This window comes from Megascapheus bottae, chromosome 10 (assembly GCF_031878675.1).
Source record: "Megascapheus bottae isolate mThoBot1 chromosome 10, mThoBot2.hap1, whole genome shotgun sequence".
Taxonomy (NCBI): Eukaryota; Metazoa; Chordata; class Mammalia; order Rodentia; family Geomyidae; genus Megascapheus; species Megascapheus bottae.
This window is the reverse complement of record NC_143518.1, coordinates 8,305,280-8,376,168: the sequence shown is the minus strand read 5'-3', so window position 1 is coordinate 8,376,168 and position 70,889 is coordinate 8,305,280. Positions and strand designations below refer to the sequence as shown.

Genomic DNA, 70,889 nt, shown 5'->3' with positions numbered 1-70,889 from the left:
TATCTGTGCAGAAACTTTTTATTTTTAGGTAGTCCCATTTGTTGAGTCTCTCTCCAATCTGTTGTGTCCCTGGGATTCTGTTCAGGAAGTTTTTGCCTGTGCCTGTGAGTTCTAGTGCCTCTCCAACTCTATCGTGTAGTAGTTTCAAGGTAGCTAGAATTACAGGTATGAGCCATCTGGCTCACATTTAGAATTTTTTTTCTTTTTTTTATTGTAATTAGTAAAAGGGTTACATGATATTTGCCAGATAGAAGGTGCATTAATTCACATACATTGATACCCTTTCACATGTCTTGGTACCCATTACCCTCCCCCCCACACCCCTCACCCGTCTTGGTTTTCCCCCCTTCCCTATCAAATTTCAAATAACCAAATACAAATAAATTCAATATATCAGATAACAAAGTGAGATACTATAACAATATGAGATAACCAAGGGAGAGCAAATGAGATGAGAGACAACATAGTACATTAAGGACAACAATCATTCGTTATATGGCTTTTGTTTCAATATCCTGGAGGTCCTTTCAATTAGTTTCATAGAGTTTTTATTGAGAAGTATTTGCAGAAGCAAAACCCAACAAACCCTTCCCTAAATGGGCAAGGGAACTAAAGAGAGACTTATCAGAAGAAGAGGTTAAAATGCCAGAAAAGCATATAAGAAAATGTTCATCATCTATGGTCATAAAGAAAACGCAAATAAAAACAATCCTAAGATACCACCTTACCCCAATAAGAATGGCCAAGATTTTGAACTCAGACAATGACAGTTGCTGGCAGGGTTGTGGAGAAAAAGGAACCCTACTACACTGCTGGTGGGACTGTAAACTAGTTCAGCCACTCTGGAAAACAGCGTGGAGGTTTCTCAAAGAGCTGAAAATAGAACTTCCCTACGATCCCACCATACCACTTCTAGGCATCTATCCTGAGCATCATAACCCAAGATATGATAAGGACACCTGCTCAGCTATGTTTATCTCTGCACTATTCACAATAGGCAGGCGATAGAAACAATCCAGATGCCCTACTGCAGATGAATGGATACAGAAAATGTGATATATATATATATATATATACACACAATGGAATCCTACATATATATATATATATATGTATAAATGGAATCCTACATAGCCATCCCACAAGATAAAATAATGGCATTTGCAGGGAAGTGGATGAATCTAGAGCGAATCATGTTGAGTGAGACAAGTCAAGACCGAAGGATCAAAAGGTGCATTATATCCTTAATATGTGGTTATTAGATCCAAACAGTACAAGAGAGAGGACTCAATATTTGCATACCCAATACTATGGACATGGTATTGGAAATATAAACATAACTACATAGACATAAAAACCTATGACTCTATAGACATAATGTTTTATCTCATAAATTTATATGTATCTATGATATACAAACCCTTTGCCTAATTTTGATTATGTTCTAAAAACTAAGTGCCAGTGATTTTCTATAGAGATTCCCTTCTTGAATACTTGTTTGTTAAACATGTCATTTGATATATGATGTAAAAATCAATGTTAATAAATTCTTTAATAAAAAAAAATCTTAAAATTTTGCTAGTTTTGAAATGAGCTTTTGTGGTCCTGGGGCTTGAATCTAGGGCCTAAGTGCTTTCTTTTTTTGCTAAAGGCTACCACTGTACCTAGTGGATCAAATGGTAGAGTGCTAAATTTGAGCCAGAGAAGTGTAGAGACAGTACTCAGGCCTGAGTTCAAGCCACAGGACCAGGGTGAAAATCTGTCTATCTAGATATTTTGCCAGTCATGGGACTTGAACTCAAGGCCTGTGTACTGTCCCTGACCTATTTTTGCACAGCCATAGTGTCACTTCTGGTTTTGTTTATGTGGTGCTAGGGAATGGATCCCAGGGCTTCATGCATAGTAGGCAAGCACTCTACCACTAAGCCACATTCCCAGCCAAAGCTAGTTATTTAAATGTAATTAAAAACAAAACAAAAGCATTATCCTGTCCTCGGTAAAGTCACAAAGGAAAGGAAATAGGCTACCTAGAAAATAGCTAAGGGGCCCGGAGTGTGGCCTAGAGGTAGAGTGCTTGCCAAGACTACACGAAGGCCTGGGTTCAATTTCTCTGAACCATATGCACAGAAGATGATGGAAGTGGTGCTCTGTCTCAAGTAGTAGAGCCCTATCCTTGAGAAAGCTCAAGGACAGTGCCAGGAACCTGAATTCAATCCCCAGGTCAGGCAAAAGAAAAAAAAAGATAAGAAACATAATGTCTTTAGAAAGGTGACTACTATTCAGGAAGCTGAGATCTGAGGATCAAGGTTCAAAGCCAGCCTGGCCAAAATAGGACCTGAGACTCTTATCTCCAACTAACCTAGAAAACAGGAAGTGGGGCTGGGCTCAAGGGTAGAGCGGTAGCCTTGAGCTGAAGAGCTCAGAGACAACTCTCAGGCCGAGTTCAAGCCCCATGACCCACAGACAACAACAACAACAAAAAAGTAAAGTAAAATAAAAGATGACTTAACTTCACCATGATGTAAGTTCTCTTAAAAAGAGGAAACCTGGGGCCAGGAGTTTGGCCTACTGGTAGAGTGCTTACCTAGCATGCACAAAGGACTGGGTTTGATTCCTCCGTACCACATACATAGAAAAAAGCCCGAAGTGGTGCTGAGACTCAAGTGTAGAGCTCTAGCCTTGAAAAAGTCCAAGGACAGTGCTCAGTCTGATGGCAAAATAAATTAATAAATAAATAAAAGAAAAGAACAAACCAGGGCTAGGAGTGTAACCTAGTAGTAGAGTGCTTGCCTAGCATACAGGAAGCCCTTTGGTATCACATATACAGAAAAAAGCTAGGAGTGGTGCTGTGGTTCAAGTGGCAGAGTGCTAGACTCATGCAAAAAGTGTTCCAGGACAGTGCCCAGGACCTGAGTTCAAGCCCCAGGACTGGAAAAAAAAAAAAGATATTTCAGAGGAAATGAGTTTAGATGGTCTGGAAATATTTTCATTTAAAACAGCTGTTAATCCAATTTCTGATTTCTTATATCAATGCAAGATCTGTTCATATTTTCTTCTGTATTTATATGTAGCTTATGCCTCTTATAGTTGGAGTTGAAAGCTACTTATTAAATTAGGTTTATTTTCTTTGGTTTCATTTAAAAATGGGTAAATTAATTGGCACTGAATATAAGCTGGTAAATGAAAAGGACTTCCCAGTTATTTTTGGTTCTCTTAACTAGAACAGACAGTTCTTTGTCTTGATAAGTAAGATAAACGGAATTTAAGGTAGTTCTCATTTCAGGGTCAACGGGAAAACCAGATTTTCCTGAAAAAGAGCATAGAATCTGTTGAAGTAATTATAAATGGATTTTCCTTTTAACTTTTATATTATTGTATTTGGGACAAATCTGCAGTTTTTTGCAAAGGTTTGAGACATAGAGTCTCCAGAACATGGGACCACAGTGAATTTTTCTAAAAAGGAGAAATACATTTAACATCACATCACAGTTTCCCAGTGAAAGTGATAGAAAACACCATGTAAAAAGCATTTCTGAGAAGAGAGGGTAACAATGATCAATAAGAACTGTACTCGTGGGCTCAGAATGTGGCTAGTTATAGAGTGCTTGTGTAGCGTGCAGGAAGCCGTGGGTTCCATTCCTTGGTACCGCATATACAGAAAAAGCTGGTGGTACTGTGAGGTTCAAGAGTAGAGTGCTAAGCCAGGAGATTGACCTAGTAGTAGAGTGATTGCCTAGCATGCATGAAGACCCAGGTTCCATTCCTCAGTACCACATACATAGAAAAAGCTGGAAGTGGTGCTGTGGCTCAAGTGGGAGAGCGCTAACCTTGAGGAAAGCCTAAGGACAGTGTTTAGGCCTTGAGTTCAAGCCCAAGGACTGGCAAAGAAAGAAAGAAGGAAAAGAAGAAAGGAAGAAAGAAAGAAAGAAAGAAAGAAAGAAAGAAAGAAAGAAAGAAAGAAAGAAAGAAAGAGAGATGGAGGGAGGGAGGGAGGGAGGAGAGAGAGAGAGAGAGAGAGAGAGAGAGAGAGAGAGAGAGAGAGAGAGAGAGAGAGAGAGAGAGAGAGAGAGAGAGAGAAGTGCTAGCCTCCAGTTCAAGCCTGAGTTCAGGACTGTAAAAAACAAAAAGTGTGCTCATTACCTTATATATGTAACTGTAACCCCTTCTGTATATATATATATATATATATATATATTGTAATTAATAGAAGGGTTACATGATATTTGCCAGATAGAAGGTGCATTAATTCACATACATTGATACCCTTTCTGAGGTCTTCAAGACAAAATTGCAGCCAGCTACCAGTGTCTTATATCTAGATACATCTTAATCCTAGATACAGGATGCTAAGATCTGTAGGTTCAAAGCCAATTCAGGCAGAAAAATCTATAATACTTTTTTTTAATTTATTTGTTTTTTTATTGTAATTAGTAAAAGGGTTACATGATATTTGCCAGATAGAAGGTGCATTAATTCACATACATTACATTGATACCCTTTCACATGTCTTGGTACCCGTTTCCCTCCCCCCCAAAAAATCTATAATACTTTTATCTCTAGTTAATAACCAAACAGCTGAAATGGAGCTGTGACTCAGATTGTAGAGAGCTAGCTCAGGTACACCCAGGTGCCAGTGGCTCACACCTGTAATCCTAGCTACTCAAGAGGCTGAGATCTGAAAATTGTGGTTCAAAGCCAGCCAGGGCAGAAAAGTCCATGAGACTATCTCCAAATAACCACCCGAAATCTAGAAGTGGCAATGTGGCTCAAAGTAGTAGCTCTAGCTTTGAGCTAAAGAGCTTAAGGACAGTGCTCAGACCCTGAGTTCAAGCTCCACAACAAAAAAGAGGAAAAAGAAAAAAGAAAAAGGGCACTGGTGGCTCTTGCCTGTAATCCTAGCTGAGATTTGAAGATCACAGTTAGGAGCCTGCCTGAGTAAACGAAACTTTCATCTCAAAATCACCAGAAAACTAGAAGTGGTGCTGTGGCCCAAGGTGGTAAAGCACTAGTCTTGAGCACAAAAACTAAAGGACAAAAACAAAAGAAAATGAATAAACAAACAAAAAACAAGTTAGGGACAATGCCCTGACCTTGAGTTTAAGCCCCAGAAGTGACAAAAAAATTAACAAAAATTCTTGTTCAGGAATTCAAAAAGGGATTATTAAAGCGAGGGAGTTGGGCACTGTGGTTCGCGCCTGTAATTCTAGCTACTCCCGAGGAGGCTGAGATCTAAGGAACGGGGTTCAAAGCCAGCATGGGCATTAAAGACACTGAGACTCTTATCTCCAATTAATCACTAGAAAAGGAGAAGTGGGGCTGTGGCTCAAGGGGTAGGGTAGTAGCCTTGAGCTGAAGAGCTCCCAGGCCCAGATTTCAAGCCCCACAACTGACAAAAAAATAAACAAAACAACAACAACAACAACAACAACAAAAAAAACAAAATAAAACAAGGGAGGTCTGAGAATGGAATGTGGCTTAGTGGGTGCCTAGCATGCATGAAACCTCAGTACCCCAGAAGCAGAAAATGCCAGAAGTAGCACTGTGGGTCAAGTGGTAGAGTGATAGCCTTGAGCAAAAAGATGCCCAGGGATAGTGTCTAGGACCTGAGTTCAAATCCCACGACTGGCAAAAGAAACAAAACAAAAACAAAGGAATAAGGGAGCATGTCAGAAATGAAAAAATTCAGGGCCAGGAGTATGGGCTAACAAGCATGAAGACCTGGGTTTGATTCCTCCATACTACATACATAGAGAAGGCTATGGTGTTGGGGGCTTAAGTGGTAGAGTTCTAGCCTTGACAGTGCTCAGGCCCCGAGCTCAACCCCCAGGACCGGCCAAAAGAAAAAAAAAAAAAAGATTCAGCCATGTGCAGTGGCTCATGCCTATAATCCTAGTTACTCAGGAGCCTGAGATCTGAGGATCTCTGTTCAAAGCCAGCCTAGGCACTAAAGACCCTGAGACTCATATCTCCAATTAATCACTAGAAAGGGGAAAGTGGGGCCATGGCTCAAGGGTAGGAACATTGAATGGCTTAAGGTACTGCAGTTTTTAAAAGACTTCTTTTCCTCTTTTAACTTATTGCTGATTTCAATCATATTAGAATTGTGGATAGGCAAATTTAATTCATGAAGACTGTCAACTGTGTATCTGTTTAAATACATCTATTAGTTCATCATCTAGACTTTAGTCTGATAAAAGACCCCATTAAACAGGGCCAGGAGTGTGGCCCAGTGGTAGAGTGCTTGCCTAGCATGCAGGAAGACCTAGCTTCAATTCCTTGGTACCATATACATAGAAAAAGCTGAAAGTGGTACTGTGGCTCAAGTGGCAGAGCTCTAACCTTGAGGAAGACCAACAATAGCACTCAGGCCCTGAGTTCAAGCCCCAGGATTAGGGGAAAAAAAACACCCTATTTTTCCTGATCATTTGGTAAATCAGTAAGACGATGATTTCTTGGTAAGGTTAACTCAATTTGATTGGGTTTCACGTTGTTTAGTCATGAAGGGGCATGAGTGGAAGATACACACACACACACACACACACACACAATCATAATGCTGTGAGTGTCACTCCCTCAGGTTACTAAACAAATCTCTGTGTGCACCTCTGGACAAGCTAAGAGATATTCCTTCTAATCAGAATGGGGATCCTCTTTAGCTGCTATGTATAAGTACAATGGTAATATGAGGTTACCAGTCACCTTCAAACTTCCCCAATGAGACTGGCAGGAAGAAGTCTTTAAAGAAAAATTCCTTTTTCACCTTATGTAATAACAGTGCAGTTAATGCCCCTAGTTTAACTGAGAATGCCTGAGATCCAAATTGTAATCACTGTAGTTTTATTAATCACCACACGATGTCACTATGAGCTCAAAGAAATTTAGACAAACCCAAAGTAATCTAGAATAAAAAAGAAAAAAATTAAAAAAATTAGCCAAAGATAACAATATAAAACATTAAACTGGGCCAGGATCATGGCCTAGTGGTAGAGTGCTTGCCTAGCATGCACAAAGACCCAGGTTCAATTCCTCTGTACCACATACATAGAAAAAAGCCAGAAGTGGTGCTGAAGCTCAAGTAGTAGAGTTCTAGCCTTGAGAAAATCCAAGGACAGTGCTCGGGCCCTGAGCTTAAGCCCTGGACTGGCAAAAAAATTTTAAAAAAAGCAAAAAAAAAGCACTCTACCACTGAGTTATAGTCTCAACCTTTCCCTTTTTTCTGCCCACTTTTGGGATTCAGATCCCAGCCTCCTGAGTAGTAGGATTAAGATATGGGTCTCTCGCAGCTGGCAGAGTACATTTCTTTTTTTTTTTTTAATTTATTTATTTTTTTTGCCAGTCCTGGGCTTGAGCTCAGGGCCTGAGCACTGTCCTTGGACTTTCTCAAGGCCAGAGCTCTACCACTTGAGCCTCAGCACCACTTCCGGCTTTTTTCTATGTATGTGGTACCGAGGAATCGAACCCGGGTCTCCATGCATGCTCTGCACGCACTTTAACCACTAGGCCAAACTCCCAGCCCCAGAGTACATTTCTTTTTGGACAATGTCACCCTTTCCTTTGCTCTCTCCAAGTTTTTCCTTCCCATCCCTACCCACAAATTATTTTTGCTAAAACAAGAAAAATGGGGAAATAGCCAGTGCAATTGCTGCACACATGAGGACCCATACAAAAAAGAAATAGCCACAGCCAGTGTTTTCTGGCTAAAGAAGACCAAAGCTTTATCTCCTATTGTAGCATATACATCTATATGTGACCTACTGAACAACCTACACACCATGAGAACACGTCTGTCCGCTGCGTGTTTCCCTTGGACTCAGCTAATGCTCTTGAACTATAAACATCACAGTCCAGCTCAAATAGCCAGCCTGAGCCAGGAAGACCAGGTTAAAGGGAGCCAGTAGATAGAAGACCCTCATAGAACTAACAGGGAGAAAGAAGCATGCTGATGTAACACCCAGAAGCAGGGCCCTCTGAGGCTGTCTTGCCGTTTGTCTGGAACTCCTAGTCACACAGTTTGTGGGACTGAACTTTACAGAGAATGTTATTTCCATAGTGCTCTTGCTTTGCTCACCTCAATGCTCAATGGCAAATAGTCAATATTAGTTATCTGCCATTCAAAGGCAATCTGTTCTTAAAAAGCTTAGTCTTGTTAATGAATATCACGGTCACATTTCATCTCTTCATCAGTAGTTACTGATTTAACTAGTGAAGAGGGGATAATCTGTTGTTTGATTCCTATAGGAGTATTTTGTGATTTTATTTTAAATTGATAAATTAGTTATCAGATTTTTATTTCAAGGTCAAACAAGGGTACTGATTATCAGTGTGACAAAGAATGGTTTTTCTGCATGTAACAGATTGCACTGCATATAAACATGAGGGTGTGTTCAGTTCTGCAATGTGGATAAGCATGGCTTTTCCCCTGGGTGAAGAGCAGGCCAGCTATCAGAGCTGAGCCCGAGATTCTCAGGCTGTGTAGGGTAGGTAAATGCTTGTGAAAATGCTGGTTCTCTGGCCAGAGCTGACCTCAGTGAGCCTGGAGAAAGATTCAGAGTCCTTAACAGACAAACCTGGAAAAACAGGCTAAATGATCATCTAGTCAAGAAAATAACCATTGAGTGATGTACTGAATCTTGGCTTTTACATTTTTCTTGCCTGCTATGTGGACTTGACTATCACCTATTTCACTAGAAGGTGCTACCAAGTTCTCTGAGGATTTAAAAAAAAATCCTAAATTGCCACCTAGGTGGGAAGTAGATTCATTTTTACATGTACATGATGCAAGCCTATTTTTTTGGTTTTTAAATTCTCATTAACTCTCAAGCTTTACATTTTTTTTTCTAGTCCTGGGCTTGAAGCTCAGGGCTTGAGAACTGTCATTGGGTTTTCTCAAGGCTAGAACCCTACCACTTGAGCCTCAGCACCACTTCTGGCTTTTTGCTATGTATGTGGTACTGAGGAATCAAACCTGGGTCTTCGTGCATGCTAGGAAAGCACTTTAACCACTAGGCCAAACTCCCGGCCCCCCATTTCTTTTTTTTAATAATTTTTTTATTGTGATTAATAGAAAGGTTACATTATATTCACCAGATAGAAGGTGCATAACGTCACAAACATTGATACGCTTTCTCATGACATGGTCCCCATTTCCCTCCCACCCTCCCCCTGCTTATCTTGATCTCACCCTTCCCTATCCAATTTCAAATAACCAATTAAGCACATATAAAATATATCAGATAACAAGGTGAAATATCGTAACTATATGAGATAACCAAGGGATGGTAAAAGAAATGAGATAACATAGTACATTAAGAACAACAGTCACTCATTATATGGCTTTTGTTTCCTTATCCTGGAGGTCCTTATATTCAGTGTCATACTATTTGGCCTAATGTCTCTAGATTTTGTTCTATTATAAATCTCTGCTAGGAGAGCCCAAGGTTTCTACTGATTATGACAAATGAGGGAGACTATTGGGCCTATGTTCCATTGAATCTGGCTTACTTCACTTAGTATGATTTTTTCTAAGTCTTTTCATTTCCTTACAAATGGGGCGATGTCCTTCTTTCTGACTGCAGCATAGGAGTCCATTGTGTATAAATACCACATCTTGTTGATCCACTCATCAACTGAGGGACATCTGGGTTGGTTCCATATCTTTGCTATGGTAAATAGTGCTGCAATGAACATCACTGTGCTAGTGGATTTAGTATGCCTTTGTTTCTGGACGATTGGGTAAATGCCAAGTAGTGGAATTGCTGGGTCATAGGGGAGTTCTATGTTTGGTCTTTTGAGGAACTGCCATACTGCTTTCCATAGTGGTTGAACAAGTTTGCACTCCCACCAACAGTGTAGTAATGATCCCTCCTGGCCACATCCCCTCCAGCATCTGTTGTTATTAGTTTTCCTGATCCTGGCCATTCTAACTGAAGTGAGGTGGAATCTTAGAGTTGTTTTGATTTGCATTTCTTTTATGACCAGAGATGTCGAGATGTCGATCATTTCTTCATGTGTCTATAGGCCATTTTTGTTTCTTCTAAGTTTTTGGCCCATCTTTTAATGGGATGGTTGATACTTTGGAGATTAGTTTTGGAGTGATTCAATTTTTTGAACTGTTGATATATTTTAGATATGAGGCCTTTGTCCGTTGTATGGTTCTCCCATTCTGTCCGCTTCCTAATTAATTTACTAGCTATGTCCTTTGCCTTACAGAAGCTCTCTTTTTTAAGAGAACTTAGATCATGGTGAAATTAAGTCACCTTTCTAAGGACATTATGTTTCTTATCCTTCCCCCCCCCCCACCAGTCCTGGTGATTAACTCAGGGCCTGAGCACTGTTGTTGTGCTTTTTTTTTTTTTTTTTTTTTTTTTGCCAGTCCTGGGCTTGAGCTCAGGGCTTGAGCGCTGTCCTTGGACTTTCTTAAGGCTAGAGCTCTACCACTTGAGCCTCAGCACCACTTCTGGCTTTTTTCTATGTATGTGGTACTGAGGAATTGAACCCGGGTCTTCGTGCATACTAGGCAAGCACTCTAGCCACTAGGCCAAACTCCCAGTTCCTGTTGTTGTGCTTTCTCAAGGCTAGTGCCCTACCACTTGAGCCAAAGTACCGCTTCTGGCTTTTTTCTGTGTATGTGGTACTGAGGAATTGAACTCTAGGCAAGCAATACACTTATAGGCCATACTCTGGTCTTGGGAAAATAATATCTTAGAGGACTAAATCATGGAATAAATATCAGGAGATAAGGGATATAGATTTCCAGTGTTGTCAGTTTCACTTCCCCTGCACAATATGTGGAATATTTTAGAACTCACTGGCTTTGAAGGAAGTGGCTGTGAAATTCACCAAGTTGTAGTGGGCCTTGCTAAATCCTTCCCAGAAGAATTTCTACAAAGCTGTGACGAAGTCTTCTGGAACTTGGTTTCTATAGGTAAGAATGATAATATTTCTTTGCTTAAATAGGAGACAGGTGGGAATATTGTTAGCTATCAGTTTAGAACGTGAAAAAGGAATGTTTTTGTGAATAAATCACGTGTGATTATAGTATACAGTATAGGTCATGTGTAGTAATTCTTTGAAATTCATAATGATTCATATTTTGGAGGGGTCTGCATTTTAAGAAACAAATGGGAAGACCAAGACATTGATGATCAGAGCAAAAAGCCTGAGTAAATGTAGAGTAATATGCACTCACAGAGGAAGTAATGTTCTAGAAACTTGGCATATGATGTGATTTTTATTTATTTTTATTTTTGGCCAGTCCTGAGCCTTGAACTCAGGGCCTGAGCACTGTCCTTAGGCTCTCTCAAAGCCTTGAGCCACGGTACCACTCCTGGCTTCTTCTACCTATGTAGTATGGAGGAATTGAACCTGGGTCTATGTGCATGCTTGGTAAGTGCCACTAGGCCAAACTCCTAGCTGCTGTCACAGGGGGTTGTCCCTGAGCTCTTCAGCTCAAGGCTAATGCCCTACCCCTTGAACCACAGTGCCACTTCCCGTTTTCTGGTGATTATTGGAGATGAGTCTCTTGGACTTTTAAGTGCCCAGGCTGGCTTTAAACTGCGATCCTTAGATCTCAACCTCCTGGATAGTTAGGATTACAGGCGTGAGCCACTGCACCCTGCTCCGATTTTTACTTATTTTTATTTTTTGTCACTCGTGGGGCTTGAACTCAGGGCCTGGGTTCTGTCCCTGAGTTTCTTTTGCTCAAAGTGAATACTCTACCACTTAGTCACAGTGCCTCTTTCAGCTTTTTCTGTTTATGTGGTATCAAACCCAGGTCTTCATGCATGCAAGGCAAGCACTATACCACTAAGCCACATTCCCAGCCCATGATATGATTTTTTTTTTTTTGCCAGTCCTGGGCTTGAGCTCAGGGCCTGAGCACTGTCCTTGGACTTTCTCAAGGTTAGAGCTCTACCACTTGAGCCTCAGAACCATTTCCGGCTTTTTTCTATGTATGTGGTACCGAGGAATTGAACTTGGGTCTTCATGCATGTTAGGCAAGCACTCTACCACTAGGCCAAACTCCCAGTCCCCATGATATGATTTTTAAAATAAACCAAACAAATAAGTACTTTAAATGTATTTATTTTTGGCAATTTCTCCCCAGAAACATTTACCTGAATGCAACACAGATGTTTAATTTTCAAAATATTAAACTTCTACGTATGGCTAAACAACTTCCTATGTGAGTATCAGTTCTGATATTCATATAACAGCAGATAAGCCATTTTACAATGGAATTGATCTATTTACTTCCAAACAATTGAGAACTGTGAGAAAACTTGTATTTGCCTGTTGTATTGCTTATAAGTCCAAGAAAGTAAGTAAATAGGACTTATAATAAACCAATTAGTAATAATGCACTTGCATCTTTGCACAGAAGTCATAGAGAGTTCATAAAAGTCAATGTGGTCAGGTGCCCATGGCTCATGTATGTATCATAGCTATTCAGGAGGCTGAGATCTGAAGACTAAGGTTCAAAGCCAGTCTGGAACGAACGTCCATAAAACTCTTATCTCCAACTAACCACTAGAAAACTGGAAGTGGCACTGTGGCTCAAAGTGGCAGAGCACTAGCCTGGAGCTGAAGAGCTCAGGGACAGGACAGTGCTCAGGCCCTGGGTCCAAGCCCCATGGCCAACAACATCAAAAAAAGTCAATGTGGATGAACTATCAATGAGATTTTAACTCTTAATCTGAAAAAACATTCCTAGTACTGAAAGACCATGTGAATGCAGTTAATATGGAAATGTCTTTTTTCTTTCTTTCTTTCTTTCTTTTTTCTTTCTTTCTTTCTTTCTTTCTTTCTTTCTTTCTTTCTTTCTTTCATTCTTTCTTTCTTTCTTTCCTTTTGGCTTGAACTCTGGGCCTGAGCACTGTCCCTAAGATTCTTTTCCTCAAGGCCAGCACTCTACCACTTGAGCCCCAGTGCCACTTCTGGCCTTTTCTGTTTATGTGCTGCTGAGGAATTGACATGCTTGCTAGGCAAGCATTCTACCACTGAGCCACATTCCTAGTCCGAGAAATATCTTCTTTTTTTTCTTGTCAGTAATGGGACTTAAACTCTGGGTCTGGGTGTTGTCCCTGAGTTCTTCAGCTCAAGGCTACTGCCTTACCCTTTGTGCCATAGCACCACTTAAGAGTTTTCTGGTGGTTAATTGGTGATAAGAGTCTCACAGACAATAGTGCCTGGCCTGGCTTTGAACCGTGATCTTTCGATCTCAGCCTCCAGAGTAGCTAGGACTACAGGCATGAGCCACTATACCTGGCTTATTTATTTATTTATCCCCAGAAATGTCTTAATATGTCACTCATTTCTTATTAGGCATATTGGAAGTCATTTTGTATACACGTTACATGAGAGTGAAGAACATGCAGAGAAGTCCAATGAATATAAACCATACAGCAAATCCTTCATTTCTTTCACTAGTGATCAAAGACAAAGGTAATGGCCACTGGAAATGGGCTTTGTAAATGTGTGATATGTAGGAAAGCCTTTCTTTAGAATACATCTAAGAACTCATACTGAAGAGCGCCCCTATAAATGCAAACATTGTAGGAAAGCCTTTACGTCTTTAGGTAACCTTCGAAAACATGAAAGAGTTCACACTAAGAATCCCTAAAAATGCAAACAATGTAGCCCAGCATGGTGGCTGCAATCCTAGCTACTCAGGGTTGAGATCTGAGGACCAAGGTTCAAAGCCAGCCCAGGAACCATGAGTCAAACAATAATTCCACTGTAATTTTGATTTTTCATGTCAGATCATGAAGTATCTCCCCTTATCCAAAAGGATAAGGTCATCCTTGATGTCTCCAGTGACTTAAGGATTTAAGGGTTCCAAGTAGACCCTATAATACTTTTGTGGGAAAGAGGCATATATCCATGACTCATGAGCTGTGAGTGTGGCCTAGTGGTAGAGTACTTTCCTAGCATGTCCAAAGCCCGGGTTTCAATTTTTGGTATCAAATGCATACAAAATGCTAGAAATGGTGTTGTGAATCAAGGGTAGAGTGCTAGCCTAGAGAAAGCAGCGCCCAGGCCCTGAGTTCAAGTCATAGAACTGGCAAAAAAACCAATCATACGCGAATGAATACTGGTCAGAAACCCTGTGAATATAAACAATGTGGTAAAATTTTTAGTCATTACAATTCCTTTCGAAAACATGAAGCTCATACTGGGGAAATCCCACAAAAAAAAAACCCAGAAAAATCCAGGAGTGGAACCATGGCTCAAGTAGTAGAGTGCTAGCTTTGAGCAAAAGAAGCTCAAGAAGGACCTCTAGGATATAGAAACAAAAGCCATATGAGTGATTGTTGTCCTTAATGTACTATGTTATCTCTCATCTCTTTTGCTGTCCCTTGGTTATCTCATATTGTTACAGTATCTCACTTTGTTATCTGATATATTGGATATGTTTGTATTTGGTTATTTGAAATTGGATAGGGAAGGGGGAAAACAAGATGAGGGGTGGGGGTGGGGGGGAAATGGGGACCAAGACATGAGAAAGGGTATCAATGTACGTGAATTAATGCACCTTCTATCTGGCAACTATAATGTAACCCTTCTATTAATTACAATAAAAAATATATATATAAAAAAAAAAGAAGCTCAAGGACAGTGCCCAGGCTCTGAGTTCAAGCTCCAGGATTGGGGAAAAAAATAAGGACCATAATTTTTAAAAAGACTTCACTTTTTCTATTCCATTTGTTATTAAGACCTGAAGAAACTCAATTTAAGATAAATACTATGATTATACAGAAAGTAGGTATGCCTTCATTTTTCTGATATATATTTAAAGATATATGATAATGCAAATTGGAAATGGTCATGTATATTGCTTTTAAAATTTGAAAGTAGCAATGCTTTTCTGGGTTAAATCATATAATATCCATCTCTTTATATTGTTTGGGTCAATGTTCTTTTTTCATATATTTTTATTGTAAATAATAGAAGAATTACATTATATTCACCAGATAGAGGGTGTATTACTTCACATACATTGATACCCTTTCTCATGTCCCCTCCCCCTCCCCCCATCTTGTTTTTCCCCTTCCTTATCTGATTTCAAATAACCAAATATGCATATATCCAATATATCAGATGACATACTGTAATAATATGAGATAACCAAGGGACAGCAAAAGAGATGAGAGATAACACAGTACATTTAGGACAACAATCACTTGTTATATGGCTTTTATTTCTATATCCTGGAGGTCCTTTCATTTAGCGTCATACTATATGGCCTTATGTATCTAGGTTTTGTTCTATTGCAGATCTCTGCTAGGAGAGCCCAAGGTTTCTACTGATTATGACAAATGAGGGAGACTATTGGGCCTATGTTCCTTTGAGTCTGGCTTACTTCACTTAATAGGATTTTTTCTAAGTCTTTCCATTTCCTTACAAATGGGGCAATGTCATTTTTTCTGACAGCAGCATAGAATTGGGTTCAATGTTCTAATATAGTATTTTACAGTATTGTATAGTATCACACTCCTATTATGTAGTAAAGTGTTTGAATTTTCTCTCAGCTCAAAGATTACTCAAAACCATTTATATATCCCATGAGAATCAACAAGCCTCTCATTCTTGCACAGCCTTCCCACCTTTACCCACTATACATTTTCTCTATCGGGTACCCTCCCTCTGTAGGCCTGCATAGCTTCTAGGACACGTCTTCATTTCAATTACGAGTATAGAAAACAAAATACTGTTTTATCTATCCAGTGGTAGGTATCATATGATGTGCTGACCGGTACTCATTCCTTGCTAATCAATGGTGTAAATGAAAGGCTATTGGAAACAAGGCTAAAAATAAATAAAATGGATAAAAAATGGTTAAGGACATCTGTTCAAGTTCAACTAATTGCTCTTGACTAACTGGCTCTACAATTCACTGCAAGTAACCTGAGTGGAACCAACAGTTTTTTGGGGGTTTGTTTTTTGTGGGTCATGGGGCTTAAACTTTGCTTGAACATTGTCCTTAAGCTCTTCAGCTCAAGGCTACCATCCTACCTTTGAGCCACGCCCCACTTCCCATTTTCTAGAGGTTAACTAGAGATAAGAGTCTCAAAGTCTTTAATGCCAGGCTGGGTTTGAACCCTGATCCCCAGATCTTAGCCTCCCGAATAGCTATGATTACAGGCATGAGCCACTGCACCCAGCCAGAAAACCAACTGTTTACTTACTCCTATCTAGTAACTTTCAATTTGTATCCTTTGAATTTTTGTAAGGCTATATATATCAGACCCAGGGCATTGTGCATATCAGCTGTATCTTTACCAATGAGCATCTTGAATGTAGAATGACTTCTGTGAAGACTTTAGAATTGGATTTTTTTTCATTACACTTAATGTTATTATTGATGTAGTTGGATTTATATAATTACTAGTTTACATCATCATCATTATTTTTGCCAGTCCTGGGGCTTGAACTCTGGGTCTGGACACTATCTCCAAGCTTCTCTGGCTCCAGGCTAGCACTCTACCATTAGAGCCACAGAGCCACTTCCTGCCTTTTCTGTTTATGTGCTACTGGGGAATCAAACCCAGGGCTTCATGCATGCTACACAAGCACTCTACCACTAAGTCACATTCCCAGCCCCTAGCTTACATTAGTTCTATGAGTTTCATTATGACTTTTCCATATGTGTATATATATGTATGTATGTATGTGTGTGTATATATATATATATATATATATATATGCACATCTACTTTCTCTTTTTTATCCTTCTTCAATCTTCACTCTCCATTTATCCATCTCTTCTCACTGGTACCAATTAACAAAGTGTTTAAATAGTGGCTACATGCACTGTCACATATGTATTAATCTTTTAACATTTTAACCCATTTAAAGTAAGTGGTATTGTTCTACTAAGTAACTGGAACAAGTGTGTGAACTATCTCCAAATGTGGAGGGAACAGGATCCTAGACATCCCTCCCCAGATCAGGTTCTCAAAGTCAGGACTATATAGACCGATACTGCATTTTGACCTGAGTAGCTTTTATTTGGAGGACTCACAGAGACAATGCTCTTGGTACAAGCCCAAGCAAACAGGAAGACATTACTATTTTTATTTTTCCCCACCCTAAATTTTATTTCTAATATAAGAGCACTCTCATCCTGGGTATATATGGCCCTTCTGTGGCCAGACTCATTAAGGATGCAGTTGCTTGATAATGCCCAAGACAGGAAGGTGGAGCTTGATGCTCACTTTCCTGTGTACCTGCAGAGCCTGCCACTCCCAATCTTCGTGGGACCTGCAGCCCAGAATGAGGACCCTTTTGTCGGAAACAGTGGCAATGTCTCAGAAACTGTAGTTTCAACAGAAAGACAACACCCAGGGGATTACCTTAAGTATGAAAAGATGCTTTTTCAATACCAGGCCTTATAGTAGGGCTGTAACCATTTCCAGTTCCCTTTACCCAAGCAGCCCTTCCATAATAGGGCTGCACATTAGGGGAAAGCTTTTCTAATTACTAAAAGCTGAGAGAACTGTCCTCAGAGTCTGGCTGGCAAGGGCCCAAGCTCTCAAGTAGTCTGAAAGGTTCTGCTGGGGTTCACTTGACACATCTGAGGCATTTATATATTCCTTCTTATAAATACTTAGCATAATTTATCAGACACATCAAGTCCCTGTCTTCCTGGGCTTTCATTGTCAGTGGGGGTCAGCCAGTTCCACTGGACATCATAGTAGGTTGCATCCAGGATGTGAGATGAGCCTCCTTCTTGCAGGCAGACATCACCTTCTTTTGTTCTGATGAGACCATCTGAAAAGGTGAGGGAACTTTGGGGCATGAAGGAGAGGATAGGCAGACCCCAGTCCCATGGAAAACTCTCACTGGGGGGTAAGGTTTGGCAGGACTGTGGATGAGGTCAAAGGTGCCTAGAGAGGGCTGGGTATTAGAGCAGCCCTAGAAGAATCCATACCACCTGGCTCTACATGCACACCTGTATCTCAACCCAGTGACCCAAATCAGGGTTGTGAGCTAGTTCTCACATAGGTACTAGAGGTATAAGGTGCTGTAGGAGCTTGAAGTTTGGCTAGGAGACATCTTACTTCTTACCTTAAATTCTGAGTACCTACCAAACACAGAATATAGCTAGTAGAACAAGTTTTCCCTTTACAGGGCTGGAACACCTTCTGGATGAGGAGAGGTGGTCACGAATGAGATGTCCCCTCAGCTTTGTTGGCTCTGCTTCTTAGGGTGTTGTGGGGAATGCTTCCTTCTGTACCTTTTGCTCTATCCTGGAGACCTAGCTGGATCAGTTTCTGGGTTTCTCAGCAGTCTAGCCCCAGTGCCTCCAGATGTAGATGAACACCCAGTTTAATAAACCAGCTTCTATCTGTCACACATTGTCCAATTCCTCCTGGCCTAGGCAGAGCCTAGAGGCCCTGAGGTAAACACTACATAAAGTCCTTGGCAGGCTTTTGAGAGGCCAGATGAACAAACACGTCCCTAAATCTCCCAAAATCTCAGTGGGTTCAGATCTCATGCTAGCTAAACCTTTTTTAAGGTCACCGAGGAGAGTGGTGATACCTGCTCAGCAGAGGCAGGGGAAATGGCCTGTATCTCTTGAAGACCTCAGATTGCTCAATTGGTGCCTCCCAGTACTGTAACCTCCTACAGGCACTAAAGGGCCTCAGTAGCAGCCACAGCCTCTTTTAGTTGCCCAAGCAGTTCCTCTGGCCGTGGGGAGAATTTACTGGTGTCTACTCTCTGGAAGTCAGGGTGTGTGATCACAGAGGTCAGCACCTCCATAAGGCGGCTGACATCAAATGCAGCCTGCTGGTGGCCAAGCCCTAGGCCCGTGCTGTCTCTGAAGCCCTCCTCTGGCCCTTGCCCTAGGACAAGGAGCCTCTTCTCAGCAATGGTCTTCAGAAAATAGTAAAACTCTTCAAAATTGATCCCGGAGCAGGATTTCATAATGACCTGGACAGAGAGGAAAGGCCAGTAAGCTCTGTGGATTAGAGCCATGGACTTAGCCCCAACTTACAAAGGATCCCAACACAAGCTGCCCTTAAAGACTAAGGCAGGAACCCACAAGACAGAGGTACTGAGGCCAACATGTCAACCAATAATCAATAGCGACTGAGTTGTGCAGCAAGGCCTGGGTGTCCACACTGGCACCCATGCTCTGCCCTGCTCTTTTTGGCCACCCACCTACCTGGCAGTGCTGGTGCCAGTCTGGCATGAAGTCCTTCCACTCGCTTATCTCCCTTTGTACAGCCTGGAGCTCCTGCTGCAGGAAGTGCCACATATTGGCCAGGTTACATCCGTTGACCCAGTTGTGGTTGATGGAGATAGTGTCATCCTGGAGGGCAGGGCACAGGCTAGCTCTCAAGTCCACAGTGGGCACTATGGGTGAGCAAACCTATCTCCCAGCCCCTCTACCTCTAATGTTAAGCATAGTTTCTAGGTGAGGAACATGCCATACGCTTAGCCTACTGAGGCTGGCCTTAGTAGTGCCAACCAAACAGGGACAAGGGCTGGGGGGTGGGAGGAGGGCTCAAATTAACTAGGCACAGGGCAAGAATAAGGCAGGGAGTAGAGTGAGAGGCTGGGACCTCCACAGTTTCCTCTGGACTGCTCATCCAACCCTGACTTTCAAGAGGAAGATCAGGGGGGCCAGAACTGCCCCCTTTCTTAGAGGTAATAGGTGCTGTGTGATAGGGCTGGATGGAGGGAAGAATCTACTTAGGGCAGGACCATGTGTGCCCATCTTACCAGGTTGTACACTTGGTGATGCCATCCACTGGGTACAAACAACATCTCTCCAGCCTCCTGTATGACCTCCAGGGGTGGGCTGCTGTGCTGGAGTCCAGGGTATAGGCGGGCATCCAGGAGTGAGGAGGCGGTCACATCATAGGGTAGGCTGCCATGGCAGTTACGCAGGGCCTCTTCCTGCCCAGGTGGGAATAACAACCACTTCTTCCTCCCACAGATGTTGACTGACCAGCTGTAGGAGCGGAAAATGTCCGCATGGAAGGGTGACCTGCAGCAAGGGCTCCTGGTTTGTGCCTTGTGAGGTTGAGGATGGGCCCTGGTTCTTCTGATAGGCCTTCAAGCAGGTTCCCTAGAGGTCTCCATGCACCAAGGGCAGTCACAGCTCTCATCCCACCCCTCACCAGGTACCTGTGGCCCCTGCATTGCATTACCAGCTGCCCTTGGGCCCTGCATAGACGAATCGATAGTCATCTACATTCAGGGCGTCCCAGAACTCATTCAGCCAGTCGGATGAGAAGTACACTGGCAGGGTGAACACATCCTCCAAGTCCTCCATTGAAGACTCCCTGTGAAGAGCAAAGGAGGCTACAGCTGGAGCCCACATGCACTGGACCCACACCACATGGGGTTAAGATCAATGATCCTGGTGGAGCTGCTTGACCACTACCACCCTTGAATGGACTTGAACCCCTACAAATGCTCAGCCCAGAATAGTAAGTATGGTAAGTGGCTTTGGGTGGCCTGTGCTCTGACCTTACTGACCAATGCAATAGTGGCCTGTGGGCCCCCAAACACAGAAGCATTTTATACCAGTCTCAGGGAAGACACAGCTCACACAATACTGCAGCGGAGAAGCCTCTTAGATTCATTCACATACAAGTCCTAGTAGCAAGAAACCATTTGTAGGTACCAAAACACTATACAGGTTTCTCTGCCAGATATGTATGTCTTGGTGCCTCAGCAAACCTCTATTCATCATTAATAAAACAGCACAACTCCCCCCCCAAAAAAACCCTATATAGGTATAGCTTTTCCTGTGACCTTCTGATTGTAAAACTCCTTGTCTTTCTCTGCCTTTCTTATTTTTTTTAGGTCAGTCAGAGGCAACAGAGACGAGATCGCTAGCCCAGGAAATGGGGAATCTTGAAATGCGAGGTACAGTTGCCATCATAAATTGGAGATTGTATGTGGTAGGAGAGGACCAACCAGGGCAGTGGTTGATAATCCAGGAACAAGGCTGGCCTCTCAATGGGATGGGGAAGAGGCTGGTCTCAGACTATCTGAAAGGAACCTGAAAAACTATGATTTAGAAAGGGGAGGCCACAGCCCAAATGTGTGAGATCCAAGTTACTCACTGTGTCCAACACTGGGCAGCCATGCTGACTTTCCAAAGGACTGCCACTGTAACCAACGCTGAAAACAACCACTCTGTATTCAGGAGTTCCACCAAACACACCAGGGTGTGGAGACCAAGCTCCTCATTACCTGCATAGGTGCCAGTCCTTGAGGTAGAGGCAGCCCCGGGGGGAACTGTAGCCCCCCTGGATGTACTCCTTCCAGTAGCTGATGTAGTCACGGAAGGACATGTGCTCCTTGGGGTTCGAGTTGTATTCCTGGACCCCACAGTTGGCGACGGGTACAATCATATCTCCTGAAGCAAGAATGTCAGCCCATATTTATATGGGTGATAAGCAGCGTGTAATCCACACCTCCCTCCCTGGGCTCTACCAGCGACTGGTAAATTCTCCAGGCTAGACTAGTCTGGTCTTTCACACCCTCCATGACACGTTCCCTAATCGAAGCGTGGCCTGGTGGGTGTACTCGTCCTTCTGTCCTGGCTGTCCCTGGAGTCCTGAGGTCCATCCTGTCTCCTTGTCCTCGGGAATCCTTCCTGGCCCCTTTTGCCTTTTACCCTCTCGGACGGGGCTGGGGGTTCTCCACCTCGCCTCTCTTCATGCGAGCTCTGGGGGTCTGGGCGTCGGCGCCCCTCCTCACCGTACTTATCCAGCAGGTACTCGAAGTCGGGCGTCCCCTCAGGCGTCACCCATCGCCGCCGGCTGCCCCAGCCCTCGGTGAAGGCGCTGGAGAACACGCAGGGCAGGTTGGGCAGCAGGAAGCCTTTCACGAAATCAGCGTAGGAGAAGGCGGCAGGCTCCTGGATGAAGGCTACGCGGCTCGGCGCCGGATCGCCGCCGCCCAGGGCTCGGCCCTCGAGACTCCGGAAGTGCTGTTCGGCGAAGGTGCGCGTCTCCGGGTCCATGGCCCGGGATCGGGATGGGGTACCGGATCCTGGAGACCAGGCCTCGCGGAGATCCGAGAAATACCTGAAACTGATCCGGAAGGAAAAGAACTGCAGGGTCGGAACTAAAAACACCACGGCGCCGCGTTCCCACCGGAACTCTAGCCAGCGCGCGCCGGGCTGGCACGCTCGCGCCTTTCCGCGCAGGCGCAGGAGCGCTGGCCTCCCGGCGGACGGTGGGTGGCGTCCTGTATCTGTTTGTCAAGCACCGGGGTCGGGTGCTCCCCGGGTCTGCGTACTTCCTACCTCAGGTGAGCGTGGCTTGCAGCTGAGCAGTGCTCAAGCTCTGTGCGGGCTGCCTGGGGACCCTGGGTCGGCGCGGTGATGCACACAAGCGTGTTACTTCCCTAGACTCCAAAGGGATGGCAGAGGTCCTGTGAGATTGGCGTGGATGGTACAGTGAGGGCCGGACGGCGGAGGATGGCGTGAGCTGGGAAGCAGTGTTAGGGGTCTGAGATCTCAAGGCTAGGTTGAGGGGGAGGCCCTTCCAAGGACTGTGACGTTTATCCACAAAGAGAATAGAGAGGATCAGAAAAGGGAGAGCAAGGAGGAACGCATGTTTGGGGAAGAGCCTGAGGGCCAGGTAGAGTGGATATGAATTGGGAAGAGGAAAGGGACAAGGATAAGAGGTGGGAAGTTGTTTGGGAGAAACTGTGTGATAACGCCTGTGTTTATGGACCCTTCTTTCACTGCTTTGTGACCCTAGAGGTCACAATGTGTGTGTGTGTGTGTGTGTGTGTGTGTGTGTGTGTCTGTGTGTCTGTGTGTCTGTGTTTCTTTTTCTTTTCTTTTCCTTTAAAAAAATTTTTTTTTTGGGTAGTGGGGTTTGAGCCCTGGTCCTGGGCACTGGCCCTAAGCTCTTCAGCTCAAGTCTACCTTCCTACCCCTTGAGCCACAGCCCCACTTGCCATTTTCTAGTGATTAATTGGAGATGAGAGTCTCACATTCTTTAGTGCCGGGGCTGACTTTGAACCTTGATTCTCAGATCTCAGCCTCCTGAGTAGCTAGGATTACCCTGCCTGGCTTTTTTTGTTTTTTTGTTTTTTTTTTTTTTTGCTAGCCCGGGGGCTTGAACTCTGAGCCTGGGTACTGGTCCTGAGCTTCTTTTTGCTCAAGGCTAGCACTCTACCACTGGAGCCACAGTGCCACTTCCAGCTTTTCCATTTATGTGGTACTGAAAAATCAAACCCAGAGCTTTATGGATGCTAGGCAAACACTCTGCCATAAAGCCACATTCCCAGTCCCTCTGGGTTTTTTTTTGCTTGTCCTGGGGCTTGAACTCAGGGCTTGGGTGCTGTACCAGAGGCTCTTTGTGCTCAAGGCTAGCACTTAACCACTTGAGCCACAGCACCACTTCTGGCTTTTTCTGAGTAGTTTATGGGGGATAAGAATCTCACAGACTTTCCTTCCTGGGCTAGGTTGAAACTGCATTCCTCAGATCTCAGCCTCCTGACTAGCTAGGATTACAGGCGTGAGCCACCAGTGCCTAGCAAGATGTAGTATTCTTTATTGTGGATGTGGGCATGGTAGGAAGTAGAAGTGCCAAGAGAAATTAAAATGGAGAGGACAAACTCAACAACGTCAGGCATAATCCCCTAACTTCAAAGGCTGAGTTCCAAAGCAAGACCTTGTCCCAGAGATAAGAACAAACCATAAAACTAAACATTGCTCTTTGAACAGAAAAAAAAAAACAAACCATAATTTCATCTGTAGGTGATTTTAAATTTTCTGGTACAAAGCACACTTTACCTTACATGTATTCTTTCATGTATTACATTCCTCCTCACTTTCTCTCTCAAAAGGTCTCTTATTCCCTCTATTCCTACCCAGGCACAATGTAATGTGTATGTGCAAATATATATGTATATGTGTATACAAATGCCATATGCCATATACAGTCTTCATCTTGTTTGCTGGTATATGGTTCCTAAAATTTTTGTAATATCTGAAGTAGTACATTTTTGAATGCTGGCCAGCTAAGTAGCTGCAGGGTGGGACTGGTCATGTAAGTCCATGGCAAGATCTGAGGGTTGGGACTTTCAGTCCCTCCAGAGAAGGGACAGGAATCCTAGGTTGAGTTGGTGCTGTGGTTTAATCAGCTGTACCTGTATAAATGAAGCATCCATAAACATCTCAAAGGGTACCTGCAGAATCCAGAGAACCTCCAGGTGGACGTTCCTTGAAGGCAGTGCCTACAAGTAAACATAAGTTAGTGTTTCTCTCAGTTTTGTAAGCAACTTGAGAAAGTACTGTCCAGGAAAGGGCCATGGATACATTATATAGGACTCAAGATTGTAATTAGAAGTGAGAGCCATCTTATTGAATGAGACCTTAACCTGAGGTAGAGGTGTTTTTTTTTGGGGGGGGGGGGTTAGGTCATGGGGCTTGAACTCGGCCTGGGGGCTGACCCTGAGCTTTTCAGCTCAAGGCTACCACCCTACCCCTGGGCTTGAGCGTTGTCCCTGATGAACTCTTCAGTTCAAGGTTACCACACTGCCCTTGAGCCAAGCCCCACTTCCCGTTTTCTAGAGGTTAATTGGAGGTAAGAGTCTTAGATCCTTTTGTACCGGGACTGGCTTTGGACCTTGATTCTCATATCTCAGCCTCCTGAGTAGGTAAGATTACAAGTGTGAGCCACCTCGCCTGGCGTCTAGGTAGAGTTTTCATAATTAAGTTGAACATGTGGCTAGTGTCCATTTGCTGCAGCATTGTTTGCTTGCTGGTGGGGAAAAAAAAATCTCATCTTTGGGGTTTATAGAAGTCTCCTATGTTGATTGTGGTGTGAGAATAGATGTAGGCCTGGTTTTTGTTTTTGTTCTTTTTTTTTTTTTTAAACACAGTATGAAATTCAGATAGGCATTGTTCATGAGGAATTCCTGAACCCCTGTGACTGAGACCTAGTTCCAGGAAAAGAGAGAGGGGAGGGGAGAGGGAGAGGAATCAGCAGATTCCTTTCTTTGGAAGCAACTGAGCTCCTAACTCCATAGGCTGAGACATGGAGCTCTTGGATGAGCTATTTGGTGGTGTGTTTCCTCTTGTCCACACGGTGGCTCTGTGGTGTTATTTTGTGCCTGTGAGTCCCGGAGAGAGGCCTGCCACACAGGTGTATATCCCTAGACATCTTTCAGGATAGCTAGTGATGCACATCCTTGGGCCCCACCCATACTTGTAGAACCCGAGCCTCCTGGGCAGGGCCACCTCAAAAGAAAACAGGAAGGAGAATGAAGTTAGCACAGCGGAGGAAATGGAGTGGAAACAGCGTAGTCTTAGTTCTCTCTAGTGTGTGCCCTGTGAATAGTGTTGGGATGAACACCCCCAGACAACATAACTGAGCCTCCCAGGGTGGGGATGGGAACTTCTGAGGGAGTGGAAAGAGGGTCTGCTGCAGAGGAGGAGGGCAGGTAATGGAAAAAGCCAGCCTTGCCGCCCCCGCTGTGCACACACTACGCCACTGTTCTCACTCCCAGCCTTATAATCCGGAGGTGGTGGAAGGTGTGCAAAATGTTGCTTGTTCTGTTACTTTGGAAATTAACTAAAAATAGGGTGTTTACTTGCTATTGAGACTCACTCAGGGGCACATATGTGATGGAAATGCTGAAAGAGACCCATTATGCCAATCTCGGTGAATTAGGATTCGTGGCCATGTGGCCATCAACTTAATTCCCCAAGAGCGTCACTTGTGTGCATCAGTCTCAGACACCCCAGGGCTCTCTGCCATGACCTCCCGCAGTAATGCTGCTCCTTATGTACAAGGTCAATGCTGGTCTCTAGATTGACAGCTGCATTGGTTCCAGACAGGTTCTGCTGTACAGCAGGCCAGCACCAAATAAGAGCTCTAAGAATGGAGCCTTATTCAGGAGCCAGGCAGAATGTGAAACATGCAGATAGGGACACACACAATCTATATTTCCACATATTACCCGGCCAACTCAGAACATATACTTCCGCTGTACAGACTGTGTGAATAGCCTTATAAACAATTGAACAGGGCTGGGAGTTTGGCCTAGTGGTAGAGTGCTTGCCTAGCATGCATGAAGACCCGGGTTCAATTCCTTGGTACCACATACATAGAAAAAAGCCAGAAATGGTGCTGAGGCCCAGGTGGTAGAGCTCTAGCCTTGAGAAAGTACCAGGACAGTGCTCAGGCCCTGAGCTCAAGCCCAGGACTGGCCAAAAAAAAACAAAAAACAAAAAACAATTGGACAAACTCTGGAGTGTGATGTTGCATTTGGAAGGACGAAAGTACCATTGAAGCAGAGGCCTGAAATAGAAAGTACTATTCAGATTCTGGAAAAATAGTGAGCAGGGACCCCTGAGACAAGGAAAGAACAGAAACATGAGGCTGAATCCGCAGTAATTCTGTGGTGAATTGGACCATATTCCAAGTTAATTGGGAAGGGTAACTTTTTTTTTTTTGTTATTGGCTTCTGGTTTTGTTTCTTTGAAATGTTCTAGGGGTTTTGGTTTGTTTTCTTCATAACTTAGGGCCTCCTGTGTGCTGAAGAGTGGTTATTTTATAATTCTGTTTTGTAACTACCTAATCGGTTGCTAGGTAAAGAGAGAAGGTATGTGAAGGAGTTATAGGTGCCTGGTGGCTCTGCCTTAGAGAGTGTAGTGGAGGTAGAGGTCAGTTGAGAGCTACCAGGTCTGGTTGATGGATTGTTTAGGTCACAAGATGAGGAAGAGAGGAATCTAGGAAAACTTTAGGGTCCAGGGGAGGCTTTGTTAAGAAGAGAGCACTTGAGGGGCTAGTTAAGTGGGAGGTACCCAGATGAGCAGCTGATGGTGATGGTGACCAAGGTGGACATGCCTGGGAGATGTGGGGTCCTGGCAACCCAAAGACTACTGAATGTCTAGTTGAAGCCTCTGGAGTTCCTGGGCGTGACAGATAAGTTTGTGATGACCTTGAATGTCATGGTATTATTTTTGTTTTGTGGGGAGGGAAGATTTCATACTAAGATGTGGACCTTAGATGTGACCACCTGGAGAAAAGATGCCTGGGTGTTGGTGTGTTGAGGTCTCGGAGCCATTCACATCTCCCTCCTAGTGGAGTAAATAGCTGGGAGAGACAAGGCATTTGAGGGATTGGGGCCTGTGAGTTTAAGTTAGAGATCTTAGAACAGGTTTGTAAACTGATAAGATGATAGTGGTTGCCACACTATAGCCTGGGGGCCACATCCAGCTTCCAGAGGAAGAGCCTCAGGAGGAGGCTTGGTCTTCTAGAGGATCAGGGACCACACCCCCTTCCCAATCAGAAGCCCAAGCAGCTTCTGCTGCATTGTTGGAATATTTTTCTCACTTCTGCCACTTAATGCCCATTTACTTCAGCTTTCTGGGAATAGTACCCTGGAAATCTCAAAACATGTGGCCACATGTTCTCCTTTGCTTCTTTCTTGGTGTTTGACAAATGTGACTAGTTTTCTTATATGTGTTATTTATAATGTCATAATGACAAGTGTTTTGATTGATCCCCTCTTTATACTTTCTGTTCTTTTCTCTTTGAATTTTGCTGATGTTGTTTTGAGGTCTTTTAGTTGTTGTTGTTGTTTTAGCCAAAGAGTAAACAGACTTGCAAAATGTGAGGTAACTTTTCCAAGTCGTAAAGTTTGTGGCAGAGCTGTAGGTGCTGCAGCTGGAACCACAGCGTGCTTCCTCTGAAGCTGTGATGCTGGGCGCTGAATCTCAGGGAGAATTTGTGCATAATTTCACTCCTGGAATTCCTCCCACTAGTGTATGCTCAGGAACAGTCCTTTGAGAGTGGAGAGTAAGTAATTGCTAAACTCCCTTTCTATGCTGTGCGAGTGTGTGAAATGTAGGTTTAGTTTATGTACTCTATTCTGGATTATAACTCCTAAGATCCTGGAAATCTTGAAAATGAGATATCTTTAGGAAGTACTGAGATTCCAGCTCAGGGCTTCATGTTTGCTAACCATTTGTTCTACTGCATGAGCCATGCTCTAACCTTTTTGGTCTGGTTATTTATTATTATTATTATTATTAGTAGTAGTAGTAGTAGTAGTAGTAGTATTGCCAGTCCTGGGGCTTGAATCGGGGTCTAGACATTGTCCTTGAGCTCTTTTTTATTTTATTTTTTATTGTCGGGATAATGTATAGAGGGTTACAGTTACATTTGCCAGGTAGTAGGTGCATTACTTCTCACACATTGATATCCCTTCTCATGTTTTCATCCCCATTTCCCTTCCCCCACCCTCCTCTTAACACTAACGCTCTACCACTTGAGCCATAGCACCACTTCCAGCTTTTTCTGTGTATGTGGTACTGAAGAATCGAACCCAGGGCTTCGTGCATGCTAGGCAGGCATTCTACCACTAGGCCACACCCCCAGCCCTGATTATTTCTGAACTAGGACTTTGATGTTTGCCCATGCTCTCCTGGACCACAATCCTCCTATTTAAACTTCCTAACATAGCTAGGTGTACGCTACCATTACCAGCTTTTTTCCTATTGAAATGAGGTCTTGCAAACTTGTTTGCCAAGACTGGCCAGAAACTGAGATCCTCCTGTGTAGCTGAAAAGATAGACACACACCCACTGGGCCCAGCTATTAGTTAAAGTGAGATCTTGTCAACTTTTTATCCAGGCCAGCCTCAGATCTTCCTGTGATTTCAACCTCCAGAGGGGCTAAGAATTACAGGCATGTATTGGGAATTTGTTTTCCTGACGTAACAAAGATTCTCTGAATCTCTGCAGTGATATGTCTTTTGTACGCTTTATAAGCTCACTATTGGCTAGCTGCCCCAAGTAATAGCTTCAAGGTGAGAGTGGTTACTGAAAAGTCAAAGTAGGATCAAAGGATTAGAACTTTTTTTTTTTGGTCAGTAGTGAAACTTGAACTCTGGGCCTGGGCACTGTCCCTGAGCTCTTCAGCTCAAGGCTATTGCCCTACTCTTCAGCCAAGCCCCACTTCTGGTTTTCTTCTGAGATATGAGTCTCAGGGACTTTAATGCTCGGGCTGGCTTTGAACCTTGATCCTCAGATCTCAGCCTCCTGAGTAGCTAGGATTACAGGCGTAAGCCACCATGCCTGGTTTAAGATTGGGACTCAATTTTTTTTTTATTTTTTTTTATTTTTTTTTTTTTGCCAGTCTTGGGCGTAAGCTCAGGGCCTGAGCACTGTCCTTGGGCTTTCTCAAGGCTAGAGCTCTACCACTTAAGCCATAGCACCATTTCTTGCTTTTTTTTTTTTCTTTCTATGTATGTGGTGCTGAGGAATCGAACCCCAGTCTTCATGCTTGCTAGGCAAGCACTCTACCACTAGGTCAAACTCCCAGCCCAAGATTGGGACTCATCCCTACCTCTGAGTTCCTGGAAATACAGAGCCTAAAGTTGAGTTGATTGTAAATGTATAGCCAGTGGCTTAATCAGTCTGATTCAACCGTACCTGAGTAATGTAACCTTTGAAGAAACCACAAAAGACAGGCTTTGAAACTTCCAAGGTTGAATAGGAGGAGGTTCTGGGGGCAAAGCCTAGGAGGGCAAGGCAATTCCAGCCCCTCCCCATACCTGCCTGGGTACATCTCTTCAGGTGCATCCTTTGTAATGGCATCATGTTAGTGCTTCCCTGAGTTCTGTGAGCTCCCCCCCTCCCCCTCCTCTTTCTCCTCCTTGTCTTCTTCTTTCTTCTTCCTTCCTTCTCCCCCCTCCCCCCCCTCCTTCTCCTCTTCCTCTTTCTTCTCCTTTTCCTTCTCCTCCTCCTCCTCCTCCTCCTCCTCCTCCTCCTCCTCCTCCTCATTCTCCTCCTCCTCCTCCTCCTCCTCCTCCTCCTCCTCCTCCTCCTCCTCCTCCTTCTCCTTCTTCTTCTCTTCTTCACTGGTCCTGGGACTTGAACTTAGGGCCTAGGCTCTATCCCTCAACCTCTCAAGGCTAGCCCTGTACCACTTGAGCCATAGTGCCAATTCCAGCCTTTTCTGTTTCTTTGATACTGAGGAATAGAACCCAGGGCTTCGTGAATGCTAGGCAAGCACTCTACCACTAAGCCACATTCCCAGCCATGAGTATGCTCTTCTCCGGCGTGTCTAGGTGTGGCCAAGATGGAAGGCCTGTTTTAGCCAGGAAAATGGGGCACAAGTATCTTCAGGGACTCATAATGCCCCAGCCTGGGTTTCCTTGTCTTCAATATATAGACTTTGAAGGCCATGGCTAAGCTTAACTGTTCTGTATATGACTTAGGGTGCTTTACACACTGTGTCCACTAAACTGAGTAGGGTATGGGAACCCAGGCTCCTGCTTCCTGTCCTGCAGACACCACAGTGCAGGGCTCAAATGTGGGTTTCCCAGTCGTGTTCCCCATAGTGGTTTATCCATGTGATGGGAGATACACGATATTGGGAAGGCTTACTCCTCTCATTGGGGACTGTTGGTGTGGTCCTGATGTGTGCTAGGGAGCAGCTGGTGCTACAGGCTCCTCCACCAAGACCTCCTTCAGAGAGACAAGGTCAGCCTTCTGTTCAGGAGATGTCTTCCACAGCTGAGAAAATTTCCCTCCGTTTTCCAGTGACATCAGCCCATAAACTTCCTGGCTGTCTCTCACAGAGCCTTCCTGAGGTGAAAGTGTGAGGTGTTTTGTTTTTTAATGTGGAGGTTCTCCTCGGCCTGGCCAAGGACAGGTTCTTAGGAAGCCTAGTGTAGGCTCACCATTGGCCATGGTTCCCCTCTGCAACTTGAGGTTACCCCTAAGGTCTCTCTACCTTGACATTTTTTTATTAGTTTTAAGCCTCATATCTGACTTTATTTTGTGATGATGACAGAATTCTCATACCAATCATGGCAGATTTCTTCCGCCTATGCCTTGATGTCTGGTGATTAGCAAGAGTAACTAATGATAATAGATTGGTATAGATGCATATTTCGTGAATTTAGAACTGCCCTTGGTATTGTGGTAGAGTTCCTTTCATTTAGTCTCATCCTATATGTTCTTTTTTTTTTTTTTAGTTCATTTGCTCTTTTTTTTATTGTAATTAGTAAAAGGGTTACATGATATTTGCCAGATAGAAGGTGCATTAATTCACATACATTGATACCCTTTCACATGTCTTGGTACCCATTTCCCTCTCCCCCCCCCATCCTATATGATCTTTCGTACATAGCTTTTGAGCTATTGTAATCCTCTGCTAGGAGAGTCCTAGATGTGTACTAATTATTACAAATGAGGGAAACTATTAAGCCTATGTTCCTTTGCTGAGACCCTTGATTTTTTTGGTTACCTTTTATAACCTTTTATAACTGTTCTTTTCTTTTTAAATAGTAATAGAAGGGTTACAATATATTCGCCAGATAGATGTATTACTTCATAATCATTGCTACCCCTTCTCATGTTTTTGTCCCCATTTACCTCCCCCACCCCCTCCCCTTGTTTTCCCTCCTTCCCTCTCCTATTTCAAATAAACATACATACAATATACCAGATAACAAGGTAAGATACTGTAACAATATGAGAATAACCAAGGGACAACAAAAGAGATGAGAAATAACATAGTACATTAAGGACAACAATCACACATTTTATGGCTTTTGTTTCCATATCTTGGAGGTCCTTTCATTTAGCCTCCTCCTATATGGCCTTATGTATCTAGGTTTTGCCCTACTGTAAACCTCTGCTTGGAGAGTGCAAGGTTTATATCAATTATGATAAATGAGGGAAACCATTAAGCCTATGTTTCTTTGAGTCTGGCTTACTTCACTTAATGTGATTTTTTTTTTCAAGTCTTTCTAGTTCCTTACAAATGGGGTGATATCGTTCTTTCAGATGGTAGCATAGATTTCCATTGTGTATAAATACCACATCTTGTTGATCCACTCATCAACTAAGGGACATCGGGGTTGGTTCCATATCTTTGCTCTGGTAAATAGTGCTGCAAGGAACATCGTTGTGCTAGTGGGTTTAGTATGTCCTTATTTCTGAACAGTTGAATAAATGCCAAGTAGTGGAATTGCTGTGGGGACCTTCTTAAGGCTTGGCAGCTCCATATATATATATATATATATATATATATATATATATATTTTTTTTTTTTTTTTTTTTAACCAGTCCTGGGGTGTGAACTCAGGGCCTGGGCTCTGTCCTTGGGCTTTCTCAAGTCTAATACTCTACCACTTGAGCCACAGCTCCACTTCCAGCTTTTTCTGTGTATGTGGTACCAAGGTATCAAACCCAGGGCTTCATGAATGCAAGGCAAGCACTCTACCACTACGCTGTGCTCCTGGCACCCTAGAACTCTTCCAGTGACAGGTTACTATAGTTTGTGATCTAATGTTTTGTTTCTTTGGTTCCTCACTCCATTCACTCTATGTAACTCTTTAGCTGTTCTTTCACCACCACTGCTGCTCTTGCCTTTGCTGCTGCTGTTTCTGCTGTCTTCTTTTGTTACCAGTTTAGCCCTCTGTAGTAAGGATAAACACCAAAAGCAGGCAAGAAAGGACCACTTGAGAAAGGCCTTTTTTTAAAGACCTAGTGATATAACACCAGGGAGCACACAGGAGAGTGTCTCCCAGATGTTTGTATATCTGAAAGTGAGTGGTTGTGGTAAAGGTATTTACATCTATTATAGAAAGGTCCTTCATGCAAATGAAAGATTGTTCCAATCACAGACCATTGGACCACTGGGGGAAAGTGCTTTCCTTCTGGCCTAGGTGAAAATGAATGTTAGAGTTCTCTGAGGCTTCTGATGGCAAACTCCACTGTTAGTAGTTTGAAACAGTTGTACTTCTGGAACCAGAGTTGTTCTTTGGCTGCAAGCACCTACCGTATAGCTTCTTCAAGGGGTTGGTTTAATGTTAAAAGCATTAGGTTGCCAGGATGACAGTCTGGCTGCCTGCCAAAACAGGTTGCTTGACTGGAAGTCTATCATTCAAGTAGCCTAGACAAAAAGTTTCCAAGACTCCATCTTAACCAGTGGCTGGGTACAGTGGCATGCATCTGCCATCCCCAGTGACATAGGGAAGCATAAGTAGGATTGTAGCTCAGGCATAAAACAAGGTTCTACCTCAAAACCAAAACAAAGACAATACAAAACAAAGCAATGAGTACAAAAAGAGGCTCTTAGAAGCATGGCTCAAATTTCTGCTTAACAAGTATGAGGCCCTGAGTTCAGTCCCAAGTGCTGCAAAAAAAAAGGAAAAGCTGAATCTTTAGATTGCTAACTGGAACATAATTCAGAATGGAGCCTGACAACCACTTGCTCATTGTAGGGTCATCACCTGTGTTGTGTCTTCCTGGAAGAACCACCTAACCTTTATGGCTTTGCCTAGATAATATTCCTGTTTCCATTGACAATATACCTTCCTTGATCCTTCAGCCTACAGTTAAAGGTAAATGTCACCCAGTCAAGGACAGGCCTGGAGTACTGAATTTTGTCAAAAGTTTGCCCCAACATTGAGATGGTCATGTAATCTTCAACCTTAATGCTACTTATGTGATGTAGCTCATTTATTGATTTACATACATTGAACCATCTTTGAGTCCCTGGAATGAAACCAATGTTCTCATGGTATGTAATGTTTTACTGTGTTGAACTTGGTTTGGAATATTTTGTTGAAGATTTTTGTGTGTTTGTGTGTGGGTCATGGGGCTTGAACTTGGTTTGGGCGCTGTCCCTGAGCTCTTCAGCTCAAGGCTACCCACTCTACCCTTGAGCAAAGCCTCACTTTCTGTTTTCTAGGGGTTAATTGGAGATACGAGTCTCAAGTTCTTTTGTGCCGGGGCTGGCTTTAAACCTTGATCCTCAGATCTCAGCCTCCTGAGTAGCTAGGATTATAGGCGAGAGCCTCTGTGCCTGATTTTGTTGAAGATTTTTGCATCTATATGCATCAAGAAAATTGGTTTAATATTGTATCCATCTCTAGTTCTTGAATCTGTCAAGGAATTACTGGCTGTGTCATAGAACAGGTTCTTTATCTTGGAATAGTTTGAGGAGCCTTGGACATTTTTAAAAATCTGATTGAATTAAACAGTGAGTCTGGTGCTGGGAATGTGGCTTAGTGGTATAATGCTTGCTACCATGCATGAAATCCTGGGCTCAGAAGTTCCTCAGTACCACATAAAGAGAAAAAAAATGGAAGTGGTGCTGTGGCTCCAGTGGTAGAGTGCTAGCCTTAAGCAAAAGCATCTCAGGGACAGTGCCCAGGCCCTGTGTTCAAGCCCCTGGACTGGCCAAAAACAAAAACAAAAACAAATCTGTCTACTCTTTAGCTTTCCTTTGTTAAGAAACTATTACTGCTTTAGTCTTGTTGCTGGTTTTATATCTTGGCTTTTCATTTCTTTTTGGTCTGATGTTAAGTTATATGTCTAGCAATTTATTCATTTCTTCTAGATTTTACCATTTATTGGAATACGAGTTTTCCTAGTATTTATTAATGGTCTTATAGATTGCAATGGAAATCTGTTACTTTTTGTTGTTGTTTGCCAGTCCTCAGGGCCTTGGCTTTCTCAAAGCCAGAGCACCACTTGATCCACAGCACCACTTCTGGCTTTTTTTTTTCTATGTATGTGATACCGAGGAATCAAACCTCTTCATTCATTCATGCTAGGTAAGCACTCTACAACTAGTCCAAACTCCTGGTCCCTGGATCTTGTTTTTTAATCCAATCTGCTGTTCTTTTTCTTTTGATTGGAGAATGGAGTCTGTTGTTTAGGGTTATTATAGAGAGATATGTCATGTTTCCTGCCATTTCCTGTATTTTCTATATTTCACTTCTTTTCTCTTCCTGTGCTTACTAAATTGTTCTTCTAGTGATTTTTTTTTCCCTGATGTTTTTCCTTGATTTTGATTGTTGTCTTCAGAGTATATACCTCCCTTTGGTATTTTCTTTGTAATGCTGGTTTAGTGTTTATGAATTCCTTTAATTTTTATCATAGAAGGTATATTGGTATTTTGGTATATTGGTATATTGGCATAGTGATCTTGGTTGCATTTCATCTTTCCTAGCCTTAGAATTTCTGCTGTTGGAAAGTCTGGACATTGTTGCTAAGCTGCTTTTTGTTCAAGGCTAGCACTCTTACCACTTGAGTAACAGTGCCACTTTTTGTTTATGTGGTACTGAGGAAAAGAATCCAGGGCTTCATGCATGCTAGGCAATCATTCTACCACTAAGCCACATTCCCAGCCCCTCATGTGGCTTTGTTGTTGTTCAGTTCTTTTGGTATTTTAACTATGATGGTATTTTAACTATGACGTAGAGGGGCTCTTTTCTGGTCCGAGATTCAAAATGCCTCTGTCTTAGTGGTGCTGTGGCTCAAGTGGTAGAGTGGTAGCCTTGAGCTAAAGAGCTCAGGGACAATGCCCAGCCCCAGAGTTCAAGCCCCATGACAAAAAAAAATAACCCTCTGGCTAGGAGGGTAGCCTAGTGGTATAGTGCTCGTCTAGCATGCTCGAAGCCCTGGTTTGATTCCTTAGTACCACATACACAGAAAAAGCCAGCAGTGGCACTGTGTCTCAGATGACAGAGCGCTAGCCTTGAGCAAAAAGTGTCCATGGACAATGCCCAGGCCCTGAGTTCCAGCAACAGGACTGGCAAAAGAAAAAAAAAAAGTCTTGATATCCATAGCTTTCTCTAGATTTGAGACATTTTTTGCTGTTAATATACTGAATAAATTATCTTTGCCTTACGAAAAATTTATAAATGTGGTTTCATGATCTTGTCCTACAAGTCTTAAGAATATTGAGGTCATAATTTCTATTTTTCTTGATTGCTATGCAAATGTAATAACTCATTAAACTTGTCTTTAAGCCATGGTATGCTTTTCTCTGGTAGATTTAGTCTTTTGGTGATGCTTTCCTCTAAAATTTTATTTAATTTTATGACTTGAGCTTTATTGAGATTTTTTTATTTCTAAGATTTAATTTTTTCCTAGAATCTCTTATTACTGCCAAACTTCTCATCCACACCTTATATATTCTATATTTCACTCAGTTATTTATCCCCTTTGAATCACTGATTATTTTTTAAATTCCCTTTGATTTTTTGTCCAGCATTTAATCTATTTTGATATCTTTGTGATTACATTACTGAAGAGTTTTGAATTCTTAGAATAGTTAAGTTACTTGTTTAATTTTTTTTCTGTATATCTTGTTTCTTTTCTTTTCTTTTTTTGTGGGTTATGGGGCTTGAACTCTAGGCCTGGGTGCTGTACCTGAACTCTTCAGCTCAAAGCTACCACTCTACCCTTGAGCCAAACCCCATTTTCTGTCTTTTAGAGGTTAATTAGAAATAAGACTCTCAGGTTCTTTTGTGCCTGGGCTGGCTTTGAACTTCAGATCTGAGCTTCCTGAGTAGCTAGGATTACAGTTTTGAGCCACCGCACCTGGCTTATTTTTTTTTTTAATCTTTTCTTTTCTCCTTCCCTCCCTCGCTCCTTCTCTTCCTCTCTCCAAATCTAGGCTACTGCCCTATCTTTGAGCCACATCACCACTTCCATTTTCTAGGGCTTATTGGAGATAAGAGTCGCTCATTCTCTAGTGCTTAGGCTGGCTTTGAACTGTAATCCTTAGATCTACAGGTGTTCTTCATTGCATTTGCACATGTTAGGATTGATATCTGTTCCATTTTAATTTGAAGGTGTTCTTAGAAAGTACCTTTCTTCTAAGAGCTCAGTCCTCATCTGTTAGTTTTGATCACTGTGGCAACTGTGCTTTCCAAGGTTTCATTCCACGGTCAACTGCCACCATGTTTCTGGAGCAGTGGTGAGCCAGTACTGATGAGAGAAGGACATGGCAGAGAAAGGATGTTCTCGTCATAGCAGCCAGGAATCAGAGAGCATCTGGATATTAATCTTCAGTTATTGAATAGTTTCTGAATATATTCTCCCGTTCTGTAGGTTGTCACTGCCATTGATTATTTTCTTTGCTGAGATGTCCCCTGAAGGTATACTCAGGTGGTTGAGACTTGTTTGCTGGATCATGAGCATTAGGGAAGCGACTGGATCCTGCAGGCTCTGACCTCATCACTGAATTTATCTCTATTATGATGCCTCATAATGTGTCACTATGCATGACAAAGTCATAATTAGGAATGTGGTCTGGTTAGAGGAGGTAGGTCACAGGGAGGACACCTTTCAAGGTGCCTTCTCAGGATTGTCTTCCTGCCTCCCACAGTTGCCTTTTTGGCCAGCAAGAGCTCAGCATTTCAGCTTCACTACTTCCTCTCAGCCATAGGCACACTGATGTAATCAAGCCACTATCTGCTGAAAGCTCTGAAGCCGTGAGCCAACATATTCCAGGTATTTGTCACAGTGAAGAAAATGTCTTTATTAATATGTATCTAAAAGTTATTTTCTTGTCGTGAAGTATTTGTTTTGTTTCCTTACAGTAAGTTCTTACCTTTAAGCCTTACATTTAGGTCCTTGTCGTTTTGGCTGTGTTGTTGTTTTGAAAGAGGTTGTTCTCTACTATGTGTTTTTTGTACCTTCGTTGAGAATTAGTTTGTATATGAAACCATATTTAGGTTCTATTGGTCTGTGTCTGTTTTTGTGCCAGTAATTACTATGTTTTATGTTTTGAAGTCATTTACAGCATGTATGATTATATTTTGTTCTATATCACTTTGGCTATTCTATTTAGTCCTTTGTGATTTCATAGGAATTTTAGGTTCTTCTGTTTCTGAAAAGAATATCGTTATTTTGATGGGGTTTGTATTGAATCTACAGATCATTTTGGTTACTATGAGTATTTTTATTAATATTCTTCTAGTCTTTGAACATAGCATATTGTCTTTTTTTTTTTTGCCCTCGGTAATTTCTCTTCCCTCTCTCCCTCCCTCCCCACTCTCTCTTTCTCTTTGCCAGGCCTGGGGCTTGAACTCAGGCCCTGAGCCTCTCTGTGCTCAAGACTAGCATTCTACCACTTGAGCCACAGTGCCACTTGCAGCTTTTTCTGTTCATGTGGTACTGAGGAATTGAACCCGGGGCTTCCTGTATATTAGGCAAACACTCTACCATTAAGCCACATTCCTAACCACCTCTAATTTCTTCAATAAATGTCTCATTGTCATTATAAAAATCTTTTCCTGGTATTTTTGTCACTTATGGATGATGTCTTCCAGCAGTTTCTTTGTTGGTATATAGAAATGCTATCTATATGTCGATTTTGTATCCCAAAAACTTTGCTGAATTTATTATGTCTAGGTGTGTGTGAGTGTGAGTGTATGTGTGTGAGCGGCCCAGCCACCCAGGGCTCCTCCATCTGGGGACTGTAGTCTGGATATGCCCCATTTTGGTATAGGTTCCACTTCTCTGTACATAGTCCTGTGCACCTAAGTTCCATTTCTGTGATTATCTTGAAAACTCTGTTTCTTCAAAGGGTGGCTCAGTGAGAGACCTAATGGGATTCCTATTCACCACATCTTTTTTTTTTTTTTTTTTCTGGTCCTGGAACTTGAACTCTCAGGGCTTGGACTCTGTCCCTGAGCCTCTTTTTGCTCAAGCACTCTGCCCCTTGAGCTTTTTTGAGTAGTTGTTGGAGATAAGAGTCTCATAGGGACTTTTCTGCCGCGGTTGCCTTCGAACTATGATCCTTGGATCACATCCTCCTAAATATAGCTAGGATTACAGATGTGAGCCGGCTCAGCATTGCCGCTTCTGTATGCACTGTTCAGCATATGAGTAGTATATCAGGGGCTTGCAGACCTGTTAGCTGACTGAGGAACATTCTTCTATCCCCCAGCTCCTTTGTGAAATGCTCATGCTTCTCAGTGTTTGAGAGACCCTTTCTCCCAGTGTTAAAAACTCAATTAACAGCTAGGTGTCGATGGCTCACATCTGTAATCCCAATTACTCAGAAGGCTACTCCAATTAGCCATCAAAAGCTGGGAGTCAAGTTGTGACTCAAGTGGTAGAGCACCAGACTTTAGTGAAAAAAAGCTAAGGGACAGTGCCTAGGCTCTGAGTTCAACACACACACACACACACGTGATGAATTCAGTTCCTCCTCCTTCTCCTCCTCCTCCTCCTCCTCCTCCTCCTCCTCCTCCTCTTCCTCCTCCTCCTCCTCCTCCTCCTTTTCCTGTCTTTTCAAAGGAAGCAGGCCCAGGATTTGGGGTATGGCATCCAGTGTTGCTGTCCTCAGGGCATGTCTAGGGAGATCAGCAGGGGTGGAGAGCTTCATATTGGGAATAAGGATCTAGGCACAGGTCTAGGATTTGAGTGGGGATGTGTGTCTTGGTTCTGATCTCAGCTCTCTACCCTATCCTTGCATCTTTCACTGGCTTTGGTTTCATCCTGAGGTTACCAAGAGCCCAGAGCAGCCTCTAAGACTGTATAATCTTCCTCCCAGTTTACTCTCCTAGTATCTCTAAAGGTGAGAGATCCATGTTAGCTTTGTCCTACCTGGTAATTGTCTTCCACAGAGATAAACACATCGGCCTCAGTGCAGCCCACCTAGGGTCAGATGAGCAGCGACATCTGCATCCACTCCTGGCCCTGCTCCTATTACTTGGACCTTGAGAAGCGATGGGTCCCTGGGAAACTGTCCCTGACACCATGCTCATTGAAGTTCAGCACAGACAGAACTGGGGAAGTCCTTGTTGGCTTACCCCTCTGCAGTATCACTGAGATCAGGAAGGAAGCTTCACATTTTATCTTCAGTGCCATCACCATCCTCGAGAAGGGCCACCAGAAGCACTGGTTCAGCTCCCTGCAGCCCAGTCGCAATGTTGTCTTCAATGTCATTGAACACTTCTGGAGGGAGTTGCTGTTGTCCCAGCCTGGTGCTACTGTTGCTGATGCAAACACTGCCCCCAGGACCAGGGGCCAGGAGCTGACAGCTCTGATGGCAGGCTCCCAGAGGCGCCTAGAAGACACAGCAAAGGTGCTTAACCACCAGGGTGAGCAGCTGGACAGTGTCATGAGGGGCCTAGAGAAGATGGAGTCAGACTTAGATGTGGCTGACAGGTGAGTGAACCTTGGGGCCTCCTCTGCCTCATCCCCCAGCTGGCAGAGCTGGGAAAGTGGAGTGTCTTTTCTGTGATGCTGCATTTAGCATACATCTGTTCAGGGCTGTGCATCTCCTGTGGACACCACATGGGCAATGTCATCAAACTAGATCCTGTGAGTCCACAGAGGCGCTATGCCTCACTGGCTTCACGATGATGAGGTTCATGAACAAGGTGCCCAGCCCCTCAGTGTGCCTGGCTTCTGCCTCCTCATCAGGCTGCTTCCTCAAGTCCTAGACCACAGAAGTAAAGTCTGTGTTCTCATGTAATGAGCCATGGCTTGGTGTGTTTGCAGACTGGGAATTTTTCTCGTATTATCTCTTTGGTAATTCCTTTACCTGATTAATATATATATATATATCTCCTTTGTAGGACTTTTTTTTCTCTTTCTTTTTTGTTAAACTTGTTTCCTTGCATACTTTCTTTATATTTTGCTTTGGGTCTTTATTTTTATATTTTATATTCTTGAATTTCTGTTCTATTCTTTATAACTGTTTATTCATTTTAATTTCCAAGAATTAATATTCTTTATAACTATTTTCTATTCATTTTAACTTCCAAGAATTTTTGTTCTGCAAATGTTTTGAGTAGTGTTTGTTAATTGGGTGCCTCTAGGCAGGTGTCAGGTGTTCTTACTTTTTTTTTTTTTTTTGTCGGTCATGGGGCTTGAACTTGGCCTGGGCACTGTCCCTGAGCTCTTTAGCTCAACTCAAGGTTACTGCCCTACCCTTGTGCCTGGGTGCTGTCCCTGAGCTCTTTAACTCGAGGCTACTGCCCTGCCCTTGAGCAAGCCTCACTTCCTGTTTTCTGGAGGTTAATTGGAGATAAGAATCTCAGGTTCTTTTGTGCCCAGCTGGTTTTTGAACCTTGATCCTCAGATCTCAGCTTCCTGAGTAGCGAGGATTACAGGTGAGAACCACCTCACCTGGCCATTCTCACTTTGAGCCTTAGGTTTCCCTCATCAAACGATTATAACAGCCTGCCTTTTCTGCCTCATTAGTCATCTCTGAGAAAGCTTGATTGTAAAGTCAAAATGTCCTTGACGAAGGTCTTCTAAAAACTTCATTAGTCTTTAAAACCAATTGATTCAATTGTCATTAGTGTGTCTTCCTTACTCTTTAGGTTATTGACAGAACTGGAGTCTCCTTCCTGGTGGCCCTTCAGCTCCAAGCTTTGGAAGACACCAGCAGAAGCAAAGCCCAAGGAAGCCACCTCCACAGCTGGTTGTGAGCCTTTTGGAAAGGAAGGGATTGTGATCAAAATCCCTGCTGTTATTTCCCAAAGAACAGAGTCTCATACTAAACCAGGAAGGCTAACCATCTTGGTTTCCGGTTTGGAAATCCATGACTCCAGTTCTTTGCTCCTACACAGGTTTGAGAGGGAAGATGTAGATGACATTAAGGTTCATTCACCTTATGAAGTCAGCATACGCCAGCGGTTTATTGGGAAGCCAGACGTGACTTATCGAGTGATATCTGCCAAGATGCCAGAGGTCATTCCCATTTTAGAAGTGCAGTTCAGCAAGAAGATTGAGCTGCTGGAAGATGCCTTAGTGCTTAGAAGCACAGGAACCTCTTCTCCTGTAAAAAGGAATTGTTCCGTCTGGCATGCAGGTGAGCAGCCAGCAGGGCAGAGTATATATCAACTTCTCAGATTAGAGACATTTTCAGTATGCCTATGGTACATGGTCAACATGGCTTCCACTCCCAGCAACTGCTCCCACACAGCCTATGTGCTTATACACGAAAGCCAATGCAAGCTGCTCTCCTCCATCTCAACATTCATGAATCTCAGGCTGCCAAGTTGATAAATGTGGGAATTTCATAATAGGCCAGTGCTGTAGTTTGGCTGCTCAGTGCCCTCCAAAGGCTCATGCATTGAAATCTTTTCCTACAGTGACACTCCTGGGAGGTGAGAAAAACTGTTAGCAGGTGGGGCCTATTGGGAGGTCATTAGGTCATTGGAGGCGCGCAGGTGAAGATGATGGTGGGTCCCCAGTTCCTTCCTATCTCTTTCTTCCTGGCTAGTGATAAGGTGAACTGTTTAGTTAGACACGGTGGCAGATATTCATAACCCAGGAGCTTAGGAAGTGGAAGCAAGAGGATTTCACATTTGAGGTCAGCCTGGGCTACATAGTGAGACTGTATTTAAAAAAAAAACCACAACCACCCACCCCAAAGCAGGTGATGAGTTTAGCTTCTCCATGCTCTTCTGTCACAGTAGAAGTTGACTTGTTTAGCTCACTGCTTTGGAGGTGTAGAGACTAAGATTAGTTAGTTGCATCTGTTTGGCCACTGGTGAAAGCCTCATGGCAGATGATGGTATGCAGGGGAATACGTGCAAGAGGGAGAGATCGCATGATGAGACACCAAGCCAGGCAATTCGGTGGCCACTTCAGTCACTTCTAACAATTTGGTTTTTTTTTTTTATTGTAATTAGTAAAAGGGTTACATGATATTTGCCAGATAGAAGGTGCATTAATTCACATACATTGATACCCTTTCACATGTCTTGGTACCCATTTCCCTCCCCCCCCACTCCCCTCCCGTACTTCTAACAATTTGATCTCTCAAGTATTAACCAGGATCCTATAGGAACTGCTTAAATCCCTTTTCAGGGCCAGTGCCCCAGTGACTTAATAAGGGCCTCTCATTAGGGTCCTCTGAAAGATCTCAGAACCTCCTGACATGATTGCACTAGGGACCTAACTATGGCAACATAAGCCATAGAGGGTCACAAACCACCTCTGAACAATAGCACAGGACTTGAGTTTTTCAGAACAAAAGGGAGCCCCAAATATACTATCCTAGTATCTCTGTCTTTAGCCTGAATCTCACTTGACAGGACCCTATCTTTGAGAGGGCTTACTCCCCTCTCCCTGCCTAGCTTGCCCATTTCCTTTGACATTGAATTGAGGTCTTTCCAGGCCACAGTATAGATGAATAAGAACTCAGGGGACAGTTATGAGTTTTCAGGATTCAATTGTTCCACATTGGAGCCATGTGGAACATGACAGTGACCGATCCAGGTTTTGCATGGAGAAGTGCATGTGCTTCTCAGCTGGGCCAGGATCCAGGTGAGGGAAGGGCTTTAAAGAGAAATGTAGACATGATGTAACAAATCAGATGCCACAACATCTTTCAGTGTGAGATAGCAAGAACCACTGTCTCAGGAGCTCAGACCCATAACATCCAGGAACACCCAAGGCTGAGGAGAGGCAGGGTGTGTGAGACACTTCTAGAGGAAGGAGGACCTGAGGTGACATAGACTCTTATTAAGGGAGGTGATGCTTGACATCCTGGGCATTTGATGGTTGTCCCAGTGGTGGGAGGAGGACTGAGGATGTGGTGCAGGTTTAGGTGACTTTAAGGAAGAGGCATGTGCTATCTGGGGGAGGTGCTTCTGGAAATTTCTAGGCTTTATCAAACAGGTCAAATTCAGAAGTTGTTTTGAAATAGGTTTGTTAGAAGATAGGAGATATCTCAAGGTCTGTATGGTCAGAATTCTGCTGCTGTTTGCAGTGGAAGACTTAACCATTAGGCATGGCCTGTTTATGGCTTACACTCGATTTCAATTTCATCTTCTTCAGGGAGGCTTGATATGCACTTCAAGGTCCCACTTCTATTCAGATCTGTCCCTCAGTTGTGCAGGCTCCTTCATTTCAGGTCTTTGTTACGGATGTTAGCCCTGTGGATGTTTCTGTAGTAAGGATTTGATCAGATTACCAGGACTTCTATTTTGTGAAGGAGCACAGAAAAGCCATCACTAGGACCCTTGTAGGAGATGTATAGAATCCCGACAGAATGGCACGGGGTTTTCATCTGTTATTCTTGGCATCTTATGAGGATTCCCTGGTACAAGTCTGTACTCAACAGCAAGTACCATTCTCATTTCAAACTTTTTCTTTTGCCGGTCCTGGGGCTTGAACTCAGAGCCTGGGCACTTCCCTGAGCTTCTTTTGCTCAAGGCTAGCACTCTACCACTAAACCACATACCCAGCCCTCAAACCCATTTCAAATTCACATTTTGTGAACTTGGAGTCCCAGCCCTGACTGTCTGCAGGGAGCTGGCAAATACTGAGCCTTAGGGAAAAAGGCAGTCTGCTTCTGGAAACTAAGAAGTGTTCAATGACCAGAGCTTGCACCTTGTTCTCACTTTCCTGTGCTGTGGTATGTTGCCAGCTTCTGTTTTACTGCTGGGAGTTGGAAACTGGCTGCAGTACAGGTGGAAACCATTAGGTCCCAGAATGCACTCCTGGAGATGTACTGTGTGCGAACGGCCACAGGGTGGCAGCAAAGCAGCAGCATTCCAGGCACTTTCTGCTCCAAGTTCTGCAGAGGCCCTTTGTGAATGCTTCTCCAGACCTGGAGAGGCTGTGGTCAGCATCACAGTGGCCTAGAGCCTGGCAAGTGTGAAGACATGGGCAGTGTCCCTTCAGGAAAGCACAATTGCAGATATTTCTCTGCATTGTATCCTTAAAAATATTCTGGAGTTTAGAACAGTTTCAGATTTGCATGAAATATCTGAAGATGGAAGTGGCGCTGTGGCTCCAGGGGTAGAGCTGTAGCCTTGAGCTGAAGAGCTCAGAGACAGCACCCAGGCCCAGAGTTCTAGCCCCGTGACGACAAAAAAAAAAAAAAAGAAAGAAAGAAAGAAAAAAACATCTGAAGACAATGCAGGCCATTTATCCCTTATCTAGCATACATGGCTATAGATGTTTCAGATTTTTGGATGTTTTTAGATTGTGGAATATTTGCATATAGCTAGATGGAGGTCTTAAGGACAGGACCCAAGTCTAAACATGAAACTCATTCATCTTTCATGCCCACCTTATGCACATAGCCTGAGGGTAATTTTATACAATGTTTTAAAATATTTGCATATGACAGAGCTCCAAAGCTTGGAATCTTCCACTTGTGGCATCATGTTTGTGCTCAGAATGTTTCAGGGTGTGGAGCATTTTAGATTCTGGATTATCAGGTTGGGGATGTTCAGTTTTAACCTATACAAAGGGCTATATATTCCCTACCCCCACCTCACATTTGTCCTTTGGTTGACACTTGGAATTAGTATACCTTGTCCTGGCTAGGGAGCACCCATATGTATTACCATTGGAGCCGGTCTTACACCCTGTCTCCACTTGATCTCCTGGCCCCAGGGCCTAGAAGCCTGTGATCCTCTAGTTCTCCTGGTTTTCTGTCAGTACTTCACTCTCCTCATAGTGCTTTAGACAGCCTGTGGGAGGACTGGTGCCCCTGCTAGGGCCCATGTCAAATGTTTCCATGGTTGATCTGGGAAGTGGTTGGGAAGGAGCCATGTGGTGAGGTGCCCTCTCACATCTATGGCTGGAGCACAGACACCATTTTCTATGGGTCATTTTTGTTTGCTGATTTTTGTCTGCACTACTTGGTGCTATCACCTACTCACAGAGATGCTGCTTGAGCTGATTGAGGATCTTCCATGCGTCTTCTTGCCTAGCAGTCCTCATGCCTCCAGTCACTCTGAGCATCCCTAGAACCAGGCAGGCCAGGCCCCTGGCACAGCGGATGGGTTGTTGCTGCCATCTTTTGAATCAAAGGCATTAGATTAAAGATTTGAGAAGCCCTTGAGGGTCTCAAGATGGTGTACATACTTCACTCTGTAAGACTGTGTTGAGTTGGGAACAGGAGGAGCCATTCTTGTTGCTTTTATTTAACTGAATCTGGTAGTGACCGAAGAGAGAGAAACGATCTTGCATGCATACAACCATGGTAATTCTTCTCAGATGTTCTAAGTCATAGACTGACGGAGTCAGCAACCCAACCCTGGAGGTGGCAGAGCCCTGTGGCTTAGCTGTGTCCCAGCTGACCCTGCAGGTTGTGGCAGACATCTGACTCCATGTATCTGTGGGTAATTAATAACATCCAGAAAGAAAAGTCCCGCTTCAATTTTCTGCTTATTGAAGCAAAGTCCCAGTTGTTAAAATTCAGCCAGCCAGGGTCTTTGCTATAGCTTCCATTGTAAAAATGAAGACCCAGCTCTACTCCATCGATCCTGTGCTGTACCTAGGCATCCCCACAGGAGCCACTGGAAAAGCCTGCACGAGTCACAAGTACAGGGTCAGTGCAGGCATACGCAAGTGGGAGGATCATGAAAGAGCGTGGTTCATTACACAGGCCAGACCAAGAGAATAACTGCTGTCCTGATACCTAAGCAGGTCTACAAGGGACAAAGGGCCAGGATAAATATACTGAGTGGGGTCCTCTGGGTATGGACTAGGGAAATAGGCCTTTGCCCTCTTGCCCAGCCAGGCTGATGATGCCTGGGGCTGATATCTTCCTACCCGTTTTGCTGACTGTGACTTACTGCTGTCCACATGGCTGTTACAGCTAGGAGTGGACAGTCTCATGAGCAGAAATGCTCATTGGTGAGCCCCTAAAGACTGCACGAGTGGGAGCTTTGTACATATCGGTGTCTCCACCATTAGCATTTGGCAAACACAGGTTGTGAAATTGGTTTGGTTTCTTGCAACTAGATGTTTTTTAAGAATGGAATAAAGGAATTGGAGGTGTAACTTCCCTTGTAAAAATTACTGGGAGTTCCATTGACTCACTCCTACAATCCTAGCTACTCAGGAGGTTGAGATCTGTGGATCATGGTTCAATGCTAGCCTGGGCAGGAAAGTCTGTGAGAGTCTTATCTCCAGTTGGAGTTATAAGAGTCCAGTTGGCCCACGTGGTAGAGCACTAGCCTTGAGCAAAATAAACTAAGGGACCAGGCCCAGGCCCAGGCCCAGGACCAATATATTTGATTGTGTGAGTGTGTGTGTGTGTGTGTGTGTGTGTTGGGATATGTGAGTTTCCCAGGGAGGAATGGAGTACCTGGTTGTCACATCTTGAGGACCCATCCATTTAGTTCCTGGCCTTCAGGTTCCAAGCTTTCCTCCCTATTTTACTCCCCTCTACCTTCACACACAAATGCATTTCCTTTTCCTGTTCTAATGTGTTTAGTGTTGGCCTTTAAGCTGCGGTATCTCATCCAGCTGTGAGGGAAGCATATAGGACACCTGCTGGCTGCCCAGAAATGCTAGTTATCAACCCAGTGCCCTTTCCCTTTCCTCCCAGTCTAATAAATGCACTTGGCTGTTGCTCCATATCTGAGGTGGCTTGTGTTATGGAGAGGAGCAAAGATCAGACTTTAATTGCAGCCCTTATCTGGGCCAGGAAGAGCTGGAGCTGGAGTTGGACTCTCTAATTAAAAGAACAGGTGGTAGCCCGTGGCAACCACAAGGAGCCATGCTGCATGGCATCGGCTGACCCATTCGCAGTCAGCTGCTGTGCCTTGGGTATGAGGTTGCTGGGGACACAGGTGTTCATGGAGTCTGGTAGATCATGGACATCCTCAAGCCATGGAGCTGCCTCATTGCCTTGAGCCCTGCCTGACCACAGAGTGCTCTGACTCACCCCACCTTGGGGCAGCATGTACACACAGCTCTGCTTGGCTCCATTCGTCGGCCATTTCCTGTGCTCTCTGGAACCACAGTGTTCTGTGGAATAGCTCAGCTGTCCCCACAGTTTCCTGGTGATGTTTTTTATGTACATTTCACCAGGGTCCAACCGTTCTTGAGTTTTATATTTATCATCTTTATTTTATATTCATCATCTTTAGTCTTTTCTTTAAAGAAAAAAAAAAGGTCTCAACCACTCTTGAATAAAAGGGCTTTACTTTAGAGAGATAGTTACGACCTAGCCACTAGGTGTTTATGGTGTTGCAAACTCCAATAAGTGTGGGGCCAAAGCTAGATGAAGTCCTTGGGGTGGGGTATTCAGATGAGTAGGAGCCAGGGACAAAAAAAGAGATCCATCATGAGCACATGGGCACACCTCACCAGGCCAAAGTGCTGTGGTGATAAATGTCCCTCTGTGAGGTTCTGAACATTTGTGTGTGGTTTGCGCCTTCCGAAAGATGTCACCGCTGACCTCAACTTTCCGTTCCAGCATCCGGGCTGATGGGCTGTTCCGTGCACCACGAGCAACCCACAGGAGGCCCCGAGGGCGGGCCGCAGCAGCTGCAGAGGAGCCAGCCATTCCTTTCCGACAGGGAAGCCCAGGAGCTGACGCAGGTAAAGGATCCTCAGTGCTGTGATGGGCCATAGCAGTGTTCCTGTCTAATCTACTGCTGTTGCTTCCCTCTCCTGTCTGAAGACAGGCACTCTGCTCATTTGTGCTGGCCTCTCTACGAAGAGAGCTGTCTGCATCCAGTAGTCTGCTGAGCTCCCTGTAGCTGGCAGAGGACAGGAAGTGCACTGCCCATTCATCCCAAGTCCGTTTTCCTCCTGGCATAAGACTGGCACAGCATGTACATGTGTTCCTGCACACATACAGTGCTATATGTTTATGTGTTCTGTGTATATTCGTGTACTGGCACATGCACATGCTCCTGTACATGTGTAGTATGCACTGGGCATGTACTTGCATGGGGGTAAGTGTGCTTTGGACATGTATGTGTGCTGCCGCATGTGTATGTACAGTGGAGTATGTGTTGGCATACTCAGTTCCCTCTCATTCTCAGCTTTGGTTTCTAAAGAGGCTTACAACATTTCCCTAGGAAATCGAAATATTAGATACACAGACTTTTAATCTGTCTTCCTGCGGTATTGCTGGATGGGATGTTTTTGTTTTTAGTTTCTATGTAGCACCTTATCATTGTATCATTTCTCCTGCAGATATTTCAGTATGTTTAACAGATAAGAGCTGTGTATAAGCTGGACATAAAAGTATACCCCTGTAATCTCAGCAGTCTATAATTCTAGCACTCGGGAGGCTAGGAGAACCAAGGCTTGGAAGCTGGCTTGGGTTACATAGTGAGACCCTCTCAAAAACACAAAGATCAAAGATAAAAGCTATTAAAAAAATAACCTCAATACCATTCTTACTTTGAAAAAAGAAAAGTAATTCCTCCACATGAAGTTTTGAGTAAGCATTTACACTTGTCCAGTTGTGCTATTAAAATGAACTCATACTGCCTCTCCTGCCCAGGACCTGCGTTGGTGCTGAGTACTAGGGAATGTGCAGCAGCCCATCCCCACCCCTCAGCAGATGGACCCTGGTGCTCTGTCAGACCAAGAGTGTGTAGGAGACTACTCACTACCATCGAACAATCTGTTAAGCCTGTTTTTAAAACACTTTATTGGGCCGGGAGCATAGCCTAGTGTTAGAGCGCATGAAGCCCTTGGTTCTATTCCTCGGTACCACATACACAGAAAAAGCCAAAAGTAGTGCTATGGCTCAGGTGGTAAGAGTGCTAGCCTTAAGCAAAAAGTGTCCAAGGACAGTGCCCAGGCCCTGAGTTGAAGCTCCAGGTCTGGCAGAAAAAACAAAAAAAAATTCTTGGGTGAGGTTGAACTCAGCACCTTGAATTATTACTTGGCTCTTTTGCTCAAGGCTGGCATTCTACCCCTTGAGGCATACCTCTCTTTCAGCTTTTTTTTTAACTGATTATTGGAGATACGAATCTCAATCTACCTAAACTGGCTTTGAACTGTGATTCTCAGAGCTAACCTCCTAAATAGTTATGATTCTATGCGTAAGCCACCAGCACCTAGTGTTGATTTACAAGGTAAGTGTTCATATAACCATAAACTTCTTAGAGCTCAGTTCTTTCTTCTTTGAGGAAGAATAGCTTTCATCTTTTGTATTGTATAGTTTGACCATGAGTCTCTGTCCCTTTCTTTCTCCTTGTGATCTAGTGGTCATTTTCAGGCATTACACACACTCACTGCTGGCCAGCTATGATGGGCACAGTCTACAGGTCTCAGCCACTGACTCCAGGGCTCACTGAGTGTCATCTTGTTGGATTGTCCCTGAGCTCTCACTCTTCTGAGAGTCTCCAAGAGCACATGGATCATGGGTGGTAAAGTCTGAGGGTGCCCCATACCGTTGTGTTAGTGGCTGTGTTCCATAGTTGTCTTTAGGCTGAAAGAGGAACCGCACTCATGGATGAAAAAGTGGGAACTTTATCAGTTAAGTGAAAATATTGTTTCATAGGCCTTTTCCTATTTCCAAGTATCCAATGGCTAGCCTGTGCCATAGGCCTGCCCTTTGCCCCCAAATGGGATGGGATGGATGAGATGTCAGGATGCTCACACACACACACACACACACACATACACACACACACACACACACACACACACACACACACACAGAGCTGAGGATAGGATAGGGTACCTCAGTGACTGTAGCTGAATCCATGGTGCTGGGGCAGTCCATGCTAGAAACAATGATACCATGTGTCAAGGTCACGGTGTGGAGATGGCCAGGTTGGTGGTGCAGAGTGTCTGATGCAGAGTGGGCCCCAGGGGGAGTTGAGCCCTGCCTGCTGGTCAGCTTTACACAAAATGTTCCTCCTCCTTCTCCTCCTCATCCTCATCCTTTTCCTCCTTTTTTTTTTTTTTTTTTTTTTTTTTTGGCAGTCCTTGGTATTGAACTCAGGGCCTGAGCACTGTCCTTGAGCTCTCAAGGCTAGAGCTCTGCCACTCGAGCCACAGCACCACTTCCAACTTTTTTTATGTATGTGGTACTGAGGAATCGAACTTGGGTCTTCTTGCATCCTAGGCAAGCACTCTACCACTAAGCCAAACTCCTGACCACAAAAGGTTCCTTTTAAAATAAAAACACGTGTTTCATATTTAAAAAAGAATTCTTAACTATACAGCTGAAGCTCGGGCATAAGTAGGAATGAGTTAAATTTTCTGGAGAAAACAAAAATGCACGAAATCCTCCTCCATCCAGCTGTGGTTTTGGTTGCAGATGCTATTGAAGCCATTATGTTGAGACGTGTCCTGATGATTTAAATTGCAGTTGAGGGTGCTGCGGGGAGGTAGCCAAGATCGCATGGGGATGGGAGTGGGCTGTGTGAGTACGTGGTCTGCGGCCAATAGCTGTCGCGTCACTGTGGCTGGGGGAGGAAGAACCCAGGAGGCCACATGGGAGCTGGTTCCCTGGTGGATTTGGCAGAGCCCCTCTGCTGGCCCACAGTGTCTTCTCCTCCCTAGAACTGCGGCTGCGCTCACTTTATCAGATCTGTGGATGCCACGTTGTCCATATGGGAGTCTGAGGATTAAAAAGCAAAAGAATGCAATTGGTTGTCCCTAAAGTTGGGTGTGTGGGGTCCATGCAATGTCCCTTCATCTCCATCTTTTTATCCTGTCCTGTGTTTGGAAGTTCTTCACCCAACTTCTGCTTCCAATGAGAACCACCCAGAGGCTACCAAGCAGTTGGGACTTGATGGTTGGTTGGCTAGAGGATGTGATTGGTCTTAGAGACACCCTGTGGCAGAGAAAGGACACTGCTGTGTATGAGATCCTTGTGTTGTGGTGAGAAGGGTGTGCGGAGGCTCCTCTCAGGATGACACCTGCTGTACTTGATGCTGCCATAAACAAGAGCAACACTGAGTGCTGGTAGCTTACACATGAAATCCTAGCTACTCAGGAAGATAAGATCTGAGTGAGGATTATGGTTTGAAGCCAGCCTGGGCAGAAAAGTCTGTATAACTCATTTCCAGTTAACCAGTAAAAAGCCAGAAGTGAAGCTGCTTAAGTGATGGAGTGGGAAAGTTAAGGGGAGCTAAGGGACAGTGTCCAAGCCTTGAGTTCAAGCCCTACCACACACACACACACACACACACACACACACACACACACACACACACACACAATGCATAGAAAGGAAAAGGGACCAATTTGGTTAAGTCAGCGCAAGAAAACAGTTCAGTGGGCAGTATAGGTTGTGGTGATTTGGAATGTGGGGAGGAGGAAGTGGTGACTGCCCAAAGGCTCACAGGGCCTGAGTAGCTGAGCGCCCACTAGAGATACAGGTGTTTCTGTCTAAATGTTTGCATCTGGGGAAGCCATATGCATGCTCTACCAACTCCAGTCCCACACATGTGTACCCTGACATTTAATTGGAATTTGGGACTCTCTGTTGGCTATGGAATAGTGTGTGTGTGTGTGTGTGTGTGTGTGTGTGCGCGCGCGTGCACGCACACGTGTGCACGTATGCACGTGCGCACGCTAAACCTGGAATTTGAATTCAGTGTGTGTGTGTGTGTCTGTGCTATTGTACAAGCATGCGCTTGTGTATACTAAACCTGGGATTTGAACTCAGGGCCTGAGCACTATTCCTGAGCTTCTTTTGCTCAAGGCCAGCACTTGTGCTACAACACCACTTCTGGATTTTTCTATGTATGTGGTGCCGAGGAATCGAACCCAAGGGCTTCATGCATGCAAGCCAAGCACTCTACTATTGTGCCACACTCCCAGCTCTATTTTAACAAATTTTTGTCTTTCCTTGTCTCTGAACTTTTATTTTGTAAAACTATAGAACATGTTTCCTTCTCCCTGGCCTAATCTAGTCCCCAGGTTTAAACTTGTTTCAGTCCATCTGTGTCCTCACCCTGCTAGAAAGTATCATTCAGTCTCTTCTGTAGTACCTTATCTATATAAGATGATCACAATCTCATCTCTTGTTAGAGCCTGAGATGAGCATGAGGATTGATTTGGCCCTACATACACACACTCACGTACACACACACACACACACACACACACACACACACACACACACACGTGCACGCACGCACATATAGTCCACTTAGAGAACCCACAAGCTTGTTTTTCTGTGTGACTGTTGGTGCAAACTTCAAGAGCGCTGCATGGCCAGTCAGTGTGGGAAGGAACTATATGATCCCTGTTAGCAGGCCTAGCAACCAGACTGTTCACCTTGACAGAAGGCTGTATAAAAGTGTCTGCTCTGCTCAGCTGGCAGAGTTTAGGCTCTGGACTATGAGCAGTTTGGAGTCATGGGGATGCAGGTTGTGTGACTCGGCACAGTTCGGAATTTTGTCATTTCATGCTGCCTGTGCTAGCTACTGAACACTTTGAACCATCCATTTCCTTATTATTTTTTTATAGGTCATGGGGCTTGAACTTGGCCTGGATGTTGTCCCTGAGCTCTTCAGCTCAAGGCTACCACCCTATCCTTGAGCCAAGCCCCACTTCCTGATTTGTAAAAGTTAATTGTGCCCAGGCTGGCTTTGACACTTGATCCCCAAATCTGAAACTCCTGAGTAGCTAGAATTACAGGCGTGAGCCACCATTCCCGGCTCCTTATTATAGTACAGTCAAGACATGGATTTGTGGAGCAGGAGGGTTTCTAAACTGTTTTTATTTGTAACTTTTGATTCCAGTGTGGATTTTAGTGATGTGTTAAACCATGTCTTTCAGTCACGGATTGAGCATCACAGATCCAAAAACATAAAAGGTTCCAAGATCTAAATCTCTTTTAGCAAGGACATGATGCCAAAGTAGAATGCTTGCTATCATAGGACAGGTCACAGTCACAACACAGGTGTACTGAGATATATGGTATATGATCCTTTTGGGCACTGTGTAAGGTGTATATAAAACGGAAGTAAACTTTGATTTACATTTAGATTTCATCATGAAATATTGCATTATGTGTATGGAAATAGTCTAAAATCTGAAAGCCTTTTGCTCTTGTGCTCATTTTGGGTAAGACTTCATTGTATAGAAATTCTTTATATCTTTATATATGTGTGTATGTGCATGCATGTGTATGTGGATGCTGGTTCTAAGAATGGAACTTGGGGCCTAGGTACTCTAATCTTTGGTTCAAGGCTAGTACTTTACCATTTGAACTACAACTCCACTTCCATAAAAAAAAAATTCTTTATAATACCACAGACACATAAAATTCAGTTCTGATGTTAATCCGTCTTTCATTTTGCCTACCTATTTTTTCTTGTTAGTGCTCTTGTCAAATCCAAAGTCATAATGATTGACTCCTAGGTTTTCTAAGAGTTCTAGACTTTTAGCTTTTGCTTAGATTGGTAGTCCATTTTGAGTTCATTTTTTATATAGAATGAGATGGGTTTCAACTTCATTGTTTTGCCATGTGGAAATCTACTTGTCCCTTCCAGCCACTCTTTCCCCCATTAGGTAATATTGATGCCATGAACTTCAGAGGTATAACTTTATTTCTGTTTTTTCTCTTTATTCTGTTTTATTTGTCCAATATTGGTGATTTTTGATGATTACGGCTCTATAGTAAGCTTTGAGATTGGGAAGGGTAAGTCTCTTAACCTCACTATTCTATTTCCAAATTGCATGGCTCTTCTGGAACCCTTACAGTTTCATAGAAATTTGTCTCAGCCTTTCAATTTCATTTTAGAAACTGCAATTGGAATTTGGTTATGACTTCACTGAGTCTAGCTCTCTCTAGGAGGTTACAGTTACCAGCATGATGTCTCCCAACCCAGGCATATTGGATGTTGTTCTGCTTGTTTGGGCCTGTAACTTCATTCAACAATGTTTTGTCATTTGCAGGGTTCATGCCTTTCACCTCTTTGCATAAGCTCTGCAGTGTAATTGTATGCTATTGTATGTTTAATTTCTCAATATCCTTTTCTGCTTCTTTACTGCTATATGGAAACAGCTGATTATTGTTGTGTTAGGCCTGCAACTATCCTGAGCTCGTGGATCAGTTCTGACCAGATAACATCTTCTGCACACACAGACCATTTCACTGAGTCCTTTCTACCATGGTTGCCCTCTTGGTTGCACTCGCTTCTGTGGTGCCAGTACCCTGGCAGACATTGGCACCTCCTCTCACCTAGGTACTGATCGTGGGGAAAGCTGTGCTAGCTGTTGCTTCTCATGAACAGCCCTTGGCCACAGTGAAGAAGTTCCTGCTATTTTCTAGGTATTTCATGAGGAAGGGCTGTGGGCTTTGGAGATGTCTTTTGTACATCAGTGGAAATGACCCTGTGGCTTTTCTCCTTGGGCTAGCAGTGTGGGTCCTTCCAGTTCTTCCAAGTCAAACCCCTTGCATTCGAGGGTTAGACCCACATGGATTTAGCATGATTATTATGCTGTGGTTTTTATCTCAAAGAATTTACTAATTTCCTTCCATTCATTGTAAGAAAATGGTGTTTAATTTCTACATACTTGTGAATGTTATAGATTTCCATATTTCTAACCACATCTTGATTCCACTGTGGTCAAAGAAAATACTTCCTACTATTTCATACTTCCATTGCCTGGCATTGGATATGGGCTGGAGAAAAATCTGTACTGAACCATACTAAGCAGTTTGTGGATCTGCCTCTGTATTATGAAATGTAGGCTTGGTTTTGGTCCTATTTCCTGCCATACAGTTCTTAAATTCTGGTAATCTCTGCAGAAATGTGTCTTTTAATCAGCCATGTCTTCTTAATGAAGCCTTCATAAAGATCTCAAAGGACATATTCAGAGAACTTCTAGGTACCTGAACTGGTAGGAGCTCCTGGAGGAAACTGCTCAGGTGGGCGAGGCAGTTCAGATGCTTCGCCATTTCTTCATGTGCATTCTTTGTAATATCCTTTATGATAGATGAGTAAATAGGTAGTGTTTCCCTAATCTGTAAGTAATTCTATTAAGGAGAAGTCCTAGAATCCAGGAATTTTATGTTTATTTGCCAGTCCTGGGGCTTGAACTCAGGGCCTAAGCAGTGTTCTTGGGCTTTTTCAAGGCTAGAGCTCTACCACTTGAGCCATAGCACCACTTCCAACTTTTTCTGTGTATGTGGAACCAAGGAATCGAACCTAAGTCTTTGTGTATGCTAGGCAAGCACTCTATCACTAGGCCAAATTCCTGGCCCTCAAATCCTGGATTTTATACCTGGTCCTGGTCTGTCAGAGCACAGGGAGATAAGCATAGGCTTGTGACTGGCGTCTGAACTGAACCTTTATCCCTTTGGAGTCTGCTGTAGGACTGACTGCTTGGTGCTGGGAGATATCAAGGCCCATACCCATAGACTGCTATTTTGGGATTGTGTTCTAAATATCTTTCTTAGGTCCAGTAGATTTGTGCTTTGTTCGTCTCTGTCCCCTTGTTTGTATTCTGTCTAGATGTTCTGTCTGCTATTAACTCTGTGTTTGTGTGTGTGTGTACACATGTATGTGTGCTAGGCCTAGGGCTTGAACTTAGGGTCTGGGTGCTATCTCTCAGCTTTTGCTTTTTTTGCTCAAGACTATCACTCTGAGTCATTTCCTGCTTTTTGCTGGTTAATTGAAGACATCACACGGCCTTTCCTGCCCAGGCTGGCTTCACAGATCTTGGCCTCCTAGAGAGCTATGATTACAGGTGTGAGCCAGCAGCCCCCACCCTGCTTATAACTTTTAGAGATAGGCAGCAAGTGTTATGCACTTTTTGGTTTAGACTGGGAAGTAGGTCTTGGATTTGTGGTGTTGTTGGGTTGCATTCTATGAGAGAAGATGAAGCCATTGGCTGTGGGTGGGTCCTGACAGCACATGTCTGTCTGTTTATCTTGTGTGCAGAGTGAACGCAGTATGTCTTGAGATGGTAGATACATATATATAGATGCTCTCCTTAGTCTTATGACTCAGCCTCTAACACGTGGCTTGCTGCTGTCCCCTTGACACATGACAGAGGCCTGCCTGAGGTATAAACCTGTGCTAGCAAAGCTGTGGCAAGTGCCCACATATTAGTTGAGGGTCTAGTAAACCTGGAGTAAGACTAGTCATCTACCAGTACAACTAGCTGCCAAATGTAGCTCAAGGCTCACAGGTCCCTGAAGGCCTGAGTTCAGCTACTTTGCTGTCTCTAAGTCTGTCAGAAATAGCACAAGCCAACCCTGCCACTCCATGGCATGTGGGGGATCCTGAGTGGGGACCCTCGAGCCCACCCTCCTTCCAGCCTCACTTGGAGGGGCAGGAATGCAGCCTCTGAGACGTGACACGGGTGGTCTGAGAGTGCCGCATGTGACAGATTGCAGCCAACCATGTTTCTGCAGCCCCCAGGGCTTTGCTGTGGCGAAAGCCAACTTTCCTCTCTTTACCTTCCCCACAGTATATTAATGGCCCCAACTGGTAGAACTATTTGGAGTTGTAGACAGTTTGATTTATCCCAGCTCTGTTCTTAAATGGTTGCTAATTTCTCACTGCAAGAAAATTCACAGTTTCTGGGTGAGTCAGCATAAGAACAGTGGAGGCTTCCAAGCTAGCTAACACTAACCTCACTGTAGGCACTTAGGACTCACATGCTCTTACCTGAGTCCTCGGGTAACGGTAGAACCAAATGTCTGTTTCAGTTTCTATGGAAGACAGCAGCTTGGGGGTTGTAGTGTGTTTGGAGGCACAGAGCGCATCACCAGAGCTGGCAGGATGGGGCTCAGCCTTGCCACTTGGTGTTGCATGCACACACTCAGACGTGTTTTGGTAAGTAGACCTGTGTAACCTCAGTGAGCCACATCCTCTCTTTCTAGACAAAATGGAAATGGCTAAAAGCCTAATACACTCTCTCCGTTTTCACTCTTGTGATGCCTCTTGCGTGATGTTACAGTCAGCCCAGACAGTGTTAATAACTCTTGTTCTAAATCCAGGCAGCTTTGTACAATAGAGCAGCCAGCATGTATCACTGAGCCATACACATTTTGTTCCGGAGCATCTCTGGGATACAAGAGCTGGCAAAGCCAGCAAAGCCTCGAGGATTTTGGCTCCTCTAGGAAAGCCTTAGAAAAGTATCTGTCCTCAGGACAACTGCTTGCCCCCTGTATTTGCCTTCTTCCCTGAGCTTGTTCAAGTTTCCGTGTCCTGGCTGGTCTCTGCCCAGTCACCCAGGCCCTTCCCTTTCCTTTCTGTAGACTCTGAGATAACATGACGACCTGCTCGTAGACAGCAGTGCTTGCTGCCTGTCACTGCACAGACATCATGACTGCTGAGCCAGGGCACCCCAGATATTCCTCCCCTCGTACACTTGTGTGTTTCTGTGTCTTGCTTATGTTTCGTTCTCCTAAAACTCAAAGCACTTTGAGTCAGGTAACCTCCACATGGGGAAAACAGCCTAGTGACTGCATTTACTCATTAGTGTTGTAGGGACTTGGGGATGCATCCGTTTGGAGCTTGGTCTTTGACACACAGCCAGAGAGGGCTCATCAGAGAGGTCCCTGGGTAGTTCAGAGGCTGGCGGCATTATGCACTGATGACTAGACAGCTTGTCATCCTGGGCCACAGGGGGAACAACTGTTTTTAAGGTTTGGCCAGACTTCATGAGCTCCATTCTTTCCATCCTCAGTTGTATGGAATGTGCACGATGCTGTTTAATTACTCCAATCCCTCTCTTAAAGAAAAAAGGCTACCAATATTCTAGAGGTACTATTAGCACTTGGAAGGTTAACTCGGTAATTTTCTTTGTCTGCACACTTAGTAGCTATAAAGGATCTTTTCAGTTTTTACAGTATTAATTAATTTCAAGTGCATTTTGGCAGGCAGGCCAAGGATCTTAACTGGCTATTTGGAATGAATTCTATTTTTAAGACTTAAAAATGGTGAGACTTTTTCCAAGTCAAAAGTTGAATAGCAACCAGCCTTTATTTTGAGTATTTATACAATAAAATGCCCAAGCTTTCCTAGGTAATCAGCTGCTTTTGGCTGTAGATTGCATGTGCATATTAGGTGAAGGCCAAGGAATGTGTGTATTCTTACTTTTGCCAGAGTCTCACTGTGCACCAAGAAAAGGTAGTTTATCTTGCTTTTGAGGAAGATGGAAATGGAAAGTAGGACACAGAATCTGTCATGGGGTGGTCCTGGGTGGACCAGTGGTCCCATGGCTCTTTGGTCTTGTTTCACATGTGGCCAGTGGTTATCCATTTTTCCTGGTTGACATCCACATAAGAATATTAGGATTTCACCGGGTGTGGTGGCTCACTTCTGTAATCCTAACTACTCTGGAGGCTGAGATCTGAAGATCAAGGTTCAAAGCCAGCCTGGGTACCAAAGGATCTGAAACTCTTATCTCCAATTAGCCTCTAGAAAACAGAAATGGGGCTTGGCTCAAGGATAGGGTGGTAACCTTGGGCTGAAGAGCTCAGGGAAAACACCTAGGCCGAATTCAAGCCCCATGACCCACCAAAAAAAAAAGAATATTAGGATTTCTTTTTAAAAAGGAATAGTATGCATAATCATCATGTTTATTGATTTCCTTGTGAAATACAGCATTTTGTATATAGCTATAGCTATTTCTTTTTTTTGCTTCTTCACATGTGGGTACTTTTCATCACAGTTGAACTTTATGTTTGCCTTTTCATGGAGAGATTTGTGGATGTTCCGGGTTGTTAGGCAGCACACTCTCTGGGCCTTTGTCTCTGGGTGTATATTCACCTTCCTCACATCCTTGGTAGTCCTTGTTCTGGTTTTCAGGAACGTAGGATTTCTCCGAATCCTGGTTCTCCAGCAGTGTTCTAGTCAGTGTTCCAGAATGTTTCATGTCAGGCAGGCTATCCCTCTGCTATAAGCTGGCCCAGCCTGGATCCGGTAGATCTCAAAACTATGGACCAGTGCCCAGCCTTTCTTGACCTTGTAAGCATGTGTTTGCAAATTATCTAAAGTAAAATGTAAAAAGTTCACAAAATCATGTTTTATTAAAAAACTGGGATTCCTTAATTCTTAGCTTTTGTTTGCAATGAATAGCTAGAGAAAAAAACAATAAAACATAACTGTATATACTTCAATCTCATACTTTTGTCCTTACAAAAACATTTTAATATAGTGATAAAAATAAGGCTACACTTGCTGAATATCCCTGTACATTTTGTTTAGGATTGGTTAGGATTTAGGCATATTTGCATAGACAAAATGAGATACCTTAGAGATGGCACTCAAGTCTGGACATGAAGTTAACTCGTCTCATGTACACCTATATACATATACATAGTAAGATGATCTTACTATTTTAGTACATGTTCATTTTGACTACAACCATCCCAGCAGGTCCAGGGTAGAATGTTCCAGTGTAACATCATTTCAGACTTTGGATTTTCGGAATAGGCGTGCCAAACCTACAGTACTAGTGTAAAAGACAATGCCTACTGTCTAACTTTGCTTGCATCCTACATATACCATTGTTGACTAGAACAAAAACAAAAATGATGATTCACAATCTGAGGGAACAAGTTGTAGATGGGACAACAGAACCTACCCATAACCTAATTGGGTCACTGAGGCACCTAAAGTTCTGGAAGGGCAGAGATCCTAACTCTCTGCTTTTGTGCTAAGAAATCATGGAATATAGTTTAGAGCTCTATGGCCCCTAAAAGCATTTCTGTTTTAAACCTGGACATGTGTCCTTTAGGGATGGGAGCAGCCTTAGTCATGTGTAATTGAAAGGACGTAACATCCCTTCAACTAGTTTATGTGAACATAAACTAAGATAGATTGTATAGGGTACCATCACTAAAATGTTATTTGGCAGGTAGCCATAAATTTCGATAAAATTTCATACTGATTGACAGGACCTCAACATTGCAGAGAAGAACTGCCAGAGGCTGTGTGTGGCCTGACCACAGGAGGAAGTGGTGCTTGTCTCAGGACAGCACATGATAGGCAGGTAGGTGGCAATGGCTATTCCTGGCAGATGACCTTCCGACTATCCCAGGTATATGAGAAAGTAGTGATTGACCAGAGCAAGTAGCCAGGAGGCCACAGATCTCCTGTGGCAGTGGGTGGGATTCATTTTTCTTTTTTACTACACTGTCTGGGCATCTGCCATGTGAGGTCATAGGAATAGATGGAAAAGACCTACTGTATGAAGTCATCCAGCCCATCCCCCAGAGCCGGCTGACCCCACAGTATACTTTCCAGAGCTCCAGCCAGCTTCTAAGTAATGACTCAACAGATGGAGTTTCCACTGTGTCCCAGAGAGAGCAGGAAAGCTGGTGTGTATAGGACAGCCGCCTGCACTCCACAGCGCTGGCATCTCGTGATGACGGTCCCAGCATGGGGAAAGACGGCTGTCTCTGGGTTCTCTGTGCTCCGGAGTGGCCTTGGCCCTCATCACCTCTCATCCGTGCGCCCTTGTACACACAGGTGGGGCTGGCTTCTCTGGCACCTGGAGGCTCCATCATGAAGAGTCCTCTTTAGTTCATATGCTGGTCACGTGTACCTCACCATCTGGGGAAGGAATTGGGCCATGTTTTTCTGGGCTCCTCCCAACTCTTGTTGAGACAGAGAGTAAAAAGTCAAGATCCCCCTGTTGGGTGGGAGCCTGGCCTGTAAGCAAACGTCTTCTTGATTCTAGAATGGAGAGCCTGACATTGGACTGCAGGAGATCTTTGAAATCACCTGCCTGGTAACAGCAGGCTCATTCCACCTGAGGCACCTCTAGCTCAGTTCAGGCCCCTGCAAGATGTCGCATTTTGCACAAGTAACCTAAGAGGAGATCTTAGGGGATAATGCATGATTACTACATGGGCTAGGTGACGTACCGCCACCAGAGCTGATGGCTCCTTCTGAGGACCAAGGGTCCTCAACTTGTCATGACCTCACTCCCTCACTTTCAGGCAGTCTGAAGCTCCCTAGAAGAGGGTGTTCACATTTATCGCAAGTGGTTGTCATTATTTCTTTTACCATTTTTTCCTTTTTGTTGTCAGGCTGAGCATATTAAAAATTTAAACCCAAGCTTCGTGAGCATGCAGTTAAACTAACACCCCACAATGTGATGAGTCTCCACAGAATTGCAATAAAATGAAACGACATCAAGTATGATGTGAGTCACAGACATGGGTGGGTGGAGAGCCGAGGGGAGCTGGGCCTCAGCCGGGCCTGGCTTTCAGTGCCTGGGTATGCATGCTCAGCAGCCTCGGACCCATACCCACCTGTCCCTGGGCCTTCAGTGTTCTCTGTGCCTCTCTCCAGTGGGTCAGCGTGGCCAGGTCCTCATGCTTCTCTGCCAGGCTTTTATGCCCATTTCCTGAATCCAGTGGCTCATAGGCAGTGTGACTTCAGGCTGGAGCTATTTCCTGAGAGGCATGCTGTGCGGCAGTTCCACTATTACACAAGTGTCAGAGTGGCTTACACTCATGTAGATATTGTAGCATCATCACTGGAGTGGCTCAAAACATCCAAGAGACGTGGTAAGTAGAGGTTCTGCAATGTGATATGGCACATTGATAAGCTTTTATTTATTTTTTATTGTTGGGATAATGTATAGAGGGGTTAGTCACATTCGACAGGCAATAGGTGCTTTACTTCTCACACATTGATAGCCCTTCTTATGTTTTTATCCCCATTTCTGGCCCCCCACCCCCTCCCAATCATCTTGGTTTCCCCCCTTCCCTTCCCTGTTTCAAACATACATATACCATGTAACAAAGTCAGATACAATAACAACATGAAATAAACCAGAAGGGCAAAAAAAGGGCAGAGAAATCACATAGTAGTACATTAAGAACAACAATCACACAAGATAAAGCTCTTGTTTCCATATCCCAGAGTTCACTTCATTTAGTCTCATATGACCTTATGTACATATGTTTTGAACTATTGTGATCCTCTGCTAGGAAAGTCCTAGATGATAAGCTCTTTTATAAGCATGGAACAACTATAAATCATGTGACACAGAGTATTCATGAGCAATAACAATCACTTACCACCCTTGAGTGTTTCCTACTGCACATGATAGCTCTGCTTTATAAAGCTGGCAGCACAGTGGGTCTGTTGACAACAGTGTCACCAGAGACATGGGAGGCTACACTGTGCTGTGACATTATGACATCACTAGCTGATTGGAGTTTTCCAGTTCCCTTGTCATCTATGGAATCACCATTCTACCTGAAGCACGTTGAGAGTGGTGACCCTGCTATGTGGCATGTGCCGGCCTGTTTGGAGGTGATACCTGATAGACTCTTATCGGATAGCCCTATTTTCCTGTTTAATCTTGTTGCTCCCCCATCCATGTGGGTGCAGCAGGTAATGTACAGATGGCACAGGAACTCCACATACCCATATGAAGTCATTCCCAGCTCCCAGGTTGCTGGGAGGCAGCAGCCTCCTAAGACTACCGGGTCAGTCTTTGGGTGTGAAAGCCAAGCCCAGATGTTGGCTCTGTCCTCGTGGCTTAGAAGACCATCCCCCTTGTCATAGCAGGCTTCTGGGTGCTGTAAAAATGATGGTGGGAATAGGACAAGTTAGATTGTCATTTGTGCTTCTCCCCAGATCCTGAGCAAGCTGAAAGGACTGGCACTGGAGGCTGAGACAGAGCTGGAGAGGCAGGATGAGGCCTTGGATGGCATCACGGCAGCCGTGGATCAGACCACCTTGACTGTGGACAAACATAACCGGCGCATGAGAAAGCTCATCTAGAAAGAGAGGAACCACGGAGCTGCCACTTCTGGTCCAGCTCTCTGGGGTTGCTGTTTGCAGCCTCCATATACCCTTTGTATGGGCCTGGACAGCTGCTGTGGAAATGGGGAGCCCACACCTCTCAGGATGGACCACCTAGAGCACTGCTCAAGTGAAGGGTCTCCTTTCCAGGAGGGTCCTGCACCATGTGGGTGAAGCCGTCTGAGGTCAAGGGTGGCCACACAGCCAGGTCCAGGTCCAAGACATTCATCTGTGCCATACCTGGCCCTGGCCGACTGTGTAGCATGACTGTGGTCACATTTTTGTCTTCCTTTAGAAGTAGGAGACAGTCCAACCCTATCCTGTCTGAGGCTCCTAGGCATGCTGTACCAACAACACACCCTCTCCTCCTGCTCGGAGCCTCTGCTACACACCGCCACTTGCATCTTGCTCCTCTTTCTTCGGTGGTGAGCCATGTTCTTTCTGCATGCTTGGACATTTACCTTGACAAGCTCTGCAAAACAACTCAGCAGTGCTATCAGCAGAAGGTTGATCTCTGATTCTGCTGCTATCCAGAAATAAAAGGGAAGTTTAGATTTTAGCTTCTGGAGCTGTGTCTTGCTGCTTCTCTGTGCTCGCTCGTGTACTTTCAGTGAGTGAGTTCTGCACTGCTGGGAGAGCCCACACAGGGAGGACTGAGCGTTCCACAAGTTCCCACACAACAGGCCTTTGTGACTCTCATGTGTATTTAAGACATGCGATGTCTGTGTCTGTGAGGGTCAGTGATAATCCAGTGCAGTTCTGCAGTGTGTAATGATCGGGTTGGGAACCAGTGTTCCCTAAAGTATGGGATCTGCACACTGACGCCATCCACCACACAGCAGAGCACTAGATCTAGTCCTGCTAGCTGTATTTTGGCTCCTACTATCCAGTCCCCATCGTCTGCCCTCTTCTCCCAGCTTCTGCTAACACCAGTCTGCTCCACTCCTATGAAATTTCCTTCCACATAGGCCCATTTCCAACTGGCTCTTTTTAGTTGGCATGACATCCTCCAGGTTTATCCGTGTTGCTGCAAAGGATAAGATTTTATTATTGCTGAGTATGTCTATTGTATATACATTTTTTTGAGATGCTGGGATTTGAGGTTTTTAAGTGTTCTATCACTGAACTTGTTCAGTGATACAAAGCTGGATGCTGGTGGCTCACGCCTATAATCTGAGCTACTCAGGAGGCTGAGAGTTGAGGATCATGGTTCAAAGCCAGCCTGAACTTGAAAGTTTCTGAGACTCTTATCTCCAATTAACCAACAAAAAAGCAGAAGTGGTGCTGTGGATCAAAGTGGTAGAGCACTAGCCTTGAGCTAAAGAGCTCAGGGACAGTGCCCCAGGCCCAGAGTTCAAGCCCAATGACCTACCAAAAAAAAAAAAATATATATATATATATCACTATACAGTTTAGGCTATCTTCAAACTTCTGGCCCCCTTATTTCTGGCCACCCAAGTACCAGGATTGTAGATAGGAATCATCCTGCCCACAGTCTTCATCCACTCAGAGCACATGATCCAACATACATGGAAGGTAGAAAATCTCATCTTTTTTAGAACTACAGAGTAGAATAGTAGTTAGTCACAGAATAGTTAGAGACACAAGGAGGTCCAGAGAATGGAAGCGAAATGAGTAATTCATGATGTTCTATCATATAGTAAAATGTCTTATGATGACTTTAACACATTGCATATTCAAAACAGCCAGAAGACAGAAATTTGAGTGTTGTCACCACAGAGAAGTGATACATGTTTAAGGAGATGAATGTATGAATCACCTTGACCAGATTATGACACATGGCAAACATGGATAGACATGTCTCTAGACTAGAAATACAACCAACTGTTGATCAAAAACAATAAAAGGGCAGCACAGTGGATAGGTAGGGAAGAGTTAGGCTTCCACAAGAGCTTTTCTCTGAAGGACTCACATCAGTATACATGCAGACATTTAGAGTGTCAGTACCACATAAACTGAAAAGGCCAGAAGTGACACTGTGGCTGTAGTGGTAGAGTGCTAGCCTTAAGCAAAAGAAACTTGGAGACAGTGCCCAGGCCCTGAGTTCAAGCCCCAGACTAGCAAAATAAAGAACTCATATACTAGTTGGGGCAGGATTTGTGTGGTATTTGGGATCGAAGCAATGTGCTCTGGAACGGGTCCTATCTGCTATTTGTCCAGCTGAGGGAGACCTTGACCTCAGGCCACTCTTCCAGCAGAGGCTCCAGCATCAGTGCTCCAGGCCGAACCATGAGTAACGGGCTTGGGTACCACACAAAGAATATACATCACAGCTTCCATGTTGCCAGTGGATTTGCACATCCATACATCTTGGAGCTTTTGGTCCCTCTGAAAATTTGCTGCTGTTGTTCATATGTTGGAGAGTCATTTCCCAAGGTCCCTGTGAACTGGAAAGGTCATGGGGCTGCTCCCTAGCCCTGTGGTGGTCTCAGGCCATCTTGGCAGCAGCCTGCTGCTGGGGAGCCAAGAAGTCATCTTTACTGTGGCTGATGCTTTTAGCTCTAGGCACTAAGATCTTCACACAGAGGTTAGAGGTAACTGGCTCTATGGATGTTCCTCTGATGATGATAGGACAGAGTCTTGAGGCTGCTTTTTCCAGTATGGAACATGGTACTGGGTAGTTGAGGTACAAATGTAAAGACTGTGTTAGGATACTAAGGACTCCAGCTGAAAAGTCTCTTCTTGGAGATGTACAGGCTGAGAAGGACTGGGGGATACTGCTTGTAGAAGGCAGATTTTTCTCTCCCATTCTATAGACTTTTTTCATTTTTCAATTTTATACATTTAAAAATTATTATTACAGTTACATGAATCAGGTAATAAGTAATGAGGATCATTCTTTTTGAACCATGTCTCCCTTTTCATCTCTTTTAGTTTTTCCCTCCGGTCCCCAACCACAAGATATCCAGTTCATTTTCCACATAATGTCTACTGTATCACTGTTGTATTTGTTCATCCTTGTTTGACCTTTTATGTGTCCTCCCTTACCCTCCCAAATACAAACAAATTAACAAGACAAAAAGAAAAGAGAACAAAAACGGCAACAGTGACAACTAAAATATCTCGTTTCCTTTTCTTGGAGTTTATTTCCTAGAACATTATTTTATATAATCATCTGCACATAGCACTGAGCCTTAGTCCACAACTCCTATGCATAGCCTCCTTTGGCCTCTATGTTAATGATGACTAGAGTTCTATACAATTTATCATGTCCGTGTGTGTGTGATTGTTTCTTTTCTATTCTTTTTCTAGTTCCTAGTTTTGAGCTCGGGGCTTACTACTTGGGCCAGGACCCAAGCCTTGAGAAGCCTTTTAACTTGATGCAACCACATTTGTCAATTTTTATTTCTTAAGCAATGAGTCCTATTCAAAAAAACTATGTTTATATCTTCATGATTTTTCCTTTTGTTTTCTTTTAACTATTTCAAAGCTTCAGATCCTATATTAAGATCTTAGGAAAAAAGATCTTAGATCCATTTTAATATAATTTTAAATTAAATTACAGGATGAGAATAGAGATCTAGTTTCAGTCTTGTACATGGAGACATTCAGTTTTCTTAACACCATTTGTTGATTGTCTTGTGTCTAATGTATGTTTTTGGCACATTTGTCAGAAATTAGAGGACTATAGCTATGTGGGCTCATTTATATATGAATCTTCTATTCCATTGAATCTATGTGTCTGTATTTGTGTCATTATTAGGCCTTTTCTTATTATGGTTCTGTAGTATAATTTGAGGTCAGTTTTATGGGACCTCCAGTGTTGCTCTTTTTAGTTGGAATTCTTTTTTGGCTTTTCAGGGTATTTTGTGCTTTTAAGTAAATTTTGGAATTTTTTTTTCTCTGCAAAATAACATATTTTCAGAGGAATGCATTAAATTTGTCAATTGCTTTTGGTAGTACAGCCATTTTACAAAATTAATTCTTCTGATCCACGAACATGGGAGGACTTTCATAATACTCTGTGATTCAAGTATTTACTCTCTGGGTCCCAAACTCTTACTTTTGGAGTCATTCGTACTTTTTTTTTTTTTTTTATGGTAGAACATGTTCACAGCCTACTATCTCTATCAGCCTATTTCCTGCCTAAAGAACTTTGAAAATCCTTTTTCGTTTTCTCTTGTCTCAGTACCTTTCTCCTCAAATTGGCCTTGTTTCTGATAAATGTGTAAAGATTTTGTCCACTAATCTGTGTTGATCAAGAAGGTTAAAGCCATCATACAAGAGGAATCTGTACAGACTTTTTGTACAACCCCATTTTTATTCTTGCCTCTACTGCAATGGCTCAATGAGTCACACAACAATTTATTTCTCAGCAAATACTGAATAGAAGAAGAACCACCTGGTTTTAGTATCCTTTGCTATTTGGAAAAGCCAAGAAATTCCAAAACCATCAACTGCTGTTTTTTTTTTTAATAATCCCATCTTTGATTTATTTTTCTCTGCATTTTATTATAAGCAGGTAGGAAAACCCAGGCCATACCTTCAGTGCTTTGTACAGAAATCATTGCAGGCATATTTTTTATTTTATTTTATTTTGGTTTTGTCAGTCTTGGGGCGTGAACTCTGGCCTGGGCACTGTCCCTGAGCTCTTCAGCTCAAGGCTACCGCCCTACTTCTGGGCCTAGGCACTGTCTGAGCTCTTCAGCTCAAGACTAGCATTCTACCAATTGAGCCACAACACCACTTCCACTTTTCTAGTGGAAGATAAAGTCTCTTGGTCTTTAGTGCCTGGGCTGGCTTTGAATCACAATCCTCAGATCTCAGCCTCCTGAGTAGCTAGGATTGCAGGCATGAGCTGCCAGGCCCAGCTCAGGCATATCTTATGATTTCTACTTTCCAACCAACAGAAGAACCTAAGTCACCCAAGCTCTTGGCCTCTTTAAAGCAAATTTACGCTGGTTTCCAATTATACATTCTCCATTTTCTTCTGAGTCCTCATTGGCACTGTTTCTAACATCCACACTCATACCAACACTAATTCAGAATAGCCTAGGCTTTCTCTAGTATATGCCTTAAATGTGTTCATGTTCTTAATTCCTAAGTCACTTGTACATATTCAGATTTTTGTTTCAGCAGAATCCTACTTCCTAGAACTTACCTAACAAAACACTACACTCTGCATGGCTTGAGACAACTGAGATGTATCATCTCACAATTCCCAAGGCTAGAGTTGAAATCAAGGTGTTGGCAGGCTTCATTCTCACCTTGGTGCATATGGACCTTTTCCAAGCACAACCAGGTTATGAGAAGAGTTCACTGTGGCAGTAGACTCAGGGTCCTCATTCTCCTTTGTTGCCAAGGAAAGAGTGCTCTGAGCTCCTGGAGAGTTCTCACAGTTCTTGCCCCTTGGCCACTGCATCTTTATCCTAGCAACAGCATAAATCCTCCCACTGCAGGTCTCAGGCTCTTCTGTGACCTGCAGGAGCTTATTTTACTCCTGACAAGGCAGATGTGATGATGCTAGGCCCACAAGGAAACTCCTTGACTAAGGATCCATTCATTTCAGACCTTCACTGGGTCTGCAGAGTCCTCCCACCAAGGGTCCTTAGTGTTTGATCAGGTAACTGAAAAGCTATTTATGCACTAGGGCATCTCACGGCGTACCCCTTTTCCATGAAGCCATGCTCTAGCCCATACTTCCAGAAAAATGGGGAAGCCCAATAGCTATTTTCACTTTGTCCTATTTCTGTACCTTTCAGTACAAGCTGAAGTGTTTCTCAAAAACCCTGTGACTCTCTTGTGTATGTCACCCTGATTCTTAGATGCTGATCATTCCATAGTCCATGAGCCTTCCCCCACCCCTCTTTTTTTTGTCAAGGTTCTTGAACTTTGGTCCTGGCCGCTGTCCCTGAGCTCTTCAGCTCAAGGCTACCGCCCTACCCATTGAGCCACAGTGCCACTTCAGGTTTTCTGGTAATTGGAGATAAAAGCCTCATGGACTCCCATGGCCGGGCTGGCTTTGAACCATGATCCTCAGGTCTCAGCCTCATGGGTAGCTAGGATTACAGGCGTGAGCCATCAGCACCCAGCTTAATTCTATCTTTGAACATGTATTTCTGTATTTACAATGTCCCTGTATCCCATATACAGTTCTGGAAGCCCAGCGCCCCAGCCAGGCAAAGCCCCTGAACCAGATCCAGCTGTGTGGGCACAATTTCTCCTTATGCCCACTGTCTTCATCTGTGCAATCACATGTCAACACATATTCCTTCCCTTTTCTAGCAGCTCCCATTCCAGGATTCCCTCAGAGCTGCCACACTCAGAGCCACTCCCCTACCTCCATTCTGGTATGTCTGCCCAAGACAGTGGGCCATGGATAAAGACTGACCCCTCAATGCCTTCTGCCTTGCTTACAAAGTGACCAGCACCTGTCACCTCCATGGCTATCTCTTTCCCTGGGCACTGGGCAGAGCTTCTGCTGCATGGTGACCAGCCCAGAAACCTGGCACAGTCACAGTGACTGTCCTACCCAGAGGGAAGGAGAAAGGGCTTTCCTGCTCTTACAGTGAAAAAGGCTGGTGCACGCACAGCCCCGGCCACAGAGACTTCAGGATTTGTTCCACATGTGAGACATGTTTTTAATTTAATGGTTTATATATTGGTGGATAGTGTTTACAGCAGTCAAGTCAATGAGAGAGGAAGGCACTGCGGGTCCAGGAATGCTGCCTGGCACGCAGGCTGATTTGAGAAAGGACATCAGGCCTGGCTCACTGGTCATGGGTGTAGTTTGCCTGAGGGGCACTTCAGTCCCAAGGGAAGGCAAGGATGTGGGAAGATAGAGAGGTGAAGGAGAGAGGTCTCTGCAAGCTTACTCTGCCCCAACTTGAGGCCCCCTAGCCCGTCCTGTGTAAAGGAGTCAGTCTAAACACTACACAGCTAGAGACTATGGGGTCAGAGAGATTCCAGGGGACAAGACACCCTCAAATAAATGGCTTCTGCTTTGAGGAGAGAGAGAGATATGAGTTTCTTGGTTCCCTTGTACCATTGTAGTACACAATCCCATTCTCCTAGTCGTGTCTTACAAGGGCACCAGAAGAGTCTGGCACTCCTAGCCTCAAAATTAGCTAGCAAATCTGGCTCTCTACCTTAGTGGACTCAGGAGACCAAAGGCCAGGGAGGAAGGAGAGGACTCTTGGGCTTCTCCACAGGCCAGGGCACAAGAAGGAGGGAAGATCCTGATGTATCTGAGAGAAATGAGGCAGCACTAGACAGTCTGTACCAGACAGCTCCCTCTGACTGAATTACCGTACATACCTACCCTGGATCCACTGCAGATGTGACCCAAGGTCCCTATAGCTGCTGGAGCCTCAGAGAGAAGCAGGCCTTCACTTTATCTGCTTTTTAGTGAAGTTTAGTCAGGTAGAGGAACAGATGGACAACTCAGTAGACCTCAGCACCCTTCACATCTGCTTTTTTTGTTGTGTTTTCCTTGCTTATTAAATAAAGAACCTTTCCACTTCAAAAGGAAGCACTTCATGGCTTCTCCTTGGCCTATTGTGACCACTGATCTAACAAACAAAAGGCTACTCTGTGTCTAACAGGCAAGTAGTGTAGACAGTGATCTTCCTTCTTGTCCACAGACAAGATGGAGGCCATGACATTCACTGTGCTGCTCAGAAGGATGTTTGCATGGCTGTGATGTATTGTCCCACTCACCACTAGCGTGGGTTGGGCTG

At 43.9% G+C, this 70,889-nt stretch overlaps 2 protein-coding genes and 1 long non-coding RNA gene across 5 annotated transcripts; 1 reads left to right on the top strand and 2 right to left on the bottom strand.

Annotated features, from left to right (window-relative positions):
• Positions 1-18,223: 18,223 nt before the first annotated feature.
• On the bottom strand, positions 18,224-22,078 carry Jmjd4 (jumonji domain containing 4). Of its 2 annotated transcripts, none has more exons than XM_090340157.1 (6): positions 21,727-22,078; positions 21,217-21,382; positions 20,163-20,297; positions 19,732-19,999; positions 19,172-19,318; positions 18,224-18,936 (listed from the first exon to the last, which is right to left on the bottom strand). In XM_090340157.1, exons 1-6 carry the CDS (start codon positions 21,989-21,991, stop codon positions 18,637-18,639), a joined length of 1,281 nt encoding a protein of 426 aa, XP_090196283.1. In that variant the 5' UTR covers positions 21,992-22,078; the 3' UTR covers positions 18,224-18,636. The 2 variants fall into 2 exon arrangements, with proteins under 2 accessions (XP_090196283.1, XP_090196284.1); XM_090340158.1 differs by having other exon boundaries at positions 19,732-19,963.
• A 74-nt stretch (positions 22,079-22,152) lies between these two features.
• Snap47 (synaptosome associated protein 47) lies at positions 22,153-63,748 on the top strand. 2 transcript variants are annotated; one of them, XM_090340156.1, is made up of 6 exons: positions 22,153-22,281; positions 37,140-37,264; positions 39,388-39,931; positions 41,095-41,585; positions 47,949-48,073; positions 63,022-63,748. In XM_090340156.1, the coding sequence occupies exons 3-6, from the start codon at positions 39,429-39,431 to the stop codon at positions 63,166-63,168; spliced, it is 1,266 nt and encodes a 421-aa protein (XP_090196282.1). In that variant the 5' UTR covers positions 22,153-22,281; positions 37,140-37,264; positions 39,388-39,428; the 3' UTR covers positions 63,169-63,748. The 2 variants fall into 2 exon arrangements, with proteins under 2 accessions (XP_090196282.1, XP_090196281.1); XM_090340155.1 differs by lacking the exon at positions 37,140-37,264.
• LOC150057413 (uncharacterized) lies at positions 58,992-62,544 on the bottom strand. Its single transcript, XR_016536824.1, has 3 exons — positions 62,457-62,544; positions 61,683-61,953; positions 58,992-59,411 (listed from the first exon to the last, which is right to left on the bottom strand). It is a non-coding gene; the product is annotated as an uncharacterized LOC150057413 (long non-coding RNA).
• Positions 63,749-70,889: the final 7,141 nt, after the last annotated feature.

What these genes read in the sequence shown, in the direction of transcription:
- Jmjd4 (XM_090340157.1), bottom strand. Translation starts at nt 21,991, where the DNA reads ATGGACCCGGAGACGCGCACCTTCGCCGAACAGCACTTCCGGAGTCTC. An exon ending in AAGGACTGGCACCTATGCAG is followed by an intron (nt 20,298 to 21,216) that starts GTAATGAGGAGC and finishes TGCTCTTCACAG; the next exon opens with GGAGTCTTCAATGGAGGACT. An exon ending in ATCACCAAGTGTACAACCTG is followed by an intron (nt 19,319 to 19,731) that starts GTAAGATGGGCA and finishes CCTGCCCTCCAG; the next exon opens with GATGACACTATCTCCATCAA.
- Snap47 (XM_090340155.1), top strand. Translation starts at nt 39,429, where the DNA reads ATGAGCAGCGACATCTGCATCCACTCCTGGCCCTGCTCCTATTACTTG. An exon ending in GACTTAGATGTGGCTGACAG is followed by an intron (nt 39,932 to 41,094) that starts GTGAGTGAACCT and finishes CTTACTCTTTAG; the next exon opens with GTTATTGACAGAACTGGAGT. An exon ending in AAGCCCAGGAGCTGACGCAG is followed by an intron (nt 48,074 to 63,021) that starts GTAAAGGATCCT and finishes GCTTCTCCCCAG; the next exon opens with ATCCTGAGCAAGCTGAAAGG.